This window comes from Danio rerio, chromosome 4 (genome assembly GCF_049306965.1).
Source record: "Danio rerio strain Tuebingen ecotype United States chromosome 4, GRCz12tu, whole genome shotgun sequence".
In the NCBI taxonomy this organism is placed as follows: domain Eukaryota; kingdom Metazoa; phylum Chordata; class Actinopteri; order Cypriniformes; family Danionidae; genus Danio; species Danio rerio.
Window position 1 is genome coordinate 49772309 of NC_133179.1, and position 72089 is coordinate 49844397.

Genomic DNA, 72089 nt, shown 5'->3' on the forward strand with positions numbered 1-72089 from the left:
TTAAAGTTTATTATTAAGCCGTTTGGAGTCGTTTTTAGTCACGGAAATTTACTTCCGCATCTGAAAAATCGCCAGACCGGAAGTGAAGTCGGATGAGGGAGTTCGTGCAAATAACACTATGAAGACAACTGATCGCGGTGTGCGTTTGGATGCCGAGATAAGATATTCTGAGAGGCTCACACAAACGACAGACCACAGCCATACAATTATAAGCCTGTGGACAGACCAGCAGAGAGAACAGCAGTCAGAGAAGTGTAATTTAACTCTATTGTGAGAAGAACCGAGCAGGTTTATGGTGAGGCCAGTGTTGGCTTACAGAGAGATAGTATTGATCACCTAAAAATATTAATACTTACCAGTAACAGAAACTAATGAGGATTTAACACAGTTATGCCACATTGACACTATTTTTAATAGTAGATAAGTGAATACAAAACACAAATAACACAGAACATCTGGAATAATGCAGAAACATGTAAACAAGGTACTGGAAAATCTTTTTTATTTTACAAAAGGTTTTCAGAGCTTCTGTATTAAAATAAAAACAACATCAAATATTAAAACAATTAAAATAAGTTTTTAAAATATGTGTCTTTTTCTCATTTTTTTCATTGGGTATACTGTAAAATTATCTGTATCAGATCCTATTTAGGCTACAATCCATAAAAAATACAAGTACAGTTGTTACTGTATAAATATATATTTACAAAGATTTGATCAACAGATCTGATCTGCATTTATGATTAAATAAACTTCAACCCTAATTCAAGTTCAGATTCTAATTCAACTTAAGTTTAAGTTTTATTCATATAGCACAAAATCATAGAAAGTGTTAATACCAGCATTTTTATTCTTTATATATGTATAAGTATCTGTGTGAGTGTGTGTATACTGAAAGGAAAATATATCATCTGACCCATTTAAAAGTAAACCTAAAATAATTTTTCAGTAAGTTGGCCAACATATATGGGTACCACACCATCATGTCTTTAATGTGTGTTAAATTGTGAATGCTGTGTAAAAAGATGCTGACAGCCTCATCCTTGTAAACCCGCTGGAAGGACCTAGAAAGAAGAGCAAATGTAGTGCAAAGTTCTGCATTCTCGTCGAGCCTGTGAAGACCTCCAGGGCTGGCGCGTCCATGGCGGTGTCCGTGACACTACCCTCACCACCCGCGTCCTCAGTTATGTCTGCGCATAGGGCGGCAGAATAGAGAGGCTGGCGTCCGCGACACTACCCTCACCACCCGCGTCCTCAGTTATGTCCGCGACACCTTCTCAGTTATATCCGTGCATAGGGCGGCATCCGCGACACCTCACTCACCATCCGCGTCCTCAGTTATACATTTTAAAATTCACCGTATGATTTATAATATAACATAATACAGAAAACCCAGCCACATTTGCAGACCCCAGGATAGTGAACTGCAAACCATCTCACAAAACTTATACAGTAGACTGTACCGTGTACAGCTCTCATTTTCATCGAGCTGCATCTCCGACTGATCCAGGAGTGTTTTTCGCCGTTCGGGTCAGCTATAAGTCTTGATTTGTTGACAGGCTAGAGTTTGTGCAGTTCCCATAAACACAATAATATAGCATGATGATGATAAATTACGCTAAAACTAACAACCATTTCTGCTATTAGCTCCTCTGCCCCACAGTAAACAGCGCGCGTCTGTCAGATAAGTCCCGCTTCTGACATCACCGGGGTGGTTAGAAAAAAAAGCGGAAGTGAGAAAACAGACACATTTTCTTTAAACTTGTGCCCTTGCACTTCATAAAACATTTTAATATGGTACTTTATGGTATTATAGAGTACTTTCACAAACGATTTTCCCTTTTTTTGAAACAGTTTTTTAACCTACAATATGCTTTTTAAATATTTAAATTCTTGTTCACTTATCCATTTCATATCTAAATCATGTGAAGTTACCTCCCTAGGTTCTTCTCTATTTCCTTTTGTCCGACTTCCTCTTCTTGTTGCTTTCCTTGACCAATATTGAGCTTGGAATGACAGGGCTGGTCCAAAAAAAACTTTTTTTGTCGAAATCTTGTTTGAGATGATGAAGCATAGGAGTCATCTGATTCAGAAGCACTTGTGTGGTTCATTCTCTCTTGTTGTGGATAGGGCTTCGATCTTTCCGACATCCAAGTGTAGACTTTTTGATCTTTATAGTCCATAGTGTCTCTCTTAAATTTGTGAATCTTGAAGTTGAGTAATTCCTTTTTGAAATTCTCAAGTTTCTCCTCCATTTGTTTTTGAAATTCATCTAGTTGTTTCTTGTCAAAAGTTTGATTCATTTCAATCTTATGATTTTCAATTTTTTCAGATAGTAACTTTGTTTCTTTCTTTATAAAGTCAATAATCAGGAGCATTAGATTCATCGAACAATGGTTGAGAATTTCACACCATTTTTTACAGAATTCAACATCATCTCGTCCTATCGTTGGTTCTTTCTGGATTCACAGTCCTTGTGGTATTCAACAATTTCTGTAGTACTCACTTAATGTTTGGGCGTGTAGCTCCATTCTGACTTCTTTTTGTTGGAATGCCAACAGTCTTTGTTCCATTTGTTCTAGCGTTTCTTTAGTCAAGATCGTGGACTTAAGTACTTGGCCAGGGAGTAAAATCTTTTCTGCATCACCCGTACTGAATGTGAATGTAGCAGCTTTTTCTTCGGTCATTTTGCTGATCTCTTCGAAAGACATCTTGTTGAACGCTGGCAGCAGGTGTTTGATGAATCACGTGTGTAGAGTTACTGAAGATTGTCCTGCGCGCTTGCGTTTTTTTTTTAGTTATTTCTTTGGTTTGGTGCGTTAATCTTATCGTTGCTATTATTCAAAAGAAGGTAATGATTCGCACTTAATTGCTTCGTACTGTTTTTATTTTTACTTTTTCTTACATTTTACAGGTGATAACGGACAAACAGATGTTTCGGCACAAAGCCTTCCTCAATGTGTGGCATAATTCTCTAACTCCAACCTTTTATCCCATAGTCAATCACAATGTGCAATTAGTTAGACCGTCACACTCATTTCATTATCCATGTAAATTGTTAAAAAATATGATGATAATTGATATGCTGTTTTTTTATGTAGTAATGGTTTTTGAATGTAGGTTTTTTCGTATGTTTCACAAATTGTTTTTGAATATGAGGGTAAATGTCTCCTGTGTAATTGGTTATATGGATAGAGGTAAAGGTAAGACTTAATTTTTAATCTTTGGGTAATTTCCAAATGTAGAAAACTTTTAATGTCAACTGTTAGAATTTTATTGTATTGATGTACACCTGATTAATGATAATAGTTGATACACTTTATCTCTGTAGAGTGAGGTCGGAAATGGGAAGATTGTTTTTTTTGTTATTGCTGTGAAGATTATAAGTTATTGTGTGATTAATGGGTAATGAAATGAGAGTGACAGTCTAACTAATTGCACATTGTGATTGACTATGGGATAAAAGGGTGGAGTTAGAGAATCATGTCACACTGAGGAAGGCTTTGTGCCGAAACGTCTGTTTGTCCGTTTATCACCCGTACAATGTAAGAAAAAATAAAAACAGTACGAAGCAATTGAGTGCGAATCATTACCTTCTTTTGAATAATAGCAACGATAAGATTAACGTACCAAACCAAAGATGTAACTAAAAAAAACGCAAGCGCGCAGGACAAACTTCAGTAACTCTAAACATGTATTTCCATTTAAAGTCACAGGCACAAAAAGAGCTTGGTTTTCCTCTGACCCCTAAATTAAATATTCTACAAGGTGTATGATCTGATTTTGAGCTGAAACCTCAGACACATTCTGGGAACACCAAAGACTTATTTTACATCTTGTAAAAAATGGGTAATTGTAGGAACCTTTTAAAGGAATAGTTGATGTAGAAATGAAAATAGCCTCACCATTTACTCTTCCTTGTGTGGTTTTAAACCTTTATGAGTTTCTTAATCCTGTTGAACACAAATAAGATATTAAAAAAAAGAAAAAAGAAAAAAAACACTGGCTTACTGTGTTCCACAATAAAGGAAATGTTTAAAACTACCTTAATGGAGAGTAAATGGTAAGGTTATTTTCATTTGTGGGTGAAACATCCATTTCTTGCTTATCGCTTTGAGCCTTCATACTAAAGTTAACTCTTTTTTTTTTTTATAGATCTGATGGTGCTGAAAGAAGAGACTCATGGACAGAATGAAATAGATGAGAAACAGCAGTTTCAGAAACCCCAAGAAATAATGACTGATGAAAAACCCACACTGACTAAAAAGACTTCATCACATGGAAGACCTCGGAAATCCAAATCTGGGTGTAATTTCAGCTGTAAACAGTGTAGAAACAGTTTCAGTCAGAAGTCAAAGCTTGATGTTCACATGAGAGTTCACACTAGGGAGCAACCTTACACCTGCGAACAGTGTGGAAAGAGTTTTGGTCAAATATAAGGCTTTAAAGCCCACATGAGAATTCATACTGGAGAGGGGAAGTTCACATGCCAAGAGTGTGGAAAAAGCTTTTATCAAGCTGGAAACTTTGCAGCACACATGAGAATTCACACTGGGGAGAAGCCTTTCAGCTGTAAACAGTGTGGAAAAAGTTTCAGTCAAAAGTCAAACCTTGATGTTCACATGAGAGTTCACACAAGGGAGCAACCTTACACCTGCGAACAGTGTGGAAAGAGTTTTGGTCAAATACAAAGCTTTAAAGCTCACATGAGAATTCACACTGGAGAGAAACCTTTCAGCTGTAAGCAGTGTGGAAAGAGTTTCTTTCAAAAGCCAAACCTTGATGTTCACATGAGGGTTCACACAGGGGAGAAACCTTACACCTGCGAACAGTGTGGAAAGAGTTTTGGTCAAAAACAAGACCTTTACATCCACATGAGGATTCACACTGGAGAGAAACCTTACACATGCACAGAGTGTGGTAAAAGTTTCCCACATATAAGCACACTCAAACACCACATGAGGATTCACACTGGAGAGAAGCCGTTTGCATGTGCTCAGTGTGGAAAGAGCTTCACAACCAAAACTAGCCTCAAGAACCACATGAATGGTCACACTGGAACCATAGTGTTCACATGTGATCAGTGTGGAAAGAGTCTCACACGCAAAGACACCATTAAGAAACACATGAAGACTCACTCAAGAGAGGATCGTTTTAGAGGCAGTGAATGTGGAAAGGGCTTTAAAAGTAAAAGAAGCCTCAACACTCACATGAAGCTTCACAATGGAGAGCAGAGTCCTCAACATTGAGGCCTTGTCCACACAAACACGAGTATATTCAAAACGGCAGCTTTTTCACGTAGTTTGGCTGTTCATTCAAGTGAAGTTTATTTATAAACTACTTTCAAGAGGATCACATGCTTATGATTGTCCACGGCCGGTCCTGCATTAGCTAAAACATGATTCACCATTCAGATGATTCCTAACTCACTAAAAATAACCTCTTAACTCAGTTATCCTTGTCTTGAAGAATCCCTCTCCCACCCTTACTCCCCCTCCTTTCTAGATTGGGCAACACGGCAGCCAATGAATAGCCAGTGGTTAGCACTGTTGCCTCACAGTAGGAATGTCGCAGGTTAAAGTCCCTGCTAACCAGTTGACATTTTTGTGCAGAGTTTGCTCACTCTCCCTGTGCTAACGTGGGTTTCCCCTGGGTCCCCTGGTGTTCTCCCACAGTCCAAAAACACACAACCTAAGTAAACTGAACATTAAATTGGCACCATAGTCGAGCTCTTTGTAAGCCTTATATTTCCCTTTAGCCGACCCTATATCTGTCATTAGAATAGAAAGAAGTCTGGGGAGTTCATCGAGATCTACCTGAGCTCACACTCCCCTCTCGTCCTGCTTACGGGATGGAGCCCAGGGCTCGAGGATCTTATGAGCTTAGGTCTCTCCCGGGATAGCATGCCAAACAAGTGTGAACTCTTGAATGCATATCAAGTTACTGATAATGAAACCCTTTGAACACCTGAAAATTTAAACTCAACTGAAGAGGGGTGAAGATTTTGCCAGCTGTTTTGTAGTGTAGATCAGGGGTCATCCTAGTATCAGGTTGTGAGAGTTGCTATCGGGCTGCAAGAAGGCAAAATAATTCTGTATGTTGATAGATTGTATTGGCTTGTTTCATGTGCAACCAAATGACCTAGAGGAACTCAGGAGATGTGACCCAACCAAAGCAGTTGGGTAATCTCCAGGGGGGTTTCATGCTTTGCTATAAATTAGTGTCTCACAGACTGTACTTTGGTTTAAGTTACTTGAAGACGGACAAGTTAACATCACTGCTGATGAACTGCACAATTAATTGTCTTCAATAAAGTCTTCTCCCCATAAGAACTTTGGTCAGCTTACTTATTTTATGTATTAGAGTTATCTATACGTTGGTGAGCCACCCAAGAACGGTTAAGCCAAATACAACAAAATCTGACAATGTGCTTCAACTTATTATGAACCGACAACCATATTTGTGCAGGGTTCCACACACTTCTTTCATGTTGTCACAACACAAATTAAGTTAACTTAACACTTTTAACAAATTTATGTGGATTAAATATTAAGGCCCGATCCCAATTCTATTTTTGAACCCCTACCCCTTCCCCTTGGCCCTTACAACCGAGGGTTAAGTTGAAGGGCTTCAAATTTTACCCCTAAGAATTGGGACAGCACTACAGTACCTGCACACGTCATCATATGTCCTCGCGATTTCTTGCTTCATATGAGATCAGACGATCGCGACTGCTGTACTTATTTCAGTTGTTATTTTTGGGGATTTATCTTCAGGAAATGACTGAAGGTACATGTTATCATAATGATCTAATGTGGCAATAAGATCGTAACAATACTGTTTAACACAGTGGCCTTACTCATCAATGTAAACACACAACAACAGCATTAACATTATAGCAGACACTGTAAAAAGCTCATTGACAGCCACTAGACTTTTTGACAGGGTATTCCAGTGTCATCGAGTGTCAGAATTTTGTGGGACTGCTGTACAGGAGTTATGATTAGGGATTAGAGCAGCAAAATTAATAGAAAAAAGATTGCGATCTCGATTCAACCCCCTTGACGATCTTAATCCAGCAGTTCTACGATTCTGTCAATCATATTTTCAAGTTAAGGAGAGAAGAAAAGGCGGCCGCACGAGTCTTTTCATTGTTTCACATAATGTTGCTCAGTGACATAGACACCTCCAAATGATGTTAAAAGTGTCACATACTGTATTTATAAGGTATAATTCACCTGAAAATGTCATTTTTGTTGTCATATAATGATGTTTTTGCAGCCGGAAAATCACACGTGATGTGAGCTGCTGACCGTGAGAGTGCGCTCAATTTAATAATAGACACGCACGCGCTTACTTAAGTGAACAGAACTTGCAAATGTTGTAAGTAACAGGTAATACAGTTTTAAATAATATTCAGTTTGTGGCACAGAGTGATCGTTTGGGAGCTGCGCGCGAAGTATGAAGCACTTAGCACTTAGTCAAAATAAAACCGCAAGTGTGCACTTCATTTAAATGATCATATCTCATTATAGAGTTATGATTACGACAAGCATTTAATTTTTTTTTTCTTTCATAGCGAACAGAGTTGTGCATGAAAATAAATGTTTATAGTGTCAGTATAACTACTCTAGCCTACATATTGTTGAATATAATCTGATAATAGCCCCTTTCACACAGTGATACCGGTAAATATCTGGAAAATTTCCGGAACGACTTTACCGGTATATTCAAAAAAGCGCTGTTCACACAGGCGAGGACGTTACGGAAATTTTCCGGAAAAAAGCATTCACACAACCATTCCAAAATACCGGTAAATTCTGACATCATTCACCACTAATGAGCCTTAAACGGCTGCGCTTGTATTTGTAAGCATTTGACTACATTACAAACTCTGTGGATAATCAATATTGTGAACAACTTTCGCAGGATCACTTTCGCATGTCGAGATGTTCATAATATGTGCGTGTACAAGCGCTCACAGGCTGTTTCACTGGCACACGCAAAGTTTGAAGGTAAACAAACAACGGCTTATCATAAGCATCTCATCGATGATTATTTAAACAGTTGGCATTAAGAAGAACATATAAACATGATCTGACTAACTTCTAGCAGCTAAATGTGTCTGGAAAAATATTCAAAGGCTTTTATTCTCATAAATTGCGCGGACGTAAATGCGTCTGACAGTTGTGATTGGCTAAAGCAGACGTCTCACGTCAGCACGTTCTAGACGTGCACGCGCTTATTCTGGCAATCTTTCTTCTGCATACACACAGCGTAGCATTCCGGCAAATTGCCGGTAATGTTACAACTTCTCTTTCCGGAAAATAGCCAGAACAAATTTACCGGTATTTTCAAAAAGGACCTGTTCACACATACAACCTTTCCGGAAAATTGCCGGTAATTTTCCGGAAAGGTCTGTATGTGTGAAAGGGGCTAATGACAAATGTCTGATTTTACTAGTGAATAAAATAGTCTAATAATGTTGTCAATGACAGATTGCAAGCATAATAAAACCAAATAGAAATACAAGTTCCTCTTAACAAATCAGAAATCAAGACAATAATTAAAGAAGGTGTTAAAAGATTATGGCAAGAGAAATGGGATAAAGATGAGAAAGGCAGACATGGTTACAGTTTTCCAGCTTTATTCAATATATCCTCTTTATTGTTCAGCAGAAAAAAGAGCTAAATATGTTTGGAACAAGTAAATGATGAGGCTAAATGACAGAATTGTTAGTTTGGGTGATCTATTCCCATCTATCACCAAGTTAAATTATATAAATTGATGTTAAAATGCCTAAATAATATTGATATCAATAAAAGATCTGCTATCAACTGTTTTCACATAGAGGTAATCTTGTATTGATAATTTCTGGATTTTAATTATGTGTAAGTTGCATAAACTCTATTATTTAGCCACTCACTGTTGTTTTCAAATTACTTGTGTAACTTGTCTTTCAGAATGTTTTAGGTTATTGAATTCACCTCATATCACAGTGTTGCTATATTCCTGATCTGTGGATAGAAGAATTAGATGAGGTAAGGAGAATACTACTCTATTTACTATTATATTAAATGCAGTTATGTTATTCAAAACACAGTATGTCCATAGTGTGGAAAATAGATCATGCTAATGAAAAATGTCTTTATTATTTTGTACAGCTGTTATTGAAATGACACTAAGTGTAACATTCCATTTTACAGCGAGTAATGCCACAACTACAGGACCTCTTCTTCTTTCTCTTCTCATAATTTAAGTAAGTATTCGGAGACTAACTCTGACTTCTGTTAACTCAAACCTGCTTTCCCTGTCTCTCTAAATTCATTTAATTATATGTAATTTTAGTATATGATAGATTATTAAAGAATTAAAATAAAGTAGGCTACATAATTACTCACTGTTGATTTTATATGTAATTAAATTACATGAAATGCCTGAAGCTTCAATAAGTCATTCCCTGTATAGTTGTTGTAAATGAGGGTGATGCCAATCCTCTTGTGCACCACCAGAGGGAGCCATCGCCTGAATTCTAATTCGACTCACAGACTCAAATTCCCATAAGCCCTGCTACCTGGCACTGATTGCGGTCCAGGTGCAGATCATCAACTCACGTGTATATATACCACACTCACGCTCTGGTTCTTTGCGAAGTCTTGATTTGCCTGGCTGTCATTTCTGAGCGTTCCATACTCCCTGCTTCGGACTGATCTGTGTTTCTGACCCTGTGCTTGTTCTACGACTAAGAAAGACATCTGCCTGCCCCTGATCTCCAGCCTGTTATTCTGACCAGTAAGATATCTGCCTGCCTTTGAACTCTTGCCTGTCCTACGTTCTGTCTCCTGGATTGCCCCTTTGTGTTTGTATGTATGTTTGCTTTTAATAAAGCTTGCAAATGGATTCAATGCCTTCTGACTCTTCACAACAGAAGACTTCGCCACTACAGAATCCAGCAGCTTTAGCACAAGTCTCTTCTGAACTTTCCGCTCAAGCCACTCAGTTAGCCACCCATCATCAACAACTCACCCATTTAACATCTCTCACGGAGGAACTGGTGAGAGCTATGCAACAACTTCATCATCCGAACCCTGCAGTTACCCCGCCTGCCACCATGACAGCTCCTCAGCCAACGAATGTCTCCAGTGTTCCGGCTACCGTAAGTCCCCGATTAGCTTTTCCTGAAAAGTTTGATGGTTCACCTTCCCGTTGCAAGGGCTTCCTATTACAAATGCAAATTATTCGTTAACCAACAACCTGCATTATATCCCACTGATTCTAGTCGGGTGGCTTTTGTATGCAATCTGTTAACGGGGAAAGCGCTGGAGTGGGCTACAGCGATATGGAAAGATGAGGAATGTAATTACCCCACATTTGAAAATTTCCTTAAGCAGTTTCGGGAAGTGTTTGAGCACCCAGCAGAGGGGAGAAGCCCCGGTGAACAGTTACTTTCTCTTACCCAGGGGCGTAACACAGCTGCAGAATACGCCTTATCATTTCGCACTCTCGCCGCTCAAACTAACTGGGTTGAAGACACACTGGAGACGCTATTCAGACAGGGACTAACAGCCACTTTACAATCTGAATTGGCTTGCCGTGACGAAGGAAAGAAATTGAATGAACTCATTGAACTTACCATCCGCCTTGATCATCTGATTCGCAGCCGTAGAAATCCTCGCACCCATTTCCAAGTTTCAAACGATACGCCCTCTGATGAACCCATGCAACTGGGTTTCACCCGTCTTACCCAGGAGGAGAGAATGCACCGTTTACAAAATCATCTATGCCTGTACTGCGGCCAAACAGGGCACAGGAAATCCACCTGCAGCGTACGACCTCCGACACCAGTTCAATCGGTGAGTCCTTCCCATGCTCCCGCACTTTTCAGTGTACTGATTCCTGTAATTATTAGATTTGGTAAAAGAATGATTAATGCCACTGCTCTTGTCGACTCTGGGTCTGCTGGAAACTTTATCTCTAAGAAATTTGCTTTAAATCACGAACTGTCTCTCAGCTCATATGATTCCTGTCTTGCAGTGGAAGCACTAGACGGTCGTCCTGTGGGTGAAGGACGCATCCGTATGATCACGAATAAGCTACAGTTACAAGTTGGTGTTCTACACACTGAAGACATGCAATTCTACATTATTGACTCAGTTAATCATCCACTGGTCTTGGGGCTGCCATGGTTACGTCGACATGATCCTCATATCTCCTGGAGGGACGGACAGATACTGCAGTGGAGTGAGTCATTCATGAAGCAGTGTATCCAGCCCATTCACAGAATTCCATTACGAACCACCAATATTTTACCTGAACCCGTTGATGAACGAATCCCTATTGAGTACCATGACTTGCACAAAGCTTTTAGTAAACAAAAAGCTACTCAACTTCCCCCGCATCGACCATGTGACTGTGCGATTGAATTAATTCCCGGCTCAAGTCCTCCAACGGGCCGAATATTTCCGCTATCACAACCTGAGCACAAGGCAATGTCTGAATATATCGACGAGGAATTGGCCAAAGGTTTCATCCGACCCTCAACATCTCCTGCTTCAGCTGGGTTCTTCTTTGCAAAGAAGAAAGATGGCAGTTTACGTCCATGTATTGATTACCGAGGGCTCAATGAGATCACCATCAAATTCCGCTATCCATTGCCCCTCGTACCTCCTGCCTTTGAACAATTAAGACAGGCCAAATATTATACAAAGCTTGACCTTTGCAGTGCATACAACCTTGTCAGAATCCGTGCTGGTGACGAGTGGAAGACCGCGTTTTCCACCACTAGGGGGCACTATGAGTACACGGTAATGCCCTTCGGCCTGTCAAACTGTCCTTCTGTGTTTCAATCCTTTATGAATGATGTCTTTCGGGATATGCTGGATCGTTGGGTAATCATTTACATCGATGACATCCTTATATATTCAAACACTATGGAGGAACATGTTGAACATGTGCGTAAAGTGTTGCAAAGCATGATTCACCATCATCTGTACGCCAAATTAGAGAAGTGTGAGTTTCACCAGACACAGATCGCCTTTTTGGGCTATGTCATCAGTGCAGAAGGGATTACTATGGATGACGCAAAAGTACAGGCAGTCCAACAATGGCCGTTACCCCAAAATCTCAAGGAGTTGCAGCGATTTCTGGGCTTTGCCAATTTCTATAGGCGGTTTATCAGAGGCTTTAGTTCCATAGCCGCACCGTTAACCGCCATGACCAAACGAAGCTCCCACAAATTATCCTGGTCCTCCGAAGCACGTCAAGCGTTTACTGATCTCAAGACTCAATTCACCACAGCTCCTATTCTCCGTCACCCCAACCCAGACCTACCGTTCATTGTGGAAGTGGATGCATCCAATACAGGAGTCGGGGCGGTGTTATCCCAACGCCAGGGTCAACCACCCAAAATGAACCTATGTGCCTTCTTCTCCCGTAAGTTGACCAGTGCAGAACGAAATTATGATGTTGGAAATCGCGAATTACTGGCAATGAAATTAGCCCTGGAAGAATGGAGACACTGGCTGGAGGGGGCTAATCAGCAATTCACCATCCTGACTGATCATAAGAATCTGGAATATCTTCGCTCAGCCAAACGTCTAAATCCCAGACAAGCTCGTTGGGCTTTGTTCTTCACCAGATTCAACTTCATTGTCACCTACAGGCCAGGGAGTAAGAATGGTAAGGCAGATGCACTATCCAGGCTATCAGAGGATAAACCCACAATTAGTGATGAAACCATTCTCCCTACAAACTTATTAGTGGCTCCAGTACAGTGGGACATACTTACCGAGATCCAAGAGGCGAACCGAGAAAATAACCCCCCAGTAGATTGTCCGAACCACCTAATTTTTGTACCCAATAATATACGTACCAGATTACTGACTCATGTTCATGACACTCCCAGCTCGGGGCATCCAGGCATCACGGCAACATTGGAGTTAGTCAAAGCTCGTTTCTGGTGGCCGTCTCTCACGAAGGATGTGATTAATTATGTTCAGAAATGTAAAATTTGTCAAACTACGAAGGCATCTCATCAAACCCCTGCTGGCTGCAAACTCCGCTCTCTGCAAAAATCTAAATATTAATGTTAGTCTCACCTCAGGGTACCATCCTCAATCCAACGGTCAAACTGAACGAATGAATCAAGAAGTCATCCGATTTCTACGTTCATACTGTCATCAGCAACAGCACGACTGGAGCCGGTATCTGATGTGGGCGGAATATGCACAAAATTCATTGATAAAGCCAGCTACGGGTATTACGCCATTTAAATGTATTCTCGGCTACCAACCACCTCTGTTCCCATGGTCCGGAGAACCCACTGAGTTACCTGCTGTCACGGATTGGCTGCAACGGAGTGAGGATGTTTGGAACCAGGCTCACAGACATCTCATGAGGGCAGTCAGGAGGAGAGAGATTCAGGCGAACCGTCATCGACGCCAGGGACCCACGTATCAACCAGGGCAGTGGGTGTGGTTGTTGACACGAGACCTTCTTCTGAGATTACCCTGCCGCAAACTCAGTCCCAGGTATGTAGGGCCATTCAAAATATTACGCCAGATTACTCCAGTGTCTTTCCGCTTAGCCTTGCCTAATCATTATCGTATTTCTCCTACTTTCCACATGTCATTACTCAAACCCGCTGGTGGTCCACGAGAGGAGGCGGCTGAGGAGGAATCGGAAACCAGGACCCCCTCACCTGTCATGATCGAGGGCGAAGAAGCCTATCTCGTTCGAGAAGTGCTGGACTCTCGACGCCGGGGTGGCGCCCTCCAATATCTGGTGGACTGGGAAGGGTATGGTCCAGAGGAACGGTCCTGGGTGAATGCTAGGGATATCCTAGACCCAACTCTCACGGAAGAGTTTCATCAGAGGTTTCCAGAGAAACCAGCCCCCCGACAGCGCGGTAGACCCCGGCGTCAGGTGCCTTCTCGCTTCAGGAGCCGCTCGCAGGAGGGGGGTTCTGTTGTAAATGAGGGCGATGCCAATCCTCTTGTGCACCACCAGAGGGAGCCATCGCCTGAATTCTAATTCGACTCACGGACTCAAATTCCCATAAGCCCTGCTTCCTGGCACTGATTGCGGTCCAGGTGCAGATCATCAACTCACGTGTATATATACCACACTCACGCTCTGGTTCTTTGCGAAGTCTTGATTTGCCTGGCTGTCATTTCTGAGCGTTCCATACTCCCTGCTTCGGACATCTGTGTTTCTGACCCTGTGCTTGTTCTACGACTAAGAAAGACATCTGCCTGCCCCTGATCTCCAGCCTGTTATTCTGACCAGTAAGATATCTGCCTGCCTTTGAACTCTTGCCTGTCCCACGTTCTGTCTCCTGGATTGCCCCTTTGTGTTTGTATGTATGTGTGCTTTTAATAAAGCTTGCAAATGGATTCAATGCCTTCTGACTCTTCACAACAGTAGTCTTGTGGTGTCAAGCTCTGATCTCTCTCTCTCTATATATATATATGTGTGTGTGTGTGTGTGTTTGTGTAATAAAATCTATATTTTGTTTTATACTGTTTGCTCATAATATTAGATGTGCACTGTATGTATTAAATGTTGTGAAATATATAATAAAAAGTTTGATTATATTCATTTGTGTGGAATTTTTATACTTCAAAGTTTACACATGCAGTTGTTAAATTAAAAAGGAAAAAAAAGAACAATGTTTAATATTAATAGAATTACTGCTGTATCCTGTATTCTAGGCAGTATTGATAAACTGCCACAAAATAATATTAAAACAAGTAGTAAGAACGCTGTCTCACAGTTGCTGAATGTCACACGACAACGTATGTTCAAATTTTATGAAAATGAACAAATTATTTATAACCTCAGCAAAACATCTTGTATGATGTCTTAATTAACCAATAAGGGCCAGTTAATAATGTTTGAAAGTTTGACTAAATATTCTAAATCTTGGATTTATATTTTAAAAATTATGTGCAACGATTGCATATTTTATCTGAAAATTAATGTTTTGTCCAATATTTCATTATTGCGAATAGTTTTTTTTTAAATAATCTATAAAGTTGGGTTTGTAAAGGGACACATGACCTTTCTGAAAATACACATTTATTAATCACACTGAAATGAAGATACACTTTGAATTTGTCCTTGACAGTGTTGACACAATTTGAGGTTTGTTTGCTGTTTTTCTGTTAGTAGATTAATTGTAAAAAGTGCAGGAGCTTGACCAACATTCATTTCTTACAGTCTAATGTCTAAATAATACAACAACTTTGTGGTTAAATTAAAAAATCTTAAACTTTATTTATTTATTTATTTTTGATGTCTCAAAGGCACTTTTTTGTGAAGTTGTTTTAAAATGTTTAGATTAAAGGTTTTGATCAACTTCAAATGATCACATTACACCAGATGTGACACAAACGGGCCACATCTGGCCCACATATAGCAGGCCACAACTCACACTACACCCGGGGTGTCACACACGGGCCACATCTGGCCCACATACAGCAGGCCACAACTCACACTACACCCGGTGTGACACATAAGGGCCACATCTGGCCCACATACAGCAGGCCACAACTCACACTACACCCGGTGTGACACATACGGGCCACATCTGGCCCACATACAGCAGGCCACAACTCACACTACACCCGTTGTGACACATACGGGCCACATCTGGCCCATATGTCTCCTGCCATTGCCAGAAGTGAGCCATATGTGCCTTAGTTGGCCCAGATGTGGCCCAGAACTGTATGCTATCTGGGGCTTGTTTTAGTCGCAACATAAAAGAGAGATGAGCCAACAAAATAGCCTGAATGCAAATTATTTATTATAAAATGTAACTCATAGAACAATCAATCAAAGCAACCAACAAATGTCTAGGGATAATAATGAAGATAAAGAACTTAGGATATAATCACAACAACATGTTAACTACATGATACAAGCAATGCAAAACAAAACCATAAGGTTAAAGATTTAATGAGATGGCAGGTCTTGACAGGAGGACTCCTGAGTAGCCACAGCGTCCTGGATTAGCTAGCAGCCTAGCACAACAACTTTTATATACCCATAGATGAGTAATGCAGGCATCCAATCAGGATTTACCACATACTCCAATCTGGAGTCTTGGGATCATCAAAGTGTATTAATATTGTCAAACTTAATACCTGTCGCTCTGCCTAAATCATCAAATATTCATAATTTATCTTTATTTATTTGTGTATTTTCCAGTGATGTTACTCATTCAGGGAGTCAGACAGAGAACATCATCCAAAACAACACTAGCTACATGAATACACTAGAGAGTGGAGTACAGATGTATCCGCACCTGTACAATCACTTGCAAAGAGAGTAAACACAGGTAAACACAGGATACTGCAGTGTAGGATTGTTGGAAAACAATATATCGTCACTCAGCCTTTTCAAACATTATTCAGACATGAAACATCCTGTGCACATGAGAAAATGTTTTGCTGCACTTATGTCATGTGTGCAACTTTTGTCCAATTCTGTAGACACTCATCAGAACTGTATGGTTTCTCTCCAGTGTGAATCCTCTTTTGTGTTTTCAGATGTGTTACTGATTAAACCTTTTGTCACACTGTGAACACTTGTACGGTCTCTCCAGTGTGAAACGTCGGGTGCAGTTTAAATTTTGAAATAAGTCTTCTCACACTCAAAGCACAAATACTCTTTCACACCAGTGTGGATCTTTATGTGTTCATTAAGGTTTGCTAATCGGTTGAAACTCTTCCCACACTGAGTGCATTTAATGGTTTATCTCTAGTGTGGGTCTTCATGTGTTTATTAAGGTCTGAGGAGTTGCTGAAACTCATCCCACACCGAAGCTGCAGTCACACTAGAGTTTGAGCATGCAAAATTCTGTTGTTTGGCGCTGTGAAAAGCGGCGGGATTAAACAAGATTATTAGACATAAAAAGTGAGCTATTGGTCCATATTTTACATTTCTGTCCAGAAAGGTCATGTTTTGATCTTTGATTGGTCTCACACAGTCAAGTGATGCGATTTTGCAGGTCAGAGTTCACCAAGCTTGAACTTTGCAATGCAGTGAACTGCGAAACTTGACACACAAACTTGGTTTCCGGTCTGACACATTCCCGTGCGTATGAATGGAAATCCATGGGGGAAAAAGTCCATTGTGACCGCTGCTTAAGTGCAAGTTTCTCTCCAGTGTGGCTCATAATGTGTAGATTAAGGGATGATGAGCAGATGAAACTCTTCCCACACTGAGTGCATGTGAATGGGTTCTCTCTAGTGTGGATCCTCATGTGTCGATTAAGGTTTGATGATTGGTTGAAATTCTTCCCACACTGAGTGCATGTAAATGGTTTCTCTCCAGTGTGAATCCGCATGTGTTCATAAAGGTGTGATGAGTAGTTAAAGGTCTTTCCACACTGGGTGCAAGAAAAGGGTTTCTCTCTAGTGTGGATCGTCTTGTGATTATTAAGGGATGATGATCGGTTGAAACTCTTCCCACACTGAGTGCATGTGAATGGGTTCTCTCTAGTGTGGATCTTCTTGTGTTGATTAAGGGATGATGATTGGCTAAAACTCTTCCCACAGTGCGTGCATCTGAATGGGTTCTCTCCAGTGTGAATCATCATGTGAATCTTAAGATCTAAATTTCTTCCAAAACTCTTTCCACACTGAGTGCATGTGAATGGTTTCTCTCCGGTATGAATCATCATGTGTTCATTAAGGTGTGATGATCGGCTGAAACTCTTTCCACACTGAGTGCATGTGAATGGTTTCTCTCCAGTGTGGATCCTCATGTGTTGATTTAAGTTTGATGATTGGCTAAAACACTTTCCACACCGAGTGCATGTGTATGGTTTCTCTCCAGTGTGGATCCTCCTGTGAATCTTAAGTTCCCTTTTTCTTCCAAAACTATTCCCACACTGAGGGCATGTGAATAGTTTCTCTCCAGTGTGGATCCTCATGTGAATCTTAAGATAGCCTTTACTTCCATAACTCTTTCCACACTGAGTGCAGGTGAAACTATTTTTGTCTCCCCTTTTCAAAATACCATCAGTCTGTAAATGAGTTTTTTCCTTAATTTTAACATGATGTTCCTCCTCTTTACTGCCCTCATTCTCTTCAATCAGGTCTGAAATAAATAAAACATGTTTTCATTAAGTCTTAAAAACTCTCATCAAAAGCTGAAAAGTGGAAAGACACTGGAAACATTGGCTACACACACTGCAATTTTGATGCATGGTAAATGTAAAATAAATCAGATCATATTTTGTTTGGTCTATTAACATGTACACATTTAAGCAGATGCAATTCAATTCATCTTTATTTATCTAGTGCTTTTAAAATGTAAATTGTGTCAAAGCCGCTTAACATAGAAGTTATAGTAAATTGAAACCGTGTCAGTCCAGTTTTCAGACTTTCTTACATAATTGATCATAAAAGTAATTTTGATCATATTAATAAGACAGATTTGAAAGCTGTAAATTGAACTTTTATTTGTATATATTCATAATTACAACAAAATGTTTTTCTAAAATGTGTAAAGCAGAAGGGAACAGGGCCGGAGTGGGACTCCTTTTTAGCTCTGGAATTTCAAGCCTTAGTCCGGCCCACCTCAGTCGACTGACTATATCAATAATAATATGCGGATGATCTTCTTTTTCTGTCGAATCCAGATACATGTATTCCAAAAGTTTTTACAATAATTTCAGAATTTGGAAATGTTTCTGGATACAAAGTCAATCTAGCAAAGAGTTTCCTTTTCCCTATCAATGATAGAGCACAGCAAATGTCCTTCCAATCCTTTCCATTTTCATTTTATCGAAGTCCTGATAAATTTGTATAGTGACGCGCAAATATAAGGATTCGTTCAATAATAATTTTAAAACGACATTAGTGCTCAAGGACACTTTACAAACAGTAGGAGAACAAGAAAAGCAATAACCTTAAGAAGGTAGAGAAAATGGGAGACTAATAATACATAAAATAATGACAAAAGACATGAGAACAAGTGACAAGAAAGAAACTGATTCATGTCTTTCAATGCGTGCTTGTGTGCATTTAGGAGAACTAGGCAGCACACTCAGGGCTGCAAGATGGATTTAATTTAGTATTCTTATTATTAAAATATATCTGAATGAAGATCAAATGACTGAGTTGGTTTTGAGAATGAAAATTAACCTGTTTGTTCCTGCAGATCTTCCTGTTTGACTGTGATTGTTTCTTCAATCTTCACATCTTCACTCTCCTCTTTAATAAACGCCATCTTTATAACAGTGTGGAGATCAGTCGCTTCAGCAGGAGCTTTTCACTGCGTTTGGACACTTTATCCTGTTTAAAATGAACAAAACAATGAACAGAAACAAAATAACTTCTCTTCAACACTTGCTTCAACAGTTTCTTTATATGAGAGTGATTGACAAAAATAAATCAGGTAAGTCTGAGCAAGAAACAATAGCCACAAACAAATGACCTAATAAAATAAAAACTAGTTCTCCATTTATTTTATATATATATATATATATATATATATATATATATATATATATATATATATATATATATATATATATATAATATTGTATACTTATATTAGAATGACATTATGCTAGTAAATAAATAAAACCTTCATTAAAACAAACATTTCTGTTGTTCAAACAATAGCCCTCGATTACTGTGATTAAAATAGTACTTCGTTGTATAAAGAATTAAAATAATAGTCAACAGCAGGTATGTCATATTGGAAGAAAAACCTGAAACTTTAATCAATCGGTTTATATGTGTAAAGTTGTGAAACAAACCTTCCTAAAGTTGAACTGCATCGCGGAAGCGGCGCAGCCTTATGACGTCACACAACACACCAAAATAAAAGTCTTTTTAGTTCAGTTTTTTTTTTTTTTTTGGCCACTTACTGTTGCAGTCAGGACATGATAAATTTCTCTCTCGTTTTCCACTTTACACAACATATCTGCTGTCTTTCATATACATCGACATTCAGTATTTGAAGTTGATCAAAACTTTTAATCCAAACATTTTAAAACAATTTTGAAAAACTTGTTTAATCCACTAAGTTTAAGTGTTTTTTTATTATTATTGTTGCAAAAAAGTTTACATCACAAAACAGGGAACAATCAACATCGCAAGGCATATTTACCATTAAAATAAATAAAACAAATTTAATTTGTTACAACTGCAACAAAAGATCTACATCAAAAGAATAACAAAACATTATGACAATAAATATTTTAAAAATAAAGTACAGAGAGCTTCAGTTATTTTACTTTGATTTCTGAAGTATTTGAAGCTTTGAGCCACTTTCTCTACCTCAGAAAGAAAACACCTAAAAGAGGGTCTGCACTTGTTCCTCTTACATCAATGAATATGACATTTACCCATTAGTAAAATAAAGTTCACAACATCAGAGAAAGAACAATGTAATCAGCTTTGTAAAATAAAAAATCTTCTAAAACGATAAGGGGGACTGAAATCATCTTTAATGAAAGCCAAGGATGGATGTCAAACCAGAATTTAAAAGTAATTTCACAAGAAAAAAATTAGTGATCGAGTGTTTCTGGAAGATTTGAGCATATCTATCAACATCAAAGTTAAATCTTTTTTGAATAAACTAATTCACAGGATATATCCTAAACACAATTCTGCAATGAGTTTCCTTAACCTTTGGTGCTACAGGATATTTAAGATAAAAGGTAAAAGCTTTATCCTCTACTAAGGGTTTAACAACTCCTAGATAATGACACTTAAAATCACCAATGATAAGCGTTTAAATTGTTTGTAAATAAGCTTGATGTTACATTTACCATCGAAAATATCAACATTTGATATTTTTAAAAAATGGAAGAAAAGTTATAAGTATAAATGGGAGATCAAAACAATTACTTTGAATTAACCTAAACAAAGCAATAGGTATAGCCTCGCAAATTTCAGTATAACCTTTATCTGTGATTTTAACTCTATATTTATTTAATAATCCGTTTTGAGATAGTAGCAGTCAATTTTTGTCTAACAAATCATTAATAAATATAATGCCTTTATTGTACCAGTCACTTTTAAACAGTGATTTTCTGTTAATAATTATAGCCCTTTTATTCCAAAGAGTGGATTTATGAGAGAAAAATTATGGGTAAATATAATTTTCCAAAAAAGTAGTGCTTGCTTATGAAAATTAGACAGCGTCAAAGGAAGTTTTGAACAATCATAATCATATCTTAATACAAATTCAAGGCCACCATTTTTTTAAACAAATTATTTGGGATATGATACAATATTGAATAAGGCTTAGCTAAACACTCTTTCAATCATTTAACTCTAAAAGTGCCATGAAGACATTCAAAATTAATAGCTTTTAAACCTCCATATTCATACTCTTTGATCATATGATTCTTATGTAAATAATGTGATTTATTTTTCCAAATAAATTTAAATAATATTGAATTTATAGATTTACCTATTTTGGGAGGAGCATATAAAGGATAAGTTAAATATATCATTTTAGATAACCCCAGTCAAAAGAATTCTACCTAATATGGAAAGGTCTCTAGCTAGACAATGATTTAGGGATTTTTCCATCCCTTCCATTTTAATATTAAAATTTGCACATTCTCTATTAACAGAATTTTTGGTGATGGTAACTACCAAGTATTTAACTTCTTCTTTTACTAGAATGCACTCTAATTCTCTTAAAGTACAATTCTGAATAGTTCATATTCCACATTTTCTTAGGTTTAAGGTAAATTCAGAAGCTTTAGGAAACAGAAATTTTGACAAGAGCTAAAGGGAGCACCTCCCTTTTTTTAAGAATTAATAGAGTGTCATCAGCAAACTGATTTAAACTAAAAGTCCTACCAGGTATATCAATACCTAAAGTGTACTCTGAATTTTTTTTAATATAATGACATAAGTTCAACAGCTATATTAAAAAGAAAAGGTGAGATGGCACATCCTTGATGGATTCCTCTTTTGATGTAAACTCTAGGAGATCATGAATTTTTAGAGATTTACTACTGAATATATCAGTATAGAACATGGAAATTACCCTACAAAAGCTCGGACCAAATCCAAAAGTTTCTAAAGATTTTCTAAAGACAAAAAAGAATGCTCAAGGGTATCAAATGCCTTGAAAAAGTCTATAAATAGAAATAAACTTGTCTGAGGAATTAAATACCTATAATTGAGCATATCAAGCATCAGTCTGATATGATTGTGAATACTTCTCACTTTAATGAAAGCTGATTGTGTTTCATTAATTATCTCGCCTATACCTTTTTTGAGTCTATTGGCAAATACATGAGAGAGCAATTTAAAATCATTGGACAAAAGAGTTATGGGTCTCCAATTGTCTAAAAATAATTGGCCTTTGCTTGGCTTTAGAACTAAATGATTAAACCCTGCTTCATAGAAGTCGATAGTTCTCTTTCTCTATACATTCCTTAAGTGCTTCAAAAACTAAAAATCCCATCTCTGGCCAAAAATGTTTATAAATCTCAACTGTGATTTCATCTGTACCTGGGGATTTTCCATTGAACATTTGAGAAATAGCAACATCAAGTTCAGAGATAACAATGTCAGATTCCATCATTTCACGGAAGCTGTCATCTATAATAGAAACTTTATCTTTTGAAAAGCAAAAGAAAAAGTCACAATCACTCTCATTAAATTTTGATTCATATAATAACATGAATAGATGTAATCATCAATCAAAGTTTTCTCTTCACTTACATTGTTATTTATGCTACGTTTATTAATAGTTTTTGAAGCTTGCCTTTGCTTTACTAAATTAAAAAAATATATGAAGAATTTTTCTCCCCCTCCTCTATCCATTTCACTCTAGATCGTAAAGCTCCTTTAGCTTTTTCTGTATAATAGTAATCTAACTCTGATGGCAAAATACGAAGTTCATTTTGTTCTATATCTCCAAGAAAATCTTTATCACCAGGGTCATTTAATCTAGATAAAACTGTTAACTGTCTTTTTTTTCCTAACAGAGGAAAACAATAGTTCATAACAGCAGAGCCATTTTTAACTTGATTTATTTTTAATTTGAGAAAAGTGTTTGGTTAATCAGCCTTTAAAACATGGATTAAATAAAAATACAGTAATAAAAGTGTCTATTTATCTATATATTTAAAATGTATTTGTAATGCATTGTTTTATTGCTTAATTAAATGACATTTAAAAACACAATTCAAACATATCTATTTATTTGTCCATTTAAATTGTGATTTATTTATGTACATTTTTATGCTGGGCGAAGCAGTGGCGCAGTAGGTAGTGCTGTCCCCTCACAGCAAGAAGGTCGCTGGTTCGAGCCTCTGTTCAGTTGGTGTTTCTGTGTGGAGTTTGCATGTTCTCCCTGCATTCACGTGGGTTTCCTCCGTGTGCTCCGATTTACCTCACAGTCCAAAGACATGCGGTACAGGTGGATTGGATAGGCTAGATTGTCTTTAGTGTGTGTGTGTGTGTTCCAGACATGGGTTGCGGCTGAAAGGGCATCCGCTGCATAAAAACTTGCTTGATAAGCTGGAAGAGTAGCCACACAAATCCTCACTTGTATTAGCCGGGAATCGACTCTACCGCGTAGCAGGCAAGAATTCTACCACTGAACCACCAATGCTGATATGCTTTTACTGCAGCCCTAGTGGGGTGTGATTGCTGCAAGGCTGTTACCCAGAGCTGGAAGAGTAGCAACACAAAATAGAAAGTGCATATTCCGGGAATCAGACCCGGGTCTTCTGTGTGGTAGGCAAGAAATCTACCACAGAACCACCAATGCTGATATGCTTATACAGCAGCCCTAGTGGGGTGTGATTGCTGCAAGGCTGTTACCCAGAGCTGGAAGAGTAGCAACACAAAAGAAGAATTGCATTGGCCGGGAATCAGACCCGGGTCTCCCGCGTGGCAGGCGAGAATTCTACCACTGAACCACGTATGCTGACCGATTTTTTTGGCTTTGTGTTGTGTGAGTGCTAAAAGGCCGTCAACCGGAGCGAAAAAAGGAGCCACACAAAACCACACTTTTATTAGCCGGGAATCTACTCTAAGTCTACCGTCTGGCCGGTGAGAATTCTACCACTGAACCACCAATGCTGATAAGCTTTTACTGCAGCCCTAGTGGGGTGTGATTGCTGCAAGGCTGATACCCAGAGCTGGAAGAGTAGCAACTCAAAACCAGAATTGCATTGGCCGGGAATCGGACCTGGGTCTCCAGCGTGGCAGGCGAGAATCCTACCACTAAACCACCAATGCTGATATGCTTATGTTACAGCCCTAGTGGGCTGTGATTGCTGCAAGGCTGTCACCCAGAGCTGGAAGAGTAGCAACACAAAAGAGAAATTGCATTAGCCGGGAATCAGACCCGGGTCTCCAGGGTGGCAGGCGAGAATTCTACCACTGAACAACCAATGCTAATTTGCTTATGCTGCAGCGCTAGTGGGGTGTGATTGATGCAAGACAGTTACCCAGAGCTGGAACAGTAGCAACACAAAACAGCACTTGCATTGGCCGGGAATCAGACCCGGGTCTCCCACGTGGCAGGCGAGAATTCTACCACTGAAGCATCAATGCTGACATGTTTATACTGCAGCCCTAGTGGGCTTTGATTGCTGCAAGGCTATTACCCAGAGCTGGAAGAGTAGCGACACAAAACAGGAATTGCATTGGCTGGGAATCGGACCGGGGTCTCCCGCATGGCAGGCGAGAATTCTACCACTGAACAACCAATGCTGACTGATGTTGTGTTTTGCCTTTGTGTTGTGTGAGTGCTAAAAGGCCGTCAACCAGAGCTGAAAAAGGAGTCACACAAAATCACACTTGTTGTAGCCAGGAATCGACTCTAGGTGTAACGCATGGTAGGCGAGAATTCTACCACTGAACCACCAATGCTGATATGCGTTTCCTGCAGCCCTAGTGGGGTGTGATTGCTGCAAGGCTGACAACCAGGGCTGGAAGAGTAGCAAGACAAAACAGGAATTGCACTGGCCGGAAATAGGACCCGGGTCTCCCGCGTGGCAGGCAAGAATTCTACCACTGAACCACCAATGCTGACCCATGCTCTTCCTTGCCTTTGTGTTGTCTAAAAGGCCGTTAACCAGAGCCACACAAAACCACACTTGTATTAGCCGTGAATCGACTCAAGGTCTCCTGCGTGGCAGGTGAGAATTCTACCACTGAACCACCAATGCTGATTGCTGCAAGGCTGATACCCAGAGCTGGAAGAGTAGGAACACAAAACAGGAACTGGAATGGATGGGAATCGGACCAGGGTCTTCTGCATGGCAGGCGAGAAATCTACCACTGAACCACCAATGTTGTTATGCTTATTCTGCAGCCCTAGTGGGGTGTGATTGATGCAAGGCTGTTACCCAGAGCTGGAAGAGTAGCAACACAAAACAGCACTTGCATTGGCCGGGAATCGACAATATGTCCAGCTATAAAGACAATATGTCCAGCTATAGGAGGGCTCTAAAATCTGCCAGGACCGAGCACCTGCGCAAACTGATAGAAAATAATCATAACAATCCTAGATTTTTATTTAACACCATCTCTAAATTAGCAAATAATCGGTCATCCTTGGAACAAACTACTCCACCGCAAATTAGTAGTGATGACTTCATGGATTTTTTCAGTAATAAAATAGAAGACTTTAGACAGAAAATAGGAGATGCCAAACTTTCTGCACCGGCTTATACTCCAAATCCTGTAAATATTTTATTGAATCATAATAATAACCTACACTGCTTCAAAATCATAGAACATGAAGAGTTAGATAAAATTATAAATAGCTCTAAACCAGCTACGTGTATGCTGGACTCAATTCCAACAAAATTACTGAAAGAGCTGCTACCTGCTATAGGAGAACGTTCGAGGTTACTAAAGTAACCCTTCGTTCCCTGAGGAGGGGAACGGAAGCACTATAAGTGGATTTGATTGTTAAAATCCACGTATTGGGAGATTCGGTTCAGAAGCTACTCGTCTGAAAGAGTATTGAACGGGCCAATTAAGAGTGAATTGGCAGCGCAAGCCTGCGCAGGTGAGCGGCATAAGCAATCAACTGAGTATATAAGCTCACCTGGCGCCAGCAGACGCTATCCTTTTTAAGCTGAAGAGACTTTTAACAGCTAAGGGACAGTCATTATGGCGACGGAGTATAGTGCTTCCGTTCCCCTCCTCGGGGAACGAAGGGTTACTTTAGTAACCTCGAACGTTCCCCTTCGGGGGGAACTCCAGCACTATAAGTGGATTTGATTGTTAAAATCCACGTATTGGGAGCCCATTGAAAGCGCCATAATGACTGCACCTTACCAACACCCACCATGAGAGAGCGGTCAGGCAAGCGTGACGCACCCAAATCATGAGAGGCGTGGTCCTCCAACGTGCCCTTGGCCCTAACTTATCCCACTTCAAAAAGAAGTTTTACGGAATAGGTATCTTTTTTGGGAGTCGCTAGCGTCTAGATAATTCTAGGAATATACGACAGTACGTTGGGAAGCGTGCCATCCCAGTAGGGAGGACGCTGCGGAGACCATCCGCACCCAATAGGGGGAAACAAATGGAATTACATATGGACTAACCCTGAAAAGGGGGAGTGCACATAAAAGGTGGTTAGCAGATAGGGAAAGCACGGGTCCGCCCAGGGGGGGAACTTAACCATGGCGGAAACAGCATATGGGGATCACCAGCGGGGATTGGCCATAGCAGGCACCTATACCCAAAACGCGGGCTGACCAGCGGGCAGACCTACTACGTAATGGGCCAGCAAGTGACTCCTCCGCTGAGTCAGTGCTGGGGGCCTCGGAGGAATCTGCAGGGCTCACCGAATGGGGAACTTTACTGACAGAGAGGAGGGTGCACATCTCTCCGTGTTAGGGAAAAAAGGCACCGCAAGCGTGTACAACACCTACCGAGTTGTTTCCTCAATCACCAAAGGTACCTAACACCCTTGAGGAAACCGGCTCCACTCGCAGATTATAAAATCTTGCAAATGTGTTGGGTGTCGCCCAGCCCGCAGCTCTACAATGTCTGTTAAAGAAGCGCCACGCGCACACGCCCAAGAGGATGCAACGCTCCGAGTGGAGTGCGCGTGCACTCCTGGGGGGCGCGGCTGGCCTCTGCTCAATAAGCATATGAAATGGCCTCCACAATCCAGTGGGATAAACGTTGTTTAGACACGGCACTTCCCTGCTGCCGTCCGCCATAACAGACAAAGAGCTGCTCAGAAGATCTAAAGTTCTGAGTACGGTCCTCATAAATGCGCAGAGCGCGAACTGGACAAGTAAGGACAGGGCTGGGTCTGCCTCCTCCGGGGGCAGCGCTTGCAAGGTTACTACCTGATCTCTAAAAGGAGTGGTAGGAACTTTGGGCACATAACCCGGCACATAATTCCAGGCACGAGTCACTGACCGAAAATGCCTCCAGGTCCCCGACCCTCTTAATGGAGGCCAACGCGACCAGCAGAGCTGTCTTCAGGGACAGAAATCTTAAAGATACTGTATCGAGTGGCTCGAAGGGATCAAATCGCAGGCTTGTGAAAACGAGGGCGAGATCCCAAGAGGGCGTGAGAGGGGGGCGAGTTGGATTAATTCGCCTAGCGCCTCTGAGGAACCGGATGATGAGGTTATGCTTTCCCACGGTGCCGCCAGCCACCGCGTCATGGTGAGCGGAGATGGCAGCAACGTAAACCTTGAGAGTGGAGGGCGACAGCCTGCTGTCCAGCTTCTCTTGAAGGAAAGAGAGCACAACACTGATCTGGCAAGATCGGGGGTCTTCTCTGCGAGAGACACACCACTCAGTGAATAGACTCCACTTCAGGGCGTAGGCGCGCCTCGTGGAGGGGGCTCTAGCCTGAGTGATGGTATCAACCACCGCGGGCGGCAGGTTACCTAAGTCTTCCTCGCGTCTATGGACCACACGTGGAGGTTCCAGAGATCGGGACGAGGGTGCCAGACGATGCCTTGTCCCTGAGAAAGTAGGTCCTCTCTCAAAGGGATCTGCCAAGGGAGGGCCGTCGCGAGTAGGGAGAGTTCTGATATCCAGGTTCGGTTGGGCCAGAGGGGCGCAACTAACAAAACCTGCTCCTCGTCCTCCCTGACCTTGCACATTAACTGCGCGATCAGGCTCACTGGGGGAAACGCATACTTGCGTACGCCCCGAGGCCAGCTGTGGGCCAGTGCATCCATGCCGAGAGAGCCCTCGGTCAGGGAATAAAACAACTGGCAATGAGCGTTCTCGGGGGAAGCAAACAGATCGATCTGGGCCTCCCCGAATCGCGCCCATATCAGCTGAACAGACTCGGGGTGGAGTCTCCATTCCAGATAGGCACGCTACCCTGGTGACCGAGTCCAGCTCCATCCCGAGAAAAGAGATCCTCTGCACCGGGGCGAGTTTGCTCTTTTCCCAGTTGACCTGCAACCCCAGTAGGCGGAGATGCCGGAGCACCTCGTCTCTGTGCGCAGTCAATTGCTCCCGAGAGTGGGCTAAAAACAGCCAGTCGTCGAGATAATTGAGTACGCGGATGCCCGCAAGCCGCTGAGGCGCTAGGGCACCCTCCGCGAGTTTGGTGAAGACCCGCGGAGACAGAGAGAGCCCGAAGGGGAGGACCTTGTACTGCCATGCTCGACCTTCGAACGCAAACCGCAGAAACTGATGGTGGCGTGGAAGAATGGAGACATGAAAATACGCGTCCTTCAGGTCTATGGCTGCAAACCAATCCTTAGGACGAACGCATCGGAGGATGCGCCTCTGCGAAAGCATTCTGAACGACAGCTTGTGAAGGCAGCGATTCAAAACGCGCAGATCTAGGATTGGCCGTGACCCACCGCTCTTTTTGGGTACGATGAAGTACGGGCTGTAAAACCCGCTCTCCATCTCGGCTGGAGGTACCGGCTCGATTGCACCCTTCGCCAGGAGGGCAGCAATCTCCTCTCGCAAGACAGGGGCGGACGGGGGATTGACCCTGGTGAAACACACGCCCATGAACCTGGGAGGCCGTTTGGAGAACTGTAGTTCGTAGCCGAGTCTGATCGTGCGTATGAGCCACCGCAAGGGGGGCCACCTGACTCCGGAGGGGGGGGGCTGGGAGAAGGGAGACCGTCCCCCCAGCGCCCGTGAGCCGCTGGTGGAGCATGCAGACCTTGCGAGCTGAGAGGTGGCGCGTCCCAGGCTGGCAGGGCCTGCAGTGCCCGTGAGCCACTGGCGCAGTGCACCGAACCTACGAGCTAGAGAGCTGAGCTCAAACTGGCAGATTTCGGGCTGTCACCGCCGGAGAAGTGGAAAAGTGCCCTTTCATTTCATGGCAGTAAAAAGTGCCGTTGGAAATGGCGCCCCGCCCTCCAGCGGGGAAAGAGCAAGTTCCCTCCTCTACAGATGACCTGTCCCAGGGACGCTTCGCGGTCCGTTGCCAGACTTAGCGGCGTTCTGGGCAGGGGGAGTGGCCTGCTTCCGAGGTGCTCGACGCGCTCGCTTCGCCAGAGGCGAGTGCGGGGGCGGTGCAGCTCTCGTAGGCAGGCGCCTTCGGCGAGGAGCAGGTATGGATGGCACGGCGGGCGGAGCGGGCTTACGGGGCCGCCGATTAGACATCACCCATCGGACTGCTCTCTCACTGCCTCGAATTCCTGGGTGAATTCGCAGACTGTGTCGCCGACCAGCTTGGGATATGGGCGAGTCAAGAAAGCGGACTTTGTCAACTTCACGCATATCAACCAAGTTTTGTTAGAGGTGGGGCTTCTGGACCACTAGTGTGGACATCGTCCTCCCCAAAGCACACGCAGCGGACTTAGTAGTCCGAAGAGCTTAGTCGGCTGCGGTGCGAAGCTCATAAGCCTGGGTTGGACCCACCCTCGTGCAGCTCGGCCAGTGCCTGCGCTTGGTAGCGCTGGTCGGTGGCTATCGCATGCAAGGCGGATGCAGCCTAGTCCGTAGCTTTGTAAGCTCTAGCTCTGAGGGAGCCGAAAACTCACAGGCTTTGGATGGGAGACGAGGCAGACCCCGCCAAGAAGAGGCGCTGCGCGGATTAACCGCCATCGCACACTCAACCTGAGGAATCGCCACATACCCCCTGGCCGCTCCACCACCAAGAGTGGTGAGCGTGGAGGGACACGCAGCACGAGCAGAAAAAAGGTGCTCTTTAAGACCGCGTGAGCCTACTGTGCGTCGCCGGGAAGAAGGGAACGCCCCTCTAGTCGGTCCGGCCGCGGAGCTGGGGGATAAACCATCTCCAACCCATGGCCGAAGCAGCCTGGGAAAGCACGGCTAACACGTCCGTTTCAGTATCCGTTTTGACAGCGCTCACCTGCCCGAAGGGGGTGAGCGGGTCCGGATCATCGTCGGACAATGAAAGCCCACCCTCCGATGCCGCGGAGGACATCTGATCTCCGGTGTCAGCGAGCGTGAGAGCTACCATCTGATTAGACGGATCACTCCCAGCGCCCGAAGCTTGGATGGAGCGCTTGGAGGAGCGAGAGGTCCGCGAGCCCTTAGGCGACAGATTATCTCTCGCTGGAACCCTCAGATCTGCCCGAGCGCCCGCTGCAGAACAGGAGGCGACTGGGGTGGCTCGCTTTCTCACGAGAGTTTGCCGCGATCTCAACTGCGCGACTTTCATGGCATCGTAGTGACGACATGAACCGCCCCCGAGCACCACATTAACATGCTGGATCCCCAAACATGTAATGCAGTGATCGTGCCCATCATCAGAAGCCAGGAAACCCCCGCAACCAGAAACGCACAGTCGGAGCGCCGTCCTGAAAAGGACGTGCTGCACGACTGTGTTGCTCTTTTAGGATGCTTTGCAACAATACGCACCGCTCTGGAGGACCGGACCCAAAGGGACGCCAGGCAAGGGAGAAACCCAGCTTGACCATCTGCCGCTGCGTGGACTCGCTCTGGACCGGGAGACACTCGTTCGCTCGAAGTGGCTGTAGACAGCAGGAGGAACCCTCATGAAGCTCGATCAGAAAAGTCTCTGAAGCGAAAAGGATAGCGTCTGCTGGCGCCAGGTGAGCTTATATACTCAGTTGATTGCTTATGCCGCTCACCTGCGCAGGCTTGCGCTGCCAATTCACTCTTAATTGGCCCGTTCAATACTCTTTCAGACAAGTAGCTTCTGAACCGAATCTCCCAATACGTGGATTTTAACAATCAAATCCACTTATAGTGCTGGAGTTCCCCCCAAAGGGGAACCTCTTCTTAACATTATCAACTCTTCTTTATCTATAGGCCATGTTCCAAACTCTTACAAGCTAGCTGTTATTAAGCATATTATTAAGAAACCGCAACTAGACACCAACAACTTAGCTAACTATAGGCCTATTTCAAATCTTCCATTTATGTCTAAAATACTAGAAAAATACTCAATTATGCTCTTTTCTGCAGACGAACAATATTTTTGAAGTGTTTTAGTCAGGTTTTAGGGCTCATCACAGTACAGAAACCGCCTTAGTGAAAATAACCAATGATTTACTCTTAGCTGCTGACCAAGGGTGCATCTCTCTATTAGTTTTACTCGATCTTAGTGCGGCATTTGACACCATTGACCACAGTATCCTCATGAATCGCTTAAAGTCTACAGGTGTCCAGGGACAGGCTCTACAATGGTTTAAGTCATACTTAACTGACCGTTACCAGTTTGTGAATATTAATGGACAGCCTTCACAAGTCAGCCCAGTATGGGGTGCCTCAAGGATCAGTTTTAGGCCCTTTACTGTTTACTATTTACATGCTACCTCTGGGAGACATTATTAGAAGACATGGGATCATCTCTCACTGCTATGCAGATGATACTCAATTATATATTTCAACTAAACCTGACGAGACGTCTGAACTTTCTAAACTAACTGAGTGTATCAAAGACATTAAAGACTGGATGACCAACAATTTTCTTCTCTTAAACTCCGACAAAACAGAATTATTACTTATTGGGCCTAAATCTTGTGCACAGCAGATCTCGCAACTCAATTTACAATTAGAGGGATACAAAGTTAGCGTTAGCTCTACTATAAAAGATCTGGGTGTCATATTAGACAGCAATCTAACTTTTGAAAATCATATATCCCATGTCACAAAAACTGCCTTCTTTCATCTGAGAAATATCGCTAAATTACAAAATATGCTATCCATCTCAGATGCAGAAAAGCTAGTCCATGCTTTTATGACTTTGAGGCTGGATTACTGTAATGCTGTATTTGCTGGCTGCCCAGCATCCTCTATTAACAAACTTCAATTAGTACAAAATGCAGCAGCCAGAGTTCTGACCAGGTCTAGAAAATATGATCATATCACCCCAATTTTATCCTCCTTACACTGGCTGCCTGTTAAGTTTCGTATTGAATTTAAAATATTACTTCTCACCTATAAAGCTCTAAATAATCTAGCTCCTGTTTATCTAACCAACCTTCTGTCTCGCTACAAACCAACTCGCTCTTTAAGATCTCAAAACTCAGGGCTTCTGGTAGTACCTAGAATAGCAAAATGAAGTAAAGGAGGTTGAGCCTTCTCTTTCATGGCTCCTACACTCTGGAATAGCCTCCCTGATAACGTCCAAGGCTCAGACACACTCTCCCAGTTCAAAACTAGATTAAAGACCTATCTGTTTAGTAAAGCATACACTCAATGCATCACCTAGCGGGTTCCACACAGGCTTCTGCATCTTGTTTATATACACTATGAACAGCAGCTACGCTAATTATTTTCTTTATTCTCTATTTTCACCTGGGGATACTCATCCCGAGGTCCTCAGATTATGCGGAGTCACTAATTGGATCCAAGACCAGCGACGTGATGATCCCAAGGATTCCATATGCGGGACCAGGCCATATCCTGAGCTACTGCTGCGCTGTTGGTCATAGGGGAGTGGAGAGCATGAGACTGATTCCAGTGATGCTCCAGGGACAGACGAGTCTTTGCTGAGGCCTGCTTCCAGCCTCCACCGCTGAGACTGCAGCTCTGCACAAGACTTTTGGTCAGCGGAGAAATTAAAATGGTCATGCTGAACTGAGTCTGGTTCTCTCAAGGTTTTTTTTCTTCACTCTCCTATTGGTGAAGTTTTTTTTTTCCCTCTCCGCTGTGGCTACTGGCTTGCATGGTTCAGGATCTGAAAAGCTACACATCGATGAATTTGCTCTTTAGGGTTTGGACTCTCAGTAATAACTTCAAACCACACTTAACTGAGCTAAACTGAACTGAACTGAGCTTAAACACTAAAAACTGAACTACCCTGATCCAGTTACTATGACCATTTATGTGAAGCTGCTTTGACATAATCTACATGGTAAAAGCACTATACAAATAAAGCTGAATTGAATTGAATTGAATTTTGATTTCGATGACTTTCCCCAATTACTCAGTTACTTCTGCATTAAATGGCAGTTGGGAGATGAGTTCATCTCCTGAGAGTTCAAAGAGTTTAGCTGACGCTTTCAGCTCACTGAAATCTTCAAGCAAGAGTGTGAGCTCCTCATCGGTTTCATGCAGTCCAATGACTTTGATGATTTTTGTTGTCGGTCCCTGATCAGCAATCTGAAAAAGAAAAAAAATTATTCAGGTGTATTCATAAAAATATATGAAACACTAGCTGTGCATATACCTTATTTACTTTATAAATTAATTAACGAAGTAAAAAAGTATATGTTAAAGTCACTAAATTTTAAAGTAAATTTTAAATTTACTCACCCTAAAGTGATTCCAAACCTTTGTATTTCTTTGTTCTGTTAAACACAAAAGATATTCTGAAAAAAGCTGAAAAGCTTTAATCATTAACTTCATTGTATTGGTTTTCTCCTACAAATAAAGTCATTTGTGATAGGTTTTCAGCTATTTTTAAAAAAAATCTTTTGTATTTAACAAAATATAGAAAATTCTTATTTTAAACCACTTGATGGTGAGTAAATTTAAATTTTTGGTCTTAGCTCCAACTTGCTTCAGAACAAATGCCTGGAAGTTTCTAGTATACCTAGTAAGAGCTTGATTAGCTTGGTCAGATGTGCTTGATTAGGGTTTGAGCTAAACTCTCCAGTACAGTGTGGACATCCCTACTTTAAAGTATACATCAAGTTAGCACACAAGGGTTTTCTGGTTTATGTTAAAGGGGTGGTCCAGAATGTATTTTTAAGGCTTGGTGGCGTTTATAAGATGCAAGGCAATGTGTGCTCATGTTTCACAAACAACTTCAGGTTTTCCATATATCTTACTTTTATTATATACAGAAATTCTGCTTGCATGAAAACGACTGTCACATTTCCTAGTTCCTCCAAAAGGCCCGCCCTTAAGTGACTCTGATTGGTCATCTAACATAATGTGCTGCGATTCGTGGATCAACTCTATGTCACACCCCTACAAGCACCTGCTTTTGTGCAGTGTAAACAGTCAGTCAACCTCATGCCTGCTCTCTAAATTAAAATCTGACAAATGTCTGTAACGAGTGAAAATGTGGTGCGGCTCCTTAAAGAGAGATCGCCATGGTGTGTTTTGTGTATCTGAACTATCTGTAGATGCATGTAACACGAAAAGCTCATGTCCATGGGACCGATGTTTCTTTTTCTCTGATGCTCAGTTTTAGTTATTTTTCAGTTATATACAGTGACACTGGTGACAGAAGAATAAGAACAAGATGTCGGATGCTTCAATTGATTTTTCTGCTGCAACACGAGTTAAGTGAACTACACTATTTTTTTTAACAATGCGTTAAAATTACATGATGTCTTTCACATATATTTGGAATATGCATATGCAAGTAATATGAATTGTTCACATATCTTTTGTGAGTTCATTAAAAGCTGTTCACAGAGACACGCACGCGCTGGTGAAGAGTGGGTGTGTTTACAGCAGTTAACGGTGCCAAACAGCATTTCCTGTTGTTTACATCTTTGCTACAGCATACTGTAAACGCTAGCAACCGTGCATGTCATGATCAATTTTAACAAATAAAAACACTTACAAGTTGTGGTCACAATTCACAGATTTTGCTCCTCCTTTGAGAAGATTTTAACCGAATCCAGCACTGAACTAGTAGAGATTCTGGTAGCTGTGTTTTGTCAAATCATGCTTGCTATGTATCTTATAATTCTCTGGAACATAATTAATATTAAACTGTGAGCACTTCTCTCTCTGTGTCGTGTCCTTTTGAAGCCCAAATACAGAAAAAGAAAAAGCTCTGTGAAAATAGCAGCGTTTGGATGGCTTTTTAGCTCTCTCTGCTGTAACATTACAGTGCCTCTGGCCACGCCCCTTAGCTGCACAGTTTGTGTGTGTGCGCGGTAAAACACCTTTGTGATCTCGCTGGACTGGATGTATTTTTTGTAGTACCCAAATTTCGTTCATTGTAGGCTTTGCTAAGCTTACTCAAGGTCTCCCTTTTCATTGAACTTTGAGCATTTTACATTCAGAGATGCTGTTTATGTTCACACAACTACATTACACATCAACTAAAGTTTAAAATATAGTGGACCACTCCTTTAAACACATTGCTCACCTCAATCCTTGTGTAATCAGAGGAGATTAACTTCCTTGATCCATCTCTCTTCACGACCGCTTTAAGGTGCGTCACTGTCACCTCTGAATTCAGCTGAAACTCCTCAAAGGCCGTGTCCCGCCATAAAGAGACATCAAATGTGTTTTGACCACACTGGAGTACAAAGTCAAGTATTGGCACCTCAGAGTTTTGCACCATGGCCATTCTTGGTACATGTAGCTGTGAATTAAAAGTTCAATTAACATTTTGTTGTATTTACAGTACACATGTATAGGTTTGTTTAAACACACACCTAGTTAAGCCTTTAAATGTCACTTTTAAGTTGAATACTAGTGTCTTAAAGAATATCTAGTAAAACATTATGTGCTGTTATCACAGCAAAGATAAAAGGAATAGATAAAAGGATTCATATATTTTAACTACTAAAATTCCATGAGTTTTTTCAAGACAGTCATGTAAATTTTCAGAACCTAATATTTCATGTAGTGTCTATGTATATGTGATAAATAGGAAAAAATAATGCATGTTCAAATTTATTACAGCATATCATAAAACACACAATTAATTTAGTTTAAACTTATTTTGTATTGTGTAAAACTTATTTAGATAATACTTACACAGCACTAATAATGTGAGAGCATGTTTTTGGCCAAGGACAGAAAAGAAGTTAAAAAAGCCAACCTATATACAAGTATACAGATATTTGTTAAACTAATTTCCATGACTTTTCTCATACTATGAGTTTTTCTATTTTTCCAAAACTTTTCCATGCCTGGAAAATGTCATGTCAAAATTCCATGATAGACCCGGAACCCTGATAGAAATTAGTTTTTTTGAACTATTATATTTAGAAAAATGTTTAAACAAATAACTTTTTCCATTAAACAAAAATTGCGGGAAAAAAACAACAACAAAAAAACAGGGGGGCTAAAAATTTTGACTTGTGTGTATGTATGCAAGTATGCGCACACACACACACACGCACACACACACACACACACATATCAGTGTCTTCTCTAGGATTTTTTCCAGCTGTGGCGGCAGACTGGGGCCTTTTAAACTAATCTACAAACTACCTATCCTATGGCATTGTTTAATTGTCAAATGTTGTGAGCAGTATTACAAGTCAAGATCACATTTATGTAATATGAGCGAATCTCTGCTTAGTGCACCATTTCCTCTCTATTGGAGACATTCATAAATATTCCTAGCCAATCTAATAAATGTTGGAGACATACTCGTTACATAAATGCTCTAAATCACACTTCAGCAGCATTTACTTAAGAGCGCACAAGAAAGTCTGCGCTTGAGCAGTGTATATTTGAGGGTGTGCAAAAAGTTTTGTGCACAAGCAGAAGAAATCAGCATGCAAGCTATGACATTCGCATGCTCGTTTTACATAAATGCGATCTCGACTTTTGTTATTGAAATATCGTCACAGGTAGTTGGTAGATCTGTGCAATAGGTCTACTGCCACAACTGAAAAAAATGCTATAAGAAACACGGTATATTTGTGTGTGTGTGTGTGTATATATATATGTGTGTATGTATATAAATGTAAACACACACACACACACACTCACATCAAAACATTAGCTGAATGAATCACAATTTGAAAACGTTTTATCATATGTTCGAATTTTATTTATTTTAGCTATAAATTTAGCCCAAGTTTAAAAACACTTTTTGCAATATTATTAAATAAACTCACATTTTTAATTGTCTCTTTGAGGGTGAGGTACCCCCCTCTTGTATAGAGGTCATGTTCCTCCCCTGTCAGATGCATTGAGGGGGGATGCAGTATTTGAAGGGCGGCGCTGGTAGCAGACTCGGCCAGGTTAAGAGCAGTTCTAAAAATTGTTCTTTTTGCACTAAGAAATAAACAATCTTGACATATTTACAGCTAGTAGTGTAGTTTTTAATCACATAGGTTAACCCTTCCTGAAAAGGTGCTTTAGGGGAGTTGCAGGGCAAAGTGTAGCTTTTTTCATTGTTCGCGACAAAACTTAAATGGACAATTCTTTGAGCACCACGGCAAATGTGACCATCTTTGATTGTAAAATCTACACTACTTGCAGTGGTCCTGTGCCCAATGCACTGCACGGTAATGAGCTCAGCACGGAAGTAGGGGAAACTGGATTTTGAAGCCATTCTGTTGGTGAAATAAAAGAACAGGAAAACAGAATTTAGTCAAAATGCAGTTGCCATCGCAACTTGTCAAATTTGTTAAATGAACCAAAAACATGAAAACCTTTCAATAACAATACATTTTTTTGCTAATGAAACCAGCAAACAAAACTTTTTACTTAAGAAAAAAACAATTTAATTACAGAAATTATTCATCTAAATATTCATCATTACTTATTGTAAGACTGATTTACTTTCGCTTGGCTTCACAGCTGACAGTACGTGCACAGCCGAAAGAGTGAAACACTAAATAAATATATCTCTGATGTAAATAACTCAGATTAACTTTTCTAAATACTCAAAAATTACATCTAAGGTGGCTGCAAAACATTTGTACAACATTAGAAATGGTTACTTAACTCATTTGCCTTATTTGAATTGGGGTGTCTAATTTTAATGCTTGCAATTATAATTATTCAAGACATTGTCTGTATTTATTCTATTTTCTGTCATTTATTTCTCATTTGTTGTAAAAAAAAATGTATTTGATGATGCTGACATATTACATATATTATACATATCTAACACTCTTTTAATAGTGCAGTACTGTACAAAAATGTCAGCAACATATTTTACCTGCCACGTGGCGCCTGAATACAATAAAAAGTAAACCAAACAGTGATTTAAACTTCAACCTATTGACAAGCAACAGTTTAAAACAGTGTCATAATAACTAAAAAATATTGTTAAAAATTAAATTATGTTTTGTTTCTCGCATATAGTTATACATTTATGTGATGTGGGTAAAAAGTGTTTAAATCCAGCTACCACCGCTAGTATATTTCAAACCTAAAAGCTTGTCAAAGCACTGATAAATGCATTATTAGCATTTATTTTGAGAAATTGTGAATAATATGAGGATCACAATCCCAGTGATTCACTCCTAAATATTTTACCAATTGAATTAATCTTAATTTCTATAGAACTTTTTATGATGTAAATTATGCAACAGCAGTTTATCATACACTACTGGTCACAAATTTGGGGTCAGTACGACTTTTAAATATTTTGAAAAAAGCTTATCCTGCTCACCAAAGCTGCATTTATTTTATCAAACACAGAACACATAGTAAAATGTTACTGCAGTATAAAATAACAGTTCAAAAGTAGTCTATAATTTAATTAATTTATTCCGGTGATTTTAAAGATTCAGCTTTATTACTCTAGTCTCTAAGATATCACTCTATATTAATATTAGTATTAATGGTAATAAAATCAATAATGACTGGAGTAATAGTTTCATTTGAAACTGCATACAATAACAAAGCAGTTATTTAAATATTTTTAAATAAATATTTACCTTTATTTTTTTTTTACGTTTAATAAATATTATTGTTGAACAGAATAATTGACTGTCAGTAAAACTGACCCCAAACTTGGAACCGGTAATGTAGATGAAGAGAACAAAAAGCCACAAACACTGATAACACCACTACATACACAAAATTATAATAAAAGGTAAATTATTGGAGGTTTATGTTCTGTTTCTTTTAGATGCAACTAATAAATAAGAAATATGTAACAAATTAACACAACTGTACAGAGAAAACAGAATTCACCTCAAATACAAGCAAGCAGCACACGACTCAGGAACAATTCTGGAGAATAAAAACAAAAAAAGGTTATTAAAACATTGATCAAAACCAAAAACACACACACACAAAACACATATATACTGGAGCGACTCGCCTCAGATTCAACACGCATGATCACGTTCATCAAATTTGCTTAAACTATGCGTCCTAAAGTATTACTGTATTTCACAAGTATTCTGACACAACAACGTAAAGCATACGCTTTCGTTGCGTTTAATGAGGAAACACGCTAAACTTGGAGGGCTCATGCTGAAAGGCAGAGTAATGCCCTGTCTTTGACAGCTCGCGACTTCACCAGACGTTCTGAGTACATTTACATAAGACACCAATACTCCCGATTTAATATGATTAAGATTATACTCTTATTAAAATTTTACCGTGTAGCCTTAAAAGGAACCTTACCTTAAAGGAACACCGAGTCACGAAATGCGGAGGATTTTCTTTCTGTTCGCCATGCGGTATCAACTTACAACAGATGTTGAAAGTTAAAAATGAAACACCCGAAATTGCATGAAACTCTGGATAACCTGTGATGCAACTAATTGTTTTATACTGGAACTTGCCTTCAAAAAGTGCTTCCTTGGTCTTATCCACATTTATTGCATGTTGAACACACGTCTACCACAACAGGAAGTAAAAAAAACTGTGTACAGTTGAAGTCAGATAAAGTATATGTTAACATTACATTGAAATATCTCTTTATATTTTCCAAACAACTAAACAGAGAATTATGGGATCAGGAAAATATCAATCTGTAAACATTAATTAGACTTCAAATGAGGGAAATAAACATGCATTATAAATGTGACAGAAAAAGTCTGCAGGTTTACAGTATTCAACATACTTTGTAGTAATTCTGTGAATTAAACTGCACAACCCAATAGAAACAAGGATAATCAAAAAACAAAATATGTCTCTCTATTGAACAAAAATTATAGATTTTATTTTATTTGATATTTTTTGCAGTTATGATGAACAAGCTTTGTTATGTGACAGATGTGAAATTTTCACTTGTAGGACTTTAAATAAATTAAATATAATAGTTTGAAAATATTGACAGAGACATTAAAAAATATTTAAAGCATTTTAAAAATACTTGCTTACGCAAAAAATGTATAAACAGTTTTGCTATTTTGCTGAAAACAATTTTTTTCATGGCAAGGTTGATATTTGCATGAAACTGCTTATATTTATACATTATAATACATTTACCTCCCCTCTTCCTCCTTACCCTAGTTCTTAAAGCAACTTAAGCAATGTCAGTGCATTTGCATAAGTTTTACTTGTCCGAATGTGTTTATGTTGTTGAGTCGTTTAATGCCAGGCTTAAGTGACTTTGCACAAAAGCAGCAGCTTAATGTCATATCAGTGCTCTAATGATTGGCAAGGGATATTAATAGTGTTTCTGTAAGTGAAAAGTAAGGAAAGCATCACAGTTCAAACTCATATTTGGTAGTAATCGAAAATGTTTTGTGCACATTTCATGTTTCAAACATGTTGTATAAAATTATGTGCAATGACTTGCAATGATAGCAATTAAATATTTGGGAAAAACACTGACACAAAAATTTCTTACACCAGTGGTGTAAAACCCAATTGCTGGAGGACCACAACTCTGCACCTTTTAGCTTCAAACACCTCCAACTCACACTTGCTTAATAGTCTCTATTAGTCTTTAACACCTTGATTAGTTGAATCAGTTGTGTTGGATTAGACTTCGAACCAAAACTAAGTTTGAAACCTATACCTTACACTTATACAACTTAAAGATTACTTGACCTAGCAGGAAATATGTTAAATGTCTTCTGTTTTGTTTTTTACACATTGTTAATAATTTAATAGACATATTGCTGACTTATTGTTGTTTTGTACTACAGCGTTGTTGCAGCTGTGACAGAGTCCACTAGTATGTAAGTAAAAAATCTGTTTCCATCACATAAAACAATAAATTCACATTGTAACCGGACAAATAAAAACATTGCAACTGGTCTTCACTTGTTGTTGCCATTAAAAGTCGGTGTATGATGATTTACATTTATAGCTTGAAAACTCAAAGTGCTTACATTTATCTTAAGGTCATTCCAAAAATTAGCATGCATGTGTAACAAAAACTGGCTTAGACAGGAATTTTCAAAGACATTTGGCACCATGAAGATGCCAGTAAATATATTACACGTGAAAATTGTACATGTAAAATTAAAGCTAAATGCAAAATTTGACTGTGTTATGTATTGTTGTTTTTGTTGTCTTTAAAGATTATGTGACTGTGTGATGTGTCCAAAGTATCTAATATAATGTAATCTACTTAAAGGATCAATACTTGGTCAATGAGGATTTCTCTCATGTTAAGTCATCAAAAGGTATTCAACTCCAATGAAGGTAATACTTGTTTTTGTTAAACTTTTCTATATGACACTGTCTTATTTTTATAATCAGAGTGCTATTAACTAAACCTTCAGATAAATTAGGTTTTCTTTTTATTTATTTACATTTTATCTTCAGTTTTGTTCATTATAATATAATTCTTAACAGTTTCTTAGATATGGTTATCTATCATTTAACATGATTGGCAGATCACACACCAGTTCACTGATGGACCTGGGAATGTACTTACGATCCTTTGTTCTCTGGTGAAATCCCTCTGTGGGGCTGGATTTTCACGTAAATTCACTAGTGGTTGCTTCGTAATTGAAGTGACATATCTGAGGCTGCTAATTAAGGGAAGTCGTGTAATTCAAGCTGGAGGCAGTCAAAGACTAATCTTGTTGACTGGTTTTATGGGCAACTTTACTAGATTCTCGATGGAAAGAAAGAAGGCTAAAAAGAAGATTGGGAGTTTAAGGGTGGTCTCTTCCCATCTTAAGCCTAGTTCACACAACAGGATTTTAAACATCAGCATATCGCTGTGCCGTTCACACTACATGACTTGATTTTGTGTCCTTTAATCGCTGTGGTGTTCACACTACACGACACTACGTGAATGATCCACAAGAGGGGGGTCACACACTACATGATCTGACAACAACTTGTTACCCAACAGCTCATGTAAGCTACCAAACCACAGCCAATGAAATTTTGAGGGAGGAGTCGTCAGACAAACCTGAGCATTATTGGCTGCTTGTGTGCTGATTACATCACTGACATCGTTTCAAGCTTACAAGGAGGCATTTAAAAACATCTCAGCTGATGCATTAGTGAATTATCACTCATCTGCAAGTTTTTTATTTTTGTAATTTTATAACTCTTTGAAATAAAACTAACATATCTATAACAGCATGACGTTTTCTAAATATCAGTATATTTCTTTCTTTCTTTTCTAAAAATGACAAAAGTTTTTATTATTGTTTTTTTAATTATTAATTTACAATCAACAGGACCAAGAATACACATTGTGGGAGACAGCTACATTCACCGTGGGGAAAAAAGAGCAAGAGAGATGACTGGGAGAAACCTGGGACTAAATGCCCTCATCCAGTGGTTTGGTAGGGGAGGGATGATTTGGAGAAACGTCCTCCCCTACTTTGAACAGTGCCTCCAAGGAAGAGCTGTGCCAGACATCCTCTTGGTTCACTGTGGCGGAAACGATCTTGGAAAAACCAAGAGTGTCCATCTTGCCGCAAGAATAAAGCAGGACTTGCAAGACCTCCACAGGAAGTATCCAGAGATGAAAATAATATTCTCTACAATAACTCAGAGAAACCTGTGGAGGTCTGCACAACCCCAAAAAATTGAGAAAGCACGGCGCTTAATTAACAGTGTGATGGCTTCCTTCATCTCATGTATTGATGGAGCCATTGTTCATCATCGTCAGATAAAGCGTAGACATCCTGGACGTTTTTTGCCTGATCTAGTTCATCTGACCCCTTTGGGAAATGATATTTTTTTAAACAATATTGCCCAGTGTTTGATAGACCAAATCAGGTAGGGTTTGAAGTGAACTGCTGGATTTGAACTTTCTAACCAAAGTTGTGACATAAAAAATTTCCAGAAATTTTAAACTTTGTGACGTTTGATGAACAACATATTTTATTTATTTTAAATTTTTTTCAAGGGAAGCCACCACACTGACATCTGTCACAGCTGTTCCTTTTCAATACTTTTCTTTGTTCTTCCAATTTCCCCATGGTGAATGTAGCTAAGATTTTGTAAATAAATTTTTACCCACATGCAAGTGTCTGTGCTTTTTTGTTACAATTTATTAACTAAAGAACATTATATATATATTGTATGATAAATAATTCCATAGTAAGTTACTAACTTAGCATGATGACCCAAGACATACCTCAACTTAAAAAAAAAAAAACATGCATTAAAATCATGATAAAATATTCCTTAAACAAAAACAGATTGCTTGCCTACATTTAGCTGATTAAGATTAATGCATTGCACTACAGAAATAATTATTTGTCCAACATGTATCTTTCTAATGTAACTTCACACAAATTTATACAATTGAACTTTTAACTTTTAATACATTGTGTGGCATTTTAGAACTGTAACCTTTTTAATTAGTGATTCAATTATAGACAGTATTTTAAAATTAATAGACTGAACTGCATGAAGTGTGGATGAGTGCTAAACGTGCTGACTCCATGTTGTCACTATGTAGCACTGGTTGTACATCTGGGGTAGGTTCTGTATAGGAAATACAAAGGAAAGCATTAATGAAAAACATTTTATTGCAGAGCTCATGTACCAAAACTTGAAAGTGCCACAAAGTGCACTGTTGCAATAAGTTCTAATTTCTAATATGTACTGGTAGTGGGGTTATAAATTAAGATAATAAACAATTTTAAATGTGATCTGTGTTAAATAAAAAAGTACAGTTCAAAAATAACATAACATAATTTTTTACATTTTTAAATTAATTAATTAAAAAGTAAAACTTTTTTTAAATGAAAAGAGTGAAATGTTTGAATATATTATTTTTTCCTAACACTGTCTACATAGTAGATATGTGGCTTTGGTCTACTGCAAATTTTTCATACAAACTGTTTTATATGCTCCTTTATTACCTTAAGGAAGGGCAATATAAGTGTCTTTATTAATTTACTCACCTTTATTTTTGTTTCGTCTCTCTTCGTTATCCTCAATGAGCCTATAAGGTAGGAATGACAAAAAATATATTTCACATACCAGATCCAAACAGAATTTTAACAAAGTGGCCCATCTTAGTAGAAAGCCCACTCACCACGTCAAGGTGCAGGACATTAAGTGGGACACAAGACAAGACAAACAAGACAAACTCAGACGAGACAAAAAATATTTCTACATGTAAAATGTAACTATATACAACAATATTAACAAAACAACGTTTATAGAAACATAAATATGAACATTTTCAACCTGAAATAAAAAAAAAAACTATTTTTGGGGTATTTTCAATATTTTTATTCTAGAACAATAATATAATTGGAACTGGAAGTGCAAACTGCATTTAAAACAAAATAGTCATAAGAACAATTTTCATATAGTACTTCACTAACAACCATAAATGAGAGAACATATTTGTAACAGTAAACCTATTTCATTTGAATTTCTGAAGAGCTATTTACTAACAAGTGCTTTCTGTGACTGAACAGATTTTAAAAACAATAATATAGAAAAATTAAGGTGGATCAGTGCAGTAGAGGCATCTTATGTAAATGATTCAGTCCTGTTTATGCGGACTGTAAATCAACAGCAGCAGCAGCAATAGCAGCAGCAGGTCTTCAGTAGGATCAGAGGAGACAGAGGAGGCATGAATGATTAGCAGCAAAGAGAACAATAGAAGTCTACAAATAAACGAATTATTCACCATAAAAATGAATCAATTTAGTCAGTTGTCTGCGAACCATTTTGCCATCTTTTGCTATTTCAACTCCCCTTCTTGAAAAGTGGTTAAATCTGACTTTGCTATACCAAATGGATGCCATTTTAACCAATAAATGAATATGATTCATTTCAACGCTTGTAGCAAACATGTGGCTGTGGAGTTGTGGAAAAAGATCTCTCTCTCTGCACAATTTGCTAACACCTTGTTGGAAATAGCAAGTGTGATTCCACGTCCACGGGGAAGCTGACCTCCACTTGTTGTGATCTTTCTCTGAATGCATTTCTCTGTGGTCAGACACACAGACACCATGCCTGGTGATGGTTTCTGCAGACCACCTCTGTTTTTTAGATGGATGAATTCATGTGCAGCACTATCAGTTGTTAATGCCTGTGAGCATGGCAAGCAGGATATTTTCTCTTTCATCTTCTTCACCACAAATCCTGTGATATAATGAATTGCTGCCTCTTTGTATTCAGAAAGACTGCATACATGAGGGAGGTCAGGAACAGCATCATTCTCGGGCACGTCCACTTCCACCAACTGTACTTCCAATCTTCGGGCAACATTTACAGATGCAGGTGTTGAGTTGAGCATGTAAGTGTTGTCTAGAAGCAAACAGTTCCCTGTGCCTGTTTTCACTTGGTGCCTTACAAGTAGGCGTTTGTATGCTCCTCTAAACTGCCTGGCATTAGGATTATCATTGTTACCACCTCTTGCTCTTATGGTAGCAAAGAAAAGCTCCAAGTGGTCCTGACTTAATTTGTAGGTAAGAAGATATCTGCATGGTGCATTGGGCCTTTCAACAGGATCATGATAGATGTTAAGCAATGAAGCCCTATATGGCAGTCTTCTTTTTGGTGGTGTGAAGTGGCACCATCTTGTTGTACTGCTGGACCTTCAACCCACGAAGCATGGATTCTGCCTGCTTTAAAATGGTCTCAACCCGATCTTTAGTTGTTGTTTTGATTGGGGCTTTGAAACCTTTTCCAATAGGATTTCTGCTGTTCAGTACATCAAAAGCTGCATCTTCAGTGCGCAAAACTGCACAGTCGCAGCACAACCTTTGAATTCCTCCATTTTCAAGCCTTGCTCGTAGAACTCTATAGCATCTGCCACACTGCTGCTGAAGAGCTGTGCTGTCAGATGGACTTTAATTTTTTGTTTTCGCCATTGTAAATGAGCCATCTTCAGCTTGTTTCCCAGTCGCAGACCTTGTTTTTCTTGGAGTTCATTGAGGGCTTCAATGTACTTCCACTTATTTCTTATTTCCATCTTCTGTCTCAAAATTCAAGGGAAGATGCAAAGGCATTGCGAAGTAGCTTTAGCATGTGGCATGCATCCAGGATCACGTGTACTTTGAAACTGGTCCCCTGCAAATTCAGTCATCTTGTGAATATACATTTCATGCATCATTAGGGCACATACTGTTTCTTTTCCTCTCTCTTTATTTTCCTCTACATCACATTTCAGTGCTGTGAAAGATGCCACAGTAAATCCAGGATCAGCTGATACGCTGCTGTACCAATTTCAAATGGTGTGACTGTGTGGCAGCGCTTTCTGAAAATTGTCACGCACGTAGTCATATGCCTTTGGGGAATAAAAATGCAAGGTTGTGGCAAACTGCTTCAACTCCTCTAAATACTTTGCTGTTTTATTCCCCTGCTGTATTTTCAACAAGATGTGCTTTGGCACTTCATCAATTGACTCAAGCAAAGAAGCACATTCATTGGATATCAACAGCTTCTTCCTGAGTTCTGTGATGACATCCTTTAAGGTGGAGATTTTGTTTTTTAAACGCCTAGACTTTTGGGATTCAATTTTAAGCTTTTTCATGTATTTTTGTAGAATTTGGTTAGTGGCCTGATTTTTCCATTTTAAAGATCTCGGAGACGCAAAGTTGTAGCTGTGATCCTCTTTAATAAAATTAGGAGTTTCATGTGTGGAGCTTAAAGTTGCATAACTATGATCCTCATTGATATCCACCGTTACAGCAGTGTCAACTTGACATAGGTCATTACTAACTGAGAAGTTGCCAATAGCATGTTCAGTCAAGGTGGCATTGCTGTAATCAGCAGCTGAGTGCACGCTAAGAGACTTGTCAACTGGAGAATCCTTTTTACTATGTCCTGCATCTTTGCTGAACAACAGAGAGGAGCCACTTACCTCAGAATTCTTATTCGCAAAAGTCTTGTGTCTTACCCCTACACAAGAGGATTTCACCAGATGACAAGGAAATGAGAATATAGTTGGAACTGCTGTACTTATATACTTTAATAAATTGACAACAAGGATGCTGACAAAATGCTTTCCATTATCCAGTAAGAATAATGATTAAAATTCAGATTAAGATTAAAGCAGATTAAAATGTAACATTAATTGAATTTAAAATAAAGTGCATATTCCAGTACTAAGCTGTGTATTAAATATATTCATATATCTGACAAGCACTCTAGTTTTCTCTACAATCGCTGTGACAGTTTTTTCAATACATTTAACAAGTTTCCAAAACTCTTAACACAATTAGCACAACATCCGTCTTTGTAGGCTAAAAAACTATTTTTTTTGCTTTGATACAAAATGCATCCAGTTAACCCTAATTTCAAATGCTTGAACTTCTTTTACAAACAAGCTCAACCAAGACCAAAGCAATGTAATGTTACAGTCAAATTTACAAATACTTTCACACTGTATGTCAGAACAGATAACATGTTCTAAACGTAACTTCTATAGGCTAAAGTCAAAGTGAATAGCAGTTCATGTTGTGTATTGAAACACAAATATATTGACTGCATTTTCTTCCATCGTCCATGAGAAACAGGTTTTGCAGTTATGCAAATACCTAAATCACAGCATATCTCCATCAAGGAACCACACTCATGATCATAAATATGTTCTTTGGGCTGAACTTGAGTGGAAAAGGAATAACAAAAGAATTCTTCCCATGCCTTGCCAGAGAACATATCAGGTGTGATGTGGATGAGAACATGTGGCCAAATGCTGTAGATTACTTTTTTATTATTATTGTTATTGTGGTGCTTTTTCTGTTTGTACATCTTGTATGTCTTTTTGCAAATAAAGTTTGTACTGCAGCAATTCTGTGACTTTTAAGTTTTATTTATTTTTACATAAACTGTACATTTTATAAAGCTACTCTGATATGGTCATTTATTTTTTGTATTGAATTTCAGAAGCAAAAGAAAATACACGCATTTACTAAACCCAGCAAAACAAAAATGTAAAGAGGGTTCAAACATAGGGGGCAGACCTGACACAAAATAATGCAGTCTCCATAATTTTAGCAGATGATAGTTTTATTTATTTATTTATTTATTTATTTTTTTTTTTGTCAATGTGTTGAATGATGAAATTTTCCTGTTGGACGAGAACATGTTTTAGTCTTTTGAGTAATTATTTAATTTTAAAACAAGTTTGCAGTGTTGTGTTAGTTTATTATTGTATTTTGAACATTAGTTTTGTGGTTTAGTTTATGATGTGTGATTTTGAGCATGAAATAAACTGTTTAGTCAGTTGTGTGTTTTAGGTATATTGCTGCGTTAAGAGTTTAGGAAACTTGGTAAATGTACTGAAAAAACTGTCATATTCATTGTAAAAACTGTAAATGCTTACTTGAGATAATCTTTGGACATTTAAATATGCTGTTTATTTTGTTAATTAAGCTAAATTGGCAGCTTAATTAACAATCAGCAAGATTTAAAATCTACAGCTCAATTATTCTGCAGATTTTTTTTTACCTTCAAATCCTTGGTGAAAGCATGCTCTTCAAAATGAGCACTGCAAAGACGGGATGAAGTTGTTGGTTTCCAGCCGTTGCGTCTCAAGTTCACCACCCATTGTTTCAATCTTGCTGCATCATGCCCACCTAAAGGAAAACTACAAAACATATGCAGCTACAATCACAGTTTCATTTAGCTGCCTTTGACAATTTTATATTCATGTTTTGTTTTGTTTTTTAACATTGTTTTATAAACTTAAAGGAATCAATAAAGATTGTATGGAAATATAGTTCTCAGAAGCAGAGGTGAATAAAAATATATAAATATCATGTGATTTAAACAATTTCTTACTTACTTACAAATGGGAATTAACACCTATTTGGATGTGTATTTTATGAAGGCTAAAACAAATACATTTTACTAAATAAATAAACGGATAACTAACGTCTCCATACGTTAAGATAAGCTTTTAACAGTACATGGTAGTTAATGAGTTTTAACGTTAAATACATTTGAAATAGTATACACTATATACAGTTCTACCTGTTATATACGTTTTAGAATGTTGTTTCAAAGCAATTACATTTTTTAAACAGACAATTCGGTAGATAAAATTAACATGCCACTATTGTTAAATATCAGGAATGGTTCTGCCATTTTAAATCAAGTTCAACTAACGTTACCGTTACAGTAGACTGCTGTATACAGTGCTCTAACTAATCAGAGCAGGATAACTTCAGTTTTATCTCCCGAATTATAATTGTATACCCATAAAAATATTTAGTAGCTTGCACATACAGAGGCCCGTCATGTCTAATGCTAGGCGTTATCTTAGCTAACGTTAATAATACATACAGGTATTAGCCTACCTTAACTTAGCTCACATTTAACCTTACCGAAAAAAACTCAGTGATCCATCAGATCCTGAGAGCCGGTTAGAACAGTTTACTGCTGAACAACTCATATTTTCGCAGTGAAATAACACAGTAATCAATGATTATTAGTTCGCTATATCTTCAATCCTGCTTCAATCTCCCCCTAAAACACGCCGACGATCCGCTCAGAGAAGCTGTCAATCACAAATGTCAATCATGACGACACGCCCCGTTTTTTTGGCATCAAATTACTGGTTAAAAACATACTGACTGCAAAAATGAAGATTTGCACCTATAGCAGCATGATAACAACTGCCTTAAATGACCAAGACCATCTTACAGGACAGTTTAATTTCAAGTGAATTTTTTATTTGTTTTGAACTCAAGTCTCCTTCATTAACACAGAGGAGGCGGGCTTTATTACTTGTACTGCAGCCAGCCCCCAGGGGGCGATCTAACGGCCGAGACCTTCACTCAAAGGCAGGCTTGCGGCACACTTGGTTTAGAAGGAGTTCGAGTCTATATTGATGACATCATCATATGGGGATCCACAGCTCAAGAACACAGCGAGAGACTGTGCAGAGTGATGGAGCGCATACAAAAGTATGGACTAAAACACAACAAAAGTAAGTGTGAGTTTGGCGTGGAGGAAATCCTTTTCCTAGGAGACAAGCTTTCTGCTCGTGGTGTTCAACCGGAGCAGGATAAAATACATGCAATACAGAACATGCCAAGGCCTACTGACAAGAAAGGTGTGCTTCGCATCATGGGGATGGTCAATTTCATAGGCAAATTCATTCCCAATCTAACAGCGGAGACATCATGTATATGTGAGCTTCTGCACAGAGACTGTGAGTTTAAATGGACAGCTAAACATGAGAATGAGTGGCAGCAATTTAAGAACACACTGACCACAGCACCTGTATTGTCATTTTATGACCACACCAAGTGGATTAAACTATCTACAGATGCTTCCAAAGATGGCATTGGGGCTGTTTTACTCCAGGCTGAAGGAGAGCACTGGAAACCGGTAGCGTATGCTTCTAGGGCTATGATCAAAACTGAATGCTGATACGCTCAGATTGAAAAAGAGTGTTTGGGGCTGGCGTATGGTTTGGAACGCTTTCATAGCTATGTGTATGGACTGCCATCTTTCACGGCAAAGACTGATCATCGACCACTAGTCTCCATCATCAAAAAGAATCTGAACAAAATGTCTCCACGGATACAGCGTTTAATGATGAAGATGCAGAGGTATGACTTTGAACTAATATATACTCCAGGAAAAAACCTAGTCCTTGCGGATGCTCTATCCAGGGCAACTGCAGGCAACAGTGTGAGTACAACTGACGAAGACATACAATGTCACGTAAATATGGTGTCAGCTGCACTGCCTGTGTCAGGCACAAAGTCGAGCCAGATTGTGGAGGCTACAGCAAAGGATGTGGAGTTGCAGCATGTCATGAGAAACATAGATGAGGGGTGGCCAGTTGGTGCATCTCCACAATTTTATCACATCAGAGGAGAGCTCAGTGCTGTGGATGGTCTGCTTTTAAAAAAGGGCAGGATTGTCATTCCGCAGGCTTTGAGAATGGACATGTTGCACAGGATACATGAAGGTCATCTCGGCATCGAAAAATGCAAAAGGAGAGCGAGAGAGACAGTTTTCTGGCCTGGAATTAACAAAGACATTGCAACACTCATAAGTAGATGTGAAACATGTCAGAAACACAGAAGCAAGCAAAGCAAAGAGCCAATGGTGGTAGCCGAGTTTCCGACTGCACCATGGCATAAAGTAGGAATGGACTTGTTTCATCTTAGGGGTAAGGACTATTTAGTGGTAATTGATTACTACTCAAACTACCCCGAGATGGCGCTATTGACAAACTTAACATCGACCTGTGTCATAACACATCAAGTCAATCTTCGCCAGGCATGGCATTCCACAAATTGTGGAGAGTGACAATGGTCCATGCTTCAATTGCAAAGAATGGCAGAAGTTTGCAGCACAGTATGACTTCAAGCATATAACATCAAGTCCGCATTATGCACAGTCAAATGGTCAAGCGGAAAAAGGGGTTCACATTCTGAAGCAGCTCTTAAAGAAAGCAGCTGACAGTGACTCGGACCCGTACCTGGCTCTATTGAGCTACAGAGCATCACCTCTTCAGTGCGGTTTCTCACCAGCTGAACTGTTGATGAAGAGAAAACTTCGGACAACATTACCAAGTCATACAAGTGACAAATTGAAGCAAAAGAATCCTGCCAAGATTGAACATAACTGGCAAAAGCAGAAAATGAAGCAAAAGTCCTTTTATGACAGGACCACAAAACATCTCTCACCTTTGACATCTAACAACCAAGTCAGAGTTGAGGATGCTGATGGATGGAGCACAAAAGCAACTGTTCTGCAAGAAGTAGCTCCAAGATCCTATACAGTGAAAACTGATGATGGACAAATCCTCAGGCGTAATCGTCGCAGTTTGCTAAAAACACAACAAGAAACTGTTGGAGAGCCAAGTGTGACCTGTGGTGAACCTGAGACAATTCACACACCTGTTATTGATGGTGACACTGACACACACACACCTACTCCTGAGTTGAGAAGGTCCACCAGAGAAGTTAGAAAGCCTAATAAACTGAATTTATAGTGGGTAAATGAAAGATCAGACATTTAAATAGTTTACATGTTAAACCTTTTGAACATAAGGTATGTTGGGTTGAATTTATGTTAAAACTGAGAAAATGCATATTCATTGTTATGAAAATATAGGGTCTTACTGAAGAAGAAATTGATAAATTCACTGACAAAAGATGTAAAAGTTCATGTTAATGTTTTGCCTGAGAAAAAGGGGGATGTTGTGATTATATGTAATGACGTGTGTGAACACTAGATGGCATCAGAGGTTTGTAAAGGTTCAGGTGACATGAGAAGCAGTTAGAATAAGACAGCATGAGGCTGCAGACTGAACTGATAAATAAAGAATACACTTGTTCCAACTTGGCATCCTTATTATAAGACACGAACATGACAAAAACTTCACAAAAAGTAGCAATTAAATTCCCTTTTTCTAAATGAATAGATCATTGCCGTGGCCGCTCGGAAGAGCGGCGGCTCTGCTTGTGTTTGTTTGGTCAAATTCGAGCGGGCAGGATTATATACAATCAGATGTTTGTTTGACCAAATTGCCGGAATATTAATAATTAAGAATAAACCGTTATTGTTGATTATTAATATCCATAAAATTAGCTAATTTCTGTTACATATACTTTAAATTAGTCATAAATATATTTAAATGTTTAAAAGTAGGGTTCAAGTGTATTTCTAGTTGTAACTAAACATATTTTTTAAAAATACAGATATAGTATGTTAAAAGCACATTTTAGTTCAATTTCAGGGTGTCTCAAAATAGCACAGTTGAGTGCACTTAGATGGTATTAAGTTTATCTTAACATATGCTTAATACTATCTTTTAGTTCATTAAGTACAAAATTAGTGTGCGAAAATAGAGCACTTTTAGTACATTACTGAAAAGTGTACTAAGTATACTTAAATAAAGTGCATTTTAGTTTTTTTTTTTTTTTTTTTTTTTTTTTTTTTACCTGGGATTATGTGTGTACAAAGAAAACAGCATCTGTGCTTCATCAAAACACTTGAATATTTTTGTGCAATAAACCACAAGTCCAAAAAATACCTTATGGGAGGGAACAAAAACTTACCAAAAACTGAGAACACAAAAATATAAATAAGATGCAACATTACAGCACATATATGAAATGTAAAGACATTTTGGGAAAATGTACTTCTACGTAAAATGACTAAAAAACTTAAAATTACCACACTCAAAATCAGTTTAAGTGTTAGTGATAATAATGCATTCACATTAAGTGCATTTAAGTACAACTTTTGGGAAAATGTACTTCTAGTACAATATATTACCCAATAGATTTTTTATATATTAACTTATTTTAAACTTAGGATTAGTCTGTAAACAGTGTACTTAAAATCAACTAATGTTTAAAGCATTTAAAGCACACTTTTGAAAAACACACTAATAAAAGTCTTTTGGATGTTTTTTTCTGTAATGTACTTTATTGTAGTACACTAAAAATTTATTTAAGTATTACTGGTATTTGGTATACTTTTGTCAAGTGTACTAAAGTCCTACTTAAGTATAAACATACTTTTAATTAGGATATTTATAGTTGTTATGGGTTTGTGATTGGTTCGTTTTGTTTCCTGGGTTTTGCTTTCTGTTTCTCAACAGGTGACTCGTTATGATGCAGCAGGTGCAGCTAATCTTCAGGCTTTATAAAAGGAGCTTCCAAACTGTGTTGAAGAGACTGCTTTGGAGGACCGTTTTTTCGTTTGACTTCCTTTGCCTTACCCACCGCTTATATTAATTTTGTTTATTTGAACTTTGCTCCTGTATAATTTGTCGTATTGAATATTGTTATGTTAGACAATTAATTTGTTTACTTTGATACCCCTTTTTGCACATTATTTTATTTTATAATTTTTGTCTTTTTGTAACCTTTAAATAAATATCTTTTTGCATTATTATATTCAACTTGGTTTGGGTTCCCTTCATTTTGTTGCGTGCTTGAGCCGGCACGTAACAAATGGGGGCTCGTCCTCAAGTAACTTGGGAACCTTGATTAAAAACACCTGTTAGATTTCCATGTGGAAGCTCCAGGAGTTTTGTTAGTGTGCGGTGGCGTTTGTTTTGTTTTGCAGTCCCTTGCTTTCTCTTGCATTGCTTTGAGAAATTTGAAAAGAGCATCGGAAGTGGGTAAGTTTATTTTGAAATCTATGCTATCACGAATGTGTTTCTATTTAGCCCGATGATATTTGGGAGTGTAGTTTGAGGTGATAGTGTATTGGATCACAACCGTTTGATGTTTCTAACACAGGGCTGATATCCCCATGTTAGGCATAGCAACGCTTTGCGTTGGTTTTTGTTGTTTTAGTTTGTTATTTTTGTGCTAACGCCGAGTTAAGAGCACTGCCGCTTTTGTCGGTCTAGTGGTTTGTCCGTAGATTTAGACATCTGCCGGTATTTGAGGGCTTAAAGATACTTGACTCTTGGTGAAAGCATGAAGATTAGGGTGAGTTAGAATAGGGAAAAATAACAAAAGCATAGGGGGATAATCAGGTTGTGTTTGAAATTTTATAGAAATTCGTTTGAAAAGGAAAAAATAAAGGGAAAAATGTCCTCCGAATTAGACATATTTTTCGAGTCACCTAATGAAGAATCATTTGACAAACTAACAAAAGAGCAATTGATAGAGTTGGTGAATAAATATGACGTACACTTGACAACAAAAGATAAGAAATTGAAGGAATCAATTGCTGTAGTTGTAAAAGCAGGCTTAGTTCGTTTAGGGATATTTGAAGCTGAAAAGTCTGTTGTTAGAGAAGAACGTGAAATATTTACACCGAGTTCAAAATATGAAACATCATTGTCATTTGAACAACAAAAAGAATGAATGCTTTTGGAGTTAGAGAAAGCAAAAATTAACGGTGAACTGGAAATGCGCAGATTAGAGGTTGAAGCACTGCGCTTTCGACTAATTGGTGAGGGAAAGTTAGGTGAAAGTGCGAACAGTGCAATTGTGTCTACTAAAAAAGGTTTGGATGTGACAAATAATATTAAGTTGTTACCGAAATTTAGTGAAACAGACGTTGACACATTTTTCAGATTGTTTGAAAGATTAAGCACATCGATGGCCTGGTTAGCGCAGGAACAGACTATGATGCTTCAGTGCGTACTGGTGGGAAAAGCACGGAAAGCATATGCGGCTTTATCAGCGGTAGATAGTGGGAGTTGTAGTAAGATCAAAGAAGCTGTGCTAAAAGCTTACGAGTTGGTTCCTGAGGCTTACAGGCAGATATTTAGAAATATTCGAAAATCTAATGCACAAACATATTCTGAATTTGTGTCTGAACTAAAACTTCAGTTAGATCGTTGGTGCTCTGCATCGGAAGTTAAAACGTATGAGAATTTGTATGAACTGGTCCTGTTGGAACAATTTAAAGCTTTGCTTCCTGAACATGTTCTTTTTTTGACAGAACGCAAAGTGAAGTCTGCAGAAGATGCTGCTGTTATCTCTGATGAGTATGTACTCACACATAAAGTTGAGAGAATGGGGAGTGGCGTTAAAAATAAATTAAGATCTGATGTTTTTGGCGAAAGTGCAGCTTTACGACCTTCTGCTTTTGAAATGAGTAAAACTGAAAAGGCAGACAAGGCTTTAAAGCCTTATGGTGATAACAATGACCGCTGTGCGTATTGTTGTATGAAGGGTCATTGGAAAAAGAGTGTCTTGTACTAAAAGGGAAATTGTCACGTGAAAAATCTGAGCAAAAAGCTGTCTTGACTGTATCTTCAGTTCAGACTGATGAAAATGCTAATGATGATCCTGTTGTGTTGCAGAAGCCAGTGATGATGGTTAGAGCAGCTAATGAAAGTTATTCTCCTTTCATTACAGATGGATATGTGTCACTTAAGGAAAATGCTGAGAAAACACCTGTAAAAATTCTTCGTGATACGGGTGCATCTGAATCATTTATTTTAGAATCTGCTCTACCTTTTTCACAGGAAACTTCAACCGGGAGTAATGTGTTAATACAAGGAATTGGTTTAAATTAGGGATGGGAAGATTAACCGATATGTATCGATACGCGGTCATGCGCGTGCACGATGCGAGTGCATCGGTTGAGCAGCAGAGGATGAATGAAATTTCAGAAGCAAATCGAGATGCATCGTTTTTTGCGAGATGCATCGATTTTTCCGAGATGCAGCTTATATTTTTAATATAGAATGTATTTTTTATTTATTAACAAGTGTTGTCAACCTGTTTTTGGCCCATAATTTAATCGACCTACATAAAGTAAGCCTTAGCAACGGATTTGCGGATGTGTACACTTTCACTACAACTCAGTGTATCAGGTGTGCGGATGAAGCTAGTGGAGCGCCCTCAGAAAGCGCGAGAAGCAAAACAAACATTTTATTCCCCACTGAGTTTTAAATCTAAAGTATGGCAAGCAACATTATGGATTTAAGAATGGACGACATGACAGGACAGATGCAATTTGCAAAATGTGCCCGTATCTGTAAAATACGCGGGCAGTACGACTAATCTGAAATCTCACTTGAAGCGGCGCCACGGTGTTGTTGTGAAAGCATCTTCCAGTGTTTCTGCATCCCCGGCTTTCGCACTGCTTCAACCAGCTCCAGTTCTGCTCGCTCTACGCCAATAACGAATGCTATTGCATTGTTTATCTGCAAAGATATTCAGCCTAGTGTCACGGAGAACGAAGGTTTTAAACACCTCCTCCTGTTAATTTTTATTTAATTATAATTATAATAATATTAATAATAATAATGATAAAAATAATTGGGTGGCACAGTGGGTAGTTTGACCACCTCATAGCAAGAAGATTGCTGGTTTGTTATATTTTTATCAGCCTGTTGTTTACAGTAACAGTGATGTTTCAAAGCAGCATAACACTGCTAGTTTACAACCTTAAGTTTTGAATAATCAGTGGCAAAATATATCTTTGTAAAACTTGTTTTCATAGTTGAAAAGTTAAATCACAATTCTTGTTGTGCAATGCTAAATTTATTTATGTTGAAAGAGTGCAAATATATACATATTTTTTAAATATATATTGCACTTATACATTCTGTTTATCTTGAAAATACTTAAATAATATGTGCTATATGTTCTAAAATGGCCCTCTACTGTAAACTGACACTCTGGCTCTGAGAGAAAAGCCAGTTTGTAAAAAAAAGTCTTGGTTTTGCTTGGTTTATAAATAATCAAACTCATTCAATGGCACAGCATCCTCTTTCACATCATCTCATAAACTTGATCTAATTAGTTAGTGCTGAAATATCGCATCGTATCGTGATATGGGTGTGAATCGTATCGTGTTGCATCGCAATATGTCACAAATGTATCGCTAATATATCGGATCGTATTCTTTGTATCGAGATGCGTATCGGATCGGCATTATAGCTTAGATGCCCAACCCTAGTTTAAATACAATGTCTGTCCCTTTGCATAGGTTGTTTCTTCAGTCTGAATTAGTGAGTGGGCCAGTGGTGTTGGGAATTCGTCCTTCTTTACCAGTAGAGGGAGTGTCAGTTATTTTGGGGAATAATCTGGCAGGTGATCGGGTATGGCCTGATGTTCCACCACCTCCAGTGGTGACAATCACTCCTTTTTTGGGTGAGACTGATATTTCTACAGATTTTCCAGAGACATTTGTGTCATGTGCATTTACACGTGCTATGCGAAAACAAGGGATTGATGAACAAGAATTGTTGGAGAGGGAAATTCTTGTGACTTCTAATAAATCTGTTCCAGGCTTTATTGCAGTACCCTCAATTACTCGTCATGACTGGGAAGTGGCTCAGTGTGAAGATGTTTCTCTGAAACCCTTGTTTGATGTGGCTTTGTCCCAGGATGCTGCAGAAAGTTCTAGTTCATGCTATTTTGTTTACAACAACGTGCTGCTACGAAAATGGACTCCGAACAAAGAGGAGGATTTGGGTGGAGCTGTGATACAGGTTGTAGTTCCGGTTTCTTTGCGTGATGCAGTATTAGCAGCTGCTCATGGAGGTATGTCTGGTCATGTGGGGGTGAACAAAACTTACCAACACTTGCTGCAGTATTTCTATTGGCCTCGTGTAAAATCTGACATAAGACGATACATTAAAATATGCCCAACATGTCAGAAGACTGGGAAACCCAATCAGACTTTGAAACCCACTCCTTTGTATCCTATACCTGTTTTGGAACCACCTTTTCAACATCTGATAGTGGACTGTGTAGGGCCATTACCACCTTCTAAGTCAGGAAGTAAATATTTACTAACAGTGATTTGTCAGAGCACTCGATATCCTGCAGCATATCCTTTAAGTTCTATTACAACTAGATCTGTAGTGAAAGCGTTGTCACAGTTTTTTAATCTTTGGAATTCCGAAGAATGTTCAGAGTGACCAAGGGACAAATTTCACATCAAAAATGTTTTCTGAGGTGTTACAGCAATTAGGAATACGTCATAACAAGTCAAGTGCTTATCATCCTGAGAGCCAAGGTGCTCTAGAACGCTTTCACCAGACATTGAAATCTTTATTGAAAGCCTATTGCACAGAGTTGAAAGGAGATTGTGAGCTGGGTTTGCCATGGTTGCTATTAGCAGCGAGGAAGTTTGTTCAAGAAAGTCTGGGTTTTAGTCCAAATCAGCTCGTTTTTGCACACTCTGTACGAGGAACCTTGTCTGTAATGACCGATAGTGTTGTGCCAAATGAACCACCTCAAAGTTTGCTCAAATATGTTTTAGGTTTTCGAAGACGTTTGCTGCTGGCTGGGGAACTAGCCAAGGAAAAGCTGGAAAAAGCTCAGAAGAAAATGAAGGGTTGGTTTGATAGGAAGTCGGCTGTTCGTAAGTTTAGTTCAGGAGATCAGGTTTTGGCTTTGCTTCCCCTGCCTGAGTCGCCTTTTTGTGCACAATTTTCAGGACCCTACACAGTGTTGCGATCAGTGTCTGATCAGAATTATGTGTTGTCTACTCCTGAGCGTAGGAAGTCATCTCAGTTGTGTCATGTTAATCTATTAAAGCCTTATTATAGTAGAGATGGAATTGAGACTAGTAAATCACCAGTGATGTTGGCTAACACTACTTTAGTGAGCGAATCTGAAAATGATGTTAAAATTCCGGACGATGCTATTTTACATCCCCGGCTTAACAATTCAGAGTCTTTGAAACGCTTAGATGAGTTGCTGAAACATCTGCCTGAGAAACATTGTGCTGACTTCACTGTTACTTGCATTTTCTAATCTATTTTCAGATATGCCTACCCGCACTGATGTAATTGAACATGACATCGACATAGAGGGATCAAAACCAGTTAGACAGCGATTTTACCGTGTGTCTTTGGACAAGCAGAAGAAGCTGGAAGCTGAAGTAAATTATATGCTGCAGAATAACATAGCGAAACCTTCCTTTTCAGATTGGGCGTCACCCTGTTTGCTTGTTGGTAAGCCTGATGGCTCCCAACGATTTTGCACAGATTATAGGAAGGTAAATGCGATAACAAAACCAGATTAATTTCCTTTACCTAGGATTGAAGATTGTGTGGATCAGGTGGGTTCTGCCTCCTATGTGAGCAAATTTGATTTGCTCAAGGGATATTGGCAGGTACCACTGACTCCTCGTGCCCAAGAAATATCTTCATTTATTACACCTTTTGGCCTTTTTTCTTATTCTGTTATGAGTTTTGGTTTGCGAAACGCTCCAGCTACGTTTCAGCGATTAATGAACAGGGTAACATCAGGATTGGAAGGGTGCGCTGTTTATCTAGATGACATTGTCATCTATAGTGACACATGGGATCAGCATCTAACTCGCATTCGTGACTTATTCACCCATCTGACCGCTGCAAATCTCACAGTGAATCTAGCAAAGTGTGAGTTTGCTAGAGCCACCGTGACCTGTTTGGGAAAGGTAGTGGGCAGGGGGGAAGTCCGACCTGTTCGAGCAAAGGTTTTGGCCTTTGATAATTTTCCACCTCCCGAAACAAAGAGAGAATTGATGCGATTTTTAGGTATGGTAGGGTTTTACCGAAGTTTTTGTTCCAATTTTTCTTCTGTGGTGGCTCCCCTCACAGATTTGCTTAAGTCAAAAGTAAAATTTGATTGGACAAAGTGTAAAGATGCGTTTGAAAACGTAAAGAGAATGCTAACTTCATCTCCTGTTTTGGCAGCTCCACGACTGGCTGATCCATTTAAAGGGCCATGAAACCCCCTCGTTTCAGCAGGGTGTTTTCACACCTCTTCTTTGGAAAAAGTCAGAAAAGTGGGCGTGTCCAGCTCTGTTTAGGGGGGAGTGTCGGAGGAACTAAAGTGGGAGGGTGTGGGAGTGTTGATTTGGGCACGCGCGAGTTTCAGAGTCAAAATACACACACACACACACACATACATACAGGAGAATGTGATGGTGTTTAACCTACATGGACATCTGTAGTCGAATTATTAGCCAAATTATTAAATGGTGGACTTTAACTGCAGTTTGGCTCTTTCATTCAGGGAATTCATTCATGCCCCTCGCGACACACGAGATATTTGATTCGAGGAGCTGCTCTAAGCGTGTATTTTTCATGCAATGTTTTATACCGCACGGCGAATGAGAGAAAAAAACCCTCTGCATTTCCCAGAAACTTAGATGCACACGACAGGTGGTGTCTGAAAGCCGCGCGTGTTATTCCGGTCACTAAATGCGGTAAAAACCCTACACGAGGTTAAAGTTTGGTTGTGGTGCTAACGTGTTTACACTCTGTGCAATAGTTTGTTAGATACGAACAAACTGAATAAACAAAGAGCACTGGTCGCTCACTTACCAAATCTGTAGAGACAGGACAATCACCAGCAACTAGAGCCGCGTCTTTATGAAGAGAATACTACAAACGATTCCAGATCCCAGCGTTTGCAGATGAGAACAGCTCTCAGGTAAACAATAATCCTCCTTAGACACGTAATTGTTGTCGCGCGTCGCGTACACTGTAATCCACACGTGAGTCTGAGCTCTCACAGAGAGAAAATGAAAACGAAACTTAACTGCAGCAAACTATAAAAGCAACACTTCACGCTTGTTTTGCCAACACAACGTGGCGTCTCTGTCCTGAAAACACGGTGATAGTAATGAATATTAATGAAGTTGCACAATAGAGTGCGCTGATTGGTTTGACCCAAGCCTTACTCATGCATTAATGCAACACACTGTAAGACGTAATAAGACACACTCTGGCACAGACGCCCAGTCTGCACGCTGGAATACACGCTATTATGTCATGACCGTGACGCAGCTTCAAAAATTCGTTTCAAACAGGAAGTACGAATTTGCTTGAAATAACGCAAAAACAACCAATTTACACTTTTTAGTGAAATATAGGTGTCCTAATAGTGTTTTTAGCAGTGTGGGACACATATACGACTGTCAACAGCTCAAAAAATGTGTTTTGGTGTTTCGTGACCCTTTAAACTTCAGGTGGATGCAAGCCACATCGGGGCTGGTGCAGTTTTGTTATAGGCTGATAAAAATGGTATTGATCGACCTATTAGCTATTTTTCACAAAAGTTTAACTCGTACCAACTAAATTATTCAATTATCGAGAAGGAAGCTTTAGCATTGATTTGGGCACTTCAACATTTTGAGGTTTACCTGACTTCTGGTATCACCCCAATTGTGATATATACCGATCATAATCCCCTTACCTTCTTGCATTCTCTACAAAAACCAAATCAGCGTCTGATTCGATGGTCTCTCTTTTTACAACCATTTGCTCTGGATATTCATCACATAAAGGGCGTAGACAATGTGTTGGCTGACACCTTGTCTAGAGCCCCTTATGGCTAGTGGTTTGATTGAATGTGTTTCTTTTTTTTTAGTTCTAGGATGTGTGGCTTTCCCTTAAATTGCTGCCTCCAGATATTGGGAGATTGCTGGTGATTGCTCAACAATTTAGTAAGAAAAAGGAAAGTTTCATTTTCATTTTTTTTTTTAAATTTATTTCTAGATTTATTAGGGATGTAACGGTATTGTAAATACCGTCATACCGCAATATTAATTTTTTTCGATATTACCGAAGTCGCATGACTCTGTAAAACTATAGGTCTTCTGAGAAAATTTGCTCAGGCGAATTAAGCAAACGGGAGGTAGCTGAATCTTCATTTCCCATCAGCCCCGGCGTGGCCATAATCCTTTGCGGTCTGTTGTCGCTACAGATCCAGTAATGCGGAAATGGAGTGTGCTGCTAGTAGCGGAGATGAAAAAAAGATGGAAATGATCGAACCTAAAGCGGGTGTTGTCGCCGCGCGCGTGCTGAATAGCGGTGCTGTCGTGCGCGTTCTGATCAGCTGTGTTGTGGCGCGCGTATTGTAAAGTGCCGAGGGGGGGTTGAGCGCGCATACTCAAGAGGTGTTGTCGCGCGCCTACTGAAGGGCTGGACTGGACGGAGGTTGTGTCGCGTCGCGGGGGCACTTTTGATCGTTTTGGAAGGGCATTTTCTATCCAAGACTAAAAAGGGCATGTGCACTGCACAGGTTGAGCCCTATGTGTGCACGTGCCTGCAAGTTGGTGAATACGACTAATAACAGTCATGGGGACTGCAGAAACACAGCACACTGTTCAGATTGATGCAGACATTGACTTGTACCGCAAAGAGACCTCTATCTCACTCATGGTTTGTCTTCTCAAGTGGGGGAAAGACAATGCACAACGTTACCCCACTGCTGTCAACATGGACCAAGTCATATCTCTCTTGTCCCAGAAACCTCAGTCCCAAATGAGAGGGGTTTTTTCTGTTGCAGGGGACATTGTAAATACCCAGAGATACCAGCTTTTACCAGATTATAATTATATGATAATTTTCCTTTAAACCCATCTCCATCTACGTGAGTGATTAAATGTTGAATGTGATGAGTTTTCAACAATACTAAATTGAAACTTATTTTTTTTACATGGTTTAATAATTTTTTGTTATTAAAACTGAAGTTCCTGTTTCAAAGCTAACAGATAGATGACTAATTTGTATGTCATTGACACTTTTGGCACTTTTTTGGAGTATTTTCAAAAGTTTTTTTTTTCCTGTAAATGATTCAATAAATACCGTACCGTGACATTCATACCGAGGTATTACCGTACCGTGAAATTCTGATACCGTTACATCCCTAAGATTTATAAAGTTAAGGACAGAGATTATTATAATCTATTTCTTTTGAGGGGGAGGTGTTATGGGTTTGTGATTGGTTCGTTCTGTTTCCTGGGTTTTGCATTCTGTTTCTCAACAGGTGACTCGTTATGATGCAGCAGGTGCAGCTAATCTTCAGGCTTTATAAAAGGAGCTTCCAAACTGTGTTGAAGAGACTGCTTTGGAGGACCGTTTTTTTCGTTTGACTTCCTTTGCCTTACCCACCGCTTATATTAATTTTGTTTATTTGAACTTTGCTCCTGTATAATTTGTCGTATTGAATATATATTGTTATGTTAGACAATTAATTTGTTTACTTTAATACCCCTTTTTGCACATTATTTTATTTTATAATTTTTGTCTTTTTGTAACCTTTAAATAAATATCTTTTTGCATTATTATATTCAACTTGGTTTGGGTTCCCTTCCTTTTGTTGCGTGCTTGAGCCGGCACGTAACATAGTGTAAAACTATCAAACTTTTATTTAACACTAAAAATTACAATGTACTAAAAATGTATTTGTGGGTATTTAAGTGTATTTTAGTTGCATTTAATTATTTTTTTTTCACCTGGGACATCTGACTCAAACCATTGCTAGGACAGGGTTTTAACATGAAAGACTTGAACTGATAAAAATGTAATGACTTTTTTGAAGTCTAACAGGGAATTAAACAATACCTTGCTGCTGTGTTTTCTCCAGCTCCTCAGCCAAATTATTCTGGTTTATTTTCCTCAGGGTGTCCACTGTGTTCTTCACAGCTCTTTCTGGTCCAAAGCATGACACCATCTTATTCACTGTATCCAACCTGTCTGCATTCTCCATTTCAGCTTTTGAAATACAACTATGGTCATTCACTAAGCACCACTGAAACTTCTTTAGTTCAGCTTCTACCAGTTCATCCAGTGAGTTCTTGAGCAGCTGTTCAACATTTGCCATTGTGCTTGATCCATTCACAGCTACAGGACAAGAGCAACACCATCTGCATTAGTTTGACAATTAACATATGAACCTAAGCATTTATTTATTATTTAAATAATGAAATTAACATCTGAGTAGAAACATGAAATATCAGATAGGTAAATATTAAAAATTGATTTTCACTATTTAAGTAAAAAGATCAGGGAGATGCAAGTCTGAAGATTAATATACATTTTAATTCAAAAATTGATTTATCTGGAAATATTTCATAATGTTTTGATATATGTGCCCTATATGCATTTAGATGTCCATCCATGTTTAAAATACTTTTAAATTTAACAATGGCTGGAAGTTATAAAAACATAAACTCAAAAATGTTAAAGTAAATTATAATAAAATCTCACAAATTGCATAGAATAAGTGACAAAGCTGTCTTCTTTGTCTGTGTTTTATTACTCTCTTTGCACTCTCGGCGAGTAAGGGGAAGCTGCAGGCCCGGAGACCCAACTGCACGCTCAGACCTGCGCGCACAGACCTGCACTTCCAGACCAGACAGTGCCCCCTGCTGTTGGGTTGGGTGAAGCAGCAGGTACGGAGACCCAACTGCACACTCAGACCAGAACTTTCTAGCAAGTAGCAACATCAGAAACGCCAGTAAGGTTATTGATTATTAAAGAAATTCCTGAAAATTACCAAGTTTTATGGCATAAATTAATGAGGTGTAAAATATTACACTAACAAACAATTATTTCAGTGTTTGATTTGATCAAAATTTGTGTCAAAAGAGCATTGTTTTATGATATTTACAGCTTGCACTTTTTTATGTATTATTGTACCATTCTGGGACAATTTTCTAACAATATTTTCAATATTTTCAATAACAGTTTATCAATTATTTATAAGTTCTGTAATGATTACAAACACGTTTTTTGGAAATCAAAATATCAGTTAATCTGCATAGAATTTACAATATGAGCTCTCTTAGGTGAAATCAAAAATAATTTGCTTGTGGTGTGTATTTTTTCCCAAATTTATATTACATTTAAAAAGTGGGTCTCTGCCAACACTAATACAACATACCAAAGACTGCAGATATTTCCAGTTTTTTGCTCTAGTAATAAAAAATCTCCCCAATAAGAATGTAAAGCATTTATGTTATTTTCTGCGTAAAAAATAATTTTTACTCCAATTATTATTTTTCACAATTTTTCTATGCATTGTTTACAACTTGACTTGTAGGACCTCATGAAAAAATACACAAAAATAAAGTTTGTTGTGAGACAATTACTTAGAGTACTATAATTGTATGTGAACAAATGTATTGTATATGAAGATAATATTGATTCCCTCAACTCAATACGAAACAGTGATAAATCCTCAATAATAAAAAACAACAACAAATGTCTGAAAATATTGAAGTAACTGAACAATATCTATTTACAAATACAATTAATAAAAATACAACCGAATTAATGCATTTGAATCAAAAATCTAGTATGTTTAATATTTCATATAATAATCTATTCAATCATAGCCTAATATCTTATAGTAGAAAAATAGTTTAAAATATAGCTGCAACCAGCAATTAAGGGGCCAAATATAGCATTTTTGGCCAAAAATCGAAAATGGGCGACGCCCAAAACGGTTTGAATCGGACTGAGCCAAGGAATCAGAGGAAAAAAGAATTTTGATTGTAGCCCATTCGGTTCAAAAGTTATCATGATAAACATACGTGAAAGTTTGGACAAGTGGTGGCGCTAGAGAGTTTGATTTTGAGACTTCATAATTGGCCTGATTAATGTTAATACTAGCCTCTATCATTGTGCCAAATTATACAACTTTCCCGCATACGCCTATATGGGCTGAAATTCAAATCCGGCGGAAGAAACGGAAGAAGAAGAATAATAAATATAGCTGCAAGCAGCAATTAAGGGGCCAAGCACTTTTGACCAAAAGGTGGCGCTGCTCCAGAAGTTTTTAAGGACTTTCAGGGCATGGGGTTGAAGATGCATACCATGTTTTGTAATGATATGTGAATGTGTTGGTAAAATATAGCATTTTTGGCCAAAAATCGAAATGGGCGACGCCAAAAATGGCTGACCTGTGAAAATCAGACATCATTCGACTCGGCATGCTCTGCCGGATGTAATGAGACCAGTTTCATGAGTTTCGGACGAAAGGTTGAGACGTTATAAGCCAAAAAGCAAGTTTTTAGTATCTCCGGACCACTAGGGGGCAGTGCGCCGAAACTCCGCAATTAACCTTAGACCCTAGTTGTCATAACACACACCAAGTTTGGTGTGAATCGGTGAGTGCGTTACAGAGATATCGCCTCAAGTCCATTTTCGCAAGTTCTACGTTAAATTAGTTCGCAAGTTAAACAAAAACGGTTGGTCAAATCCACTTGAATTCCATAACTTTTGGTTGGCATGGTCTGTAGATCATGTGATTCAATTTTGGTGATAATCGGAGAAACGGTCTAGGACGAGTTTGATCAAATAGGTTTTTCGAATAATTTAAAATAGCGCGACAAAATTCATGACGGAAAATGACGTCATAGGGTGCGTTTGAATCGGACTGAGCCAAGGAATCAGAGGAAAAAAGAATTTTGATTCTAGCCCATTTGGTTTAAAAGTTATCATGATAAACATACATGAACATTTGGACAAGTGGTGGCGCTAGAGAGTTTGATTTTGAGACTTCATATTTGTTATGATTATTGTTAATCCTGTCCTCTATCATTGTGCCAGATGCTTACCATGTTTTGTAATGATATGTGAATATGTTGGTAAAATATAGCATTTTTGGCCAAAAATCGAAATGGGCGACGCCCAAAATGGCTGACCTGTGAAAATCAGCCATCATTCGACTCGACATGCTCTGCCGGATGTAATGAGACAAGTTTTATGAGTTTCGGACGAAAGGTTGAGATGTTATAAACCAAAAAGCAAGTTTTTTGTATCTCCGGACCACTAGGGGGCATTGCACCGAAACTCTGCATGTAACCTCAAACCCTAGTTGTCATAACACACACCAAGTTTGGTGTGAATCGGTGAATGCGTTACGGAGATATCGTCTCAAGTCCATTTTCGCAAGTTCTACGTTAAATTTGACTGCAAGTTAAACGAAAACGGTTGGTCAAATCAACTTGAATTCCATAACTTTTGGTTGGCATGGTCTATAGATCATGTGATTCAATTTTGGTGAAAATCGGAGAAACGGCCTAGGACGAGTTCGATCAAATAGGTTTTTCAAAAAATTTAAAATAGCGCGAAAAAATTAATGACGGAAAATGACGTCATAGGGGCATTTGAATCGGACTGATCCAAGGAATCAGAGAAAAAAAGAAATTTGATTGTAGCCCATTCGGTTCAAAAGTTATGATGAAAAACGTATGTGAAAGTTTGGACAAGTGGTGGCGCTAGAGAGTTTGATTTTGAGACTTCATGTTTGGCCTGATTAATGTTAATACTGTCCTCTATCATTGTGCCAGATGCTTACCATGTTTTGTAATGATATGTGAATATGTTGGTAAAATATAGCATTTTTGGCCAAAAATCGAAATGGGCGACGCCCAAAATGGCTGACCTGTGAAAATCAGACATCATTCGACTCGACATGCTCTGCCGGATGTAATGAGACGAGTTTTATGAGTTTCGGACGAAAGGTTGAGATGTTATAAGCCAAAAAGCAAGGTTTTTTGTATCTCCGGACCACTAGGGGGCAGTGCGCCGAAACTCTGCAAGTAACCTCAAACCCTAGATGTCATAACACACACCAAGTTTGGTGTGAATCGGTGAATGCGTTACGGAGATATCGTCTCAAGTCCATTTTCGCAAGTCCTTTGTTAAATTAGTTCGCAAGTTAAACGAAAACGGTTGGTCTAATCAACTTGAATTCCATAACTTTTGGTTGGCATGGTCTGTAGATCATGTGATTCAATTTTGGTGAAAATCGGAGAAACGGCCTAGGACGAGTTCGATCAAATAGGTTTTTCAAAAAATGTAAAATAGCGCGGAAAAATTCATGACGGAAAATGACGTCATAAGGTGCGTTTGAATCGGACTGAGCCAAGGAATCAGAGAAAAAAAGAAATTTGATTGTAGCCCATTCGGTTCAAAAGTTATGATGATAAACGTATGTGAAAGTTTGGACAAGTGGTGGCGCTAGAGAGTTTGATTTTGAGACTTCATATTTGGTCTGATTAATGTTAATACTGTCCTCTATCATGGTACCAAATTATACAACTTTCCCGCATACGCCTATATGGGCTGCCATTCAAATCCGGCGGAAGAAACGGAAGAAGAAGAATAATAATAGGAACGCTAACGGATCCAATAGGTGCCTACGCACCTACGGTGCTTGGCCCCTAATAATAAGAACACTAACGAAAGCAATAGGTGCCTACGCACCTACGGTGCTTGGCCCCTAATAAGAACACTAACGAAAGCAATAGGTGCCTACGCACCTACAGTGCTTGGCCCCTAATAATAATAAGAACACTAACGAAAGCAATAGGTGCCTACGCACCTACGGTGCTTGGCCCCTAATAATAATAAGAACACTAACGAAAGCAATAGGTGCCTACGCACCTACGGTATAATAATAAGAACACTAACGAAAGCAATAGGTGCCTACGCACCTACGGTGCTTGGCCCCTAATTACAATTTAGAAGCAGCTGAAATCAGGTTAGTCGATCTTTTAAACAGCAGGTGGCACTGTAAAGGTCTGGAAGTGCAGGTCTAGCTGTCTGAGCGAGCAGGTCTGAGCGTGCAGTTGGGTCTCCGGGCCTGCAGCTTCATACTATTGCTCTCGGCCACTGTATGTAACAGTGATTAGTATAATGTAACAGTAAACAGATTAGGAATGTGAATATGTAGTTTAACTTTAAGGAGTGTTACTACTGGAACCATTTTTTGTACATATATATATATATATATATATATATATATATATATATATATATATATATATATATATATATATATATATATATATGTATTGATTTACCTGTTAAAAAATTAAGCAAAAAATTAATTATAAGGTAGATCAGCTCCTGACAGACATGTTAACCAATCAGTTTGACTCTTATTAAATTCATTCATTCATTTTCTTTTTTGCTTAGTCCCTTTATTAATCTGGGGTAACCACAGCGGAATGAACTGTCAACTTATCCAGCATATGTTTTACGCAGTGGATGCCCTTCCAGCTGCAACCCATCACTGGGAAACAACCATATACGCTTGTTCTCACTCATACACTACAGACAATTTAGCCTACCCAATTCACCTTTACCCCATGTCTTTGGACTTGTAGGCAAAGCCGGAGCACCCAGAGAAAACCACGCAAACGCAGGGAGAATTTGCAAACTCCACAGAAATGCCAGCTGATCCAGCCGAGGCTCGAGTCAGCATCCTTGCTGTAAGGCGACAGCACTACCTATTGTGTCACCATGTCACGCTTTTATTAAATTATATTTATATAATGTTGTGTTTCAGTACATGCTATTTTGGCAAGACAAAATATATTCATAAGCTCTCAGAAAATTCAATAAGAGAATTAACTGCACAATTACTTGAAATGTGTGGATGGGATTACATTATTTGTTAACCCAAAGTGAGTTTCTCTTTTTTTTGCAGTATTGGATGCCTGATTGCAGTTCAACTCCAAACTCAGTTGGACCAGCTGATCAGTGTCTTCAGTATTACCACAAGCTACTGGGCAGATGTGTGGACAGCTATGAGCCAAACTTGGGACGTTTGGTTTTTAGGTAATACCAGTGACAAAGTATTCAGTAAATTGCTTATAATAAAAGATGCTCACTGCTTACCCCCTTATAGTTAAGTTGTTTGCAGTTTCATTGTTGTAAAAATACCATACTTTTTCCTTTTTTTATAAGCAGGTGTGACCGTCTGGGCAGCAGAAACAAGACAACTAATCATAGTTGAGTTGAGATTAGTATTATTAACTTGACTAGTTTGGTTGCAGACTTGTTCAATACTTAACAATTTGTATAAGTTACAAGATCAATGGTCCTGCTATCAATGTTTTTGTAACTTAAATTCATTACAGTTTAGATACAATCAAATGTCCAAACCATCTCTGAGTGAATGACATCAAGGAAACAGGATCAAAAAGATCATTCATTATAGAATGTTTCATAGGTAACAGCACATCCTTTGTGAAAAATAATTTATTTTTGTGCCATCATTACAAGACAAAATACATTTCAACTGATTTCAGTTGGTTATATTTTTCAGGTCCTCCTGATCATTCTGTTCTCCTGGTTGTGAGGATGTGCAGAGGCTGTATTTGTCAGTGTTAAAAGACTTGTGCAGCTGTATCCAGACATACAAGCAGCCGACAAAGAGTTCTGGAGCAGGACAGACAGGTAGTTCACAGTGGCTAGGCTAGAAGTTTATACTTGGGTGGCCAGAAAGTGGCCTCCGCTATTTTGGGGGGTCCATACAAATACACCAGTGTAAGCTATACTATTACACTGAAAAAATTAAATGAAAGAATTAATTAATCGGTTGAACACAAAATATTTTAAAGAAAGCTTAAGTATCAAGGTGGCAATATACAGTATGTTACATTGTAGTACATGAGCTGGCTAATACAGATTCGTAAATGTTTAGTTGTTAAGATTAGTTAAATACTAAATCCTATACTTGAGACTGGCTGCATATACAGCTTTAACTGAACTGAATTTAACTAGAACTACACCAGCATTCCAAGTGCACTAGACTAGCTTTTTGCACTGGTGCGTCTAAAATGTTTGATGGCATTGCAATTAACACTGCAATTTTACATGTTAATTTTTTTAAAAATTACAATCCATATAGGCAATATTGACTTGTAAATGATTAACTAAAATCGGGTCAATACACATTATGGGGATTGTGTGTAGAATTTTGAGGAAATTAATGAATTTAATCCATTTTGAAATAAGACTGAAACATTAAAAATGTGGAAAAAGTGAAGCGCTATCAATACTTTCCGGATACATTGTATATGGTTTTTAGCGCGTTATCAAAGAATTAAAAAAAATAGTCCAACATTATTTACAGCAGCAAAAGACCCTCCACATCAAAAGCTACTGGTCAGCTCACGATTCAGCAAACATCTGAAAAACAAATAGCTTATTATGCCTTCACAAGAAATAAGTGTTTTTGAGTCTAATGAAGATAGTACTATTTTATTAAATTATTATTTAGCCTGGCATGTTTACTGTTACAAAATATTTTAAATGTTTCTGAAAATAAAACATTGTGTTCAATGGGGAAAAAGTAGCTGTTTTTTACACAGAGATAAAAAAACACATTTGAGAGCAGTAATCACAACACTGTGAAACTGTGATATTATTATCCAAGATTATACCCTCAGAATCTTATACCTGCCCATTCCTAGCCAGTTACTTAAAGCATTCAGTCAGAGTTTTTTTATTTTTATTTTTTTAGTTGGCCTATATTCTGTTTATCTATGTTCTTGGAAATGCTGCTGTGCATGAAAATGTGACGATATATCCGGTTCTATAGTTAATTCTGAAATAAATCTTAAAATGAAACAATATTTAAAAATGCAATATTTAATGTGTCAGACACTAAATAAACATGTCAATTCATTTATATTAATCTGATTCCTTAACAGGGCAGCACGGTGGCGCAGAGGGTAGCACGTTTGCCTCACAGCAAGAAGGTTGCTGCTTCAAGCTTCGGCTGGGTCAGTTGGCGTTTCTGTGTGAAGTTTGCA

At 39.0% G+C, this 72089-nt stretch overlaps 2 protein-coding genes and 1 long non-coding RNA gene across 6 annotated transcripts in view; 2 read left to right on the forward strand and 1 right to left on the reverse strand.

The window, feature by feature from the left end:
• LOC100148474 (uncharacterized) overlaps nucleotides 1–6323 on the forward strand; it is an 8100-nt gene extending 1777 nt beyond the window's left edge. Inside the window, exon 3 of the mRNA XM_068220222.2 lies at nucleotides 4156–6323. Within this exon, the coding sequence (XP_068076323.1) occupies nucleotides 4455–5249 (795 nt within the window). The 5' untranslated portion in view covers nucleotides 4156–4454 and the 3' untranslated portion in view covers nucleotides 5250–6323. The remainder of the gene's footprint in view (nucleotides 1–4155) is intronic.
• Nucleotides 6324–15783: 9460 nt separating this feature from the next.
• On the reverse strand, nucleotides 15784–19825 carry LOC110437813 (uncharacterized). The gene is made up of 3 exons (XM_021475628.3): nucleotides 19775–19825; nucleotides 19155–19304; nucleotides 15784–18105 (listed from the first exon to the last, which is right to left on the reverse strand). The coding sequence occupies exons 2-3, from the start codon at nucleotides 19237–19239 to the stop codon at nucleotides 16991–16993; spliced, it is 1200 nt and encodes a 399-aa protein (XP_021331303.1). The 5' UTR covers nucleotides 19240–19304; nucleotides 19775–19825; the 3' UTR covers nucleotides 15784–16990.
• Nucleotides 19826–70057: 50232 nt separating this feature from the next.
• Nucleotides 70058–72089, forward strand: part of LOC137491132 (uncharacterized) — a 3986-nt gene continuing 1954 nt past the window's right edge. The window contains exons 1-5 of one of the 4 annotated variants that reach the window (XR_012402285.1): nucleotides 70058–70107; nucleotides 70237–70280; nucleotides 70410–70501; nucleotides 70598–70728; nucleotides 71988–72089. The exon at nucleotides 71988–72089 is cut by the window's right edge and continues 65 nt beyond it. This is a non-coding gene — a long non-coding RNA (uncharacterized lncRNA). Of the gene's footprint in view, nucleotides 70108–70236; nucleotides 70502–70580; nucleotides 70729–71987 lie in introns of those variants that run through there. The other 3 variants (XR_011011086.2, XR_012402284.1, XR_011011085.2) reach the window with 3 other exon arrangements.

Bases quoted from the DNA above. Each gene is read 5' to 3' on its own strand.
- LOC110437813 (XM_021475628.3), bottom strand. From the start codon at position 19,239: ATGGCGTTTATTAAAGAGGAGAGTGAAGATGTGAAGATTGAAGAAACA. The intron at 18,106-19,154 runs GTTAATTTTCAT...TATTTATTTCAG, and splicing joins AGATCTGCAGGAACAAACAG to ACCTGATTGAAGAGAATGAG.